The 63,335-nt window shown below is 30.2% G+C and overlaps 5 protein-coding genes across 5 annotated transcripts; 3 read left to right on the plus strand and 2 right to left on the minus strand.

The window, feature by feature from the left end:
• The first annotated feature begins 9,967 nt into the window (after positions 1–9,967).
• LOC112598379 lies at positions 9,968–12,725 on the plus strand. Its single transcript, XM_025344806.1, has 4 exons — positions 9,968–10,068; positions 10,123–10,234; positions 11,899–11,958; positions 12,306–12,725. The coding sequence occupies exons 1-4, from the start codon at positions 9,968–9,970 to the stop codon at positions 12,723–12,725; spliced, it is 693 nt and encodes a 230-aa protein (XP_025200591.1).
• A 7,799-nt stretch (positions 12,726–20,524) lies between these two features.
• Positions 20,525–23,816, plus strand: LOC112598380. The gene is made up of 8 exons (XM_025344807.1): positions 20,525–20,528; positions 20,630–20,706; positions 21,185–21,277; positions 21,360–21,429; positions 21,610–21,670; positions 21,767–22,808; positions 22,875–23,141; positions 23,226–23,816. Exons 1-8 carry the CDS (start codon positions 20,525–20,527, stop codon positions 23,814–23,816), a joined length of 2,205 nt encoding a protein of 734 aa, XP_025200592.1.
• Positions 23,817–24,508: 692 nt separating this feature from the next.
• On the minus strand, positions 24,509–28,819 carry LOC112598381 (zinc finger MYM-type protein 1-like). The gene is made up of 4 exons (XM_025344808.1): positions 28,577–28,819; positions 26,681–26,833; positions 25,277–26,593; positions 24,509–25,159 (listed from the first exon to the last, which is right to left on the minus strand). The coding sequence occupies exons 1-4, from the start codon at positions 28,817–28,819 to the stop codon at positions 24,509–24,511; spliced, it is 2,364 nt and encodes a 787-aa protein (XP_025200593.1).
• Positions 28,820–48,649: 19,830 nt separating this feature from the next.
• On the minus strand, positions 48,650–50,200 carry LOC112598378 (the record flags this gene model as incomplete). Its single annotated transcript, XM_025344805.1, has 3 exons — positions 48,650–49,157; positions 49,608–49,934; positions 50,014–50,200. Coding segments are annotated over 3 exons (1,005 nt in total), but the record flags the coding sequence as incomplete, so codon positions are not given.
• Positions 50,201–52,250: 2,050 nt separating this feature from the next.
• Positions 52,251–60,955, plus strand: LOC112598377. Its single transcript, XM_025344804.1, has 3 exons — positions 52,251–52,750; positions 57,889–58,664; positions 60,710–60,955. The coding sequence occupies exons 1-3, from the start codon at positions 52,717–52,719 to the stop codon at positions 60,767–60,769; spliced, it is 870 nt and encodes a 289-aa protein (XP_025200589.1). The 5' UTR covers positions 52,251–52,716; the 3' UTR covers positions 60,770–60,955.
• The last annotated feature ends 2,380 nt before the right edge of the window (positions 60,956–63,335 follow it).

Genomic DNA, 63,335 nt, shown 5'->3' on the forward strand with positions numbered 1-63,335 from the left:
CACGGTGTACTTCGTTCCTTTAACTATTCTAACATATAGGTATCCTGCTTATTTGCCTCTGAGTTAGAGACTGAAAATATGTCTTGAATGAGTATGTACAAGTGTATTCTTATTTACATAACCACTCCTTTATTCATTTTAACTATTTATTTTATCACTATTATTTTGTTTGATTTATTGAGTCATAGATGAAATTTAAGAAATGATTGTTGAATGCATTGTTTTTAACCAATCACAATTTCCATGTTTCCTTCAACATTTTGAACCATTTATTCTCTTGATTTCTCCTGGTTTTCCTATGATTAAAGGATGACTGTCAATACCATTCAGGTCTTGAACGAAAATATTCAAGTTTTTCATTTTATTTTCCTAATTCCTTTAAATACTTTTCTTTTGTCACAAATATTTTCATATCACTCTCTTAGTTACATTTTAATATGTATTATAAAATTAGAAAATGATTGTTAAAAGTATTTTCTAAATAGAACACATCAATAATGTCTATATTCCAAATTTTAACTATTCTAACATATAGGTATCCTGCTTATTTGTCTCTGAGTTAAGAGACTGAAAATATCTTGAATGAGTATCTACAGTGTATTCTTATTTTATAACCGCTCCTTTAATTTCCTTTTCATTTTAACTATTTATCATTTATCACATTATATATTTTGTTTGATTTATTGAGTCATAGAATGAATTTAGGAAAAGATTGTTGTATGCATTGTTTTAACCAATCACAATTTCCATGTTTCCTTCAACATTTTGAACCATTTATTCTCTTGATTTCTTCCTGGTTTCCTATGATTAAAGGATGACTGTCAATACCATTCAGGTCTTGAACGAAAATATTCAAGTTTTTCATTTTATTTTCTAATTCCTTTAAATACTTTTCTTTTGTCAAATATTCTCATATCACTCTCCTTAGTTTACTTTCATTTTAATATATTATAAAATTAGAAAAATGATTGTTAAAGTATTTTCTAAATAGAACACAGCAATAATGTCTATATTCCAAATTTTAACTATTCTAACATATAGTATCCTGCTTATTTGTCTCTGAGTTAGAGACTGAAAATATGTTAATGAGTATCTACAAGTGTATTCTTATTTTATAACCACTCCTTTAATTTCCTTTTCATTTTAACTATTTATCATTTTATCACATTAGTTATTTAGTTTGATTTCTTTAGTCATAGAATGAAATTTAAGAAAATGATTGTGAATGCATTGTTTTAACCAATCACAATTTCCATGTTTCCTTCAACATTTTGAACCATTTATTCTGATTTCTTCCTGGTTTCCTATGATTAAAGGGATGACTGTCAATACCATTCAGGTCTTGAACGAAAATATTCAAGTTTTTTCCATTTTTATTTACTTAATTTTTTTTAAATAAGTTTTCTTTTTGTCGAAAATATTATCATATCGCTCTACTAAGTTTATTTTCATTTTTAAGATGTAATATAAAATTAGAAGAAAATGATTGTTAAAAGTATTCTCTGAATAGATCACAGCAATAATGTCTATTTTCCAAATTTTTAACTTTTCTAACAGAAAGGTATCCAGCCTATTTGTCTCAGAGTTAAGTGACTGAAAATATGTCTTGAATGAGTATGTACAAATGTATTCTTATTTTTTATAAGCACTCCTTTAATTTCCTTTTTCATTTTAAACTATTTCTCATGTTATCACATTATATATTTTGTTTGATTTCTTGAGTCATAGAATGAAATTTAATGAAATGATTGTTGTATGCATTGTCTTTAACCAATCACAATTTCCATGTTTCCCTTCAACATTTTGAACCATTTATTCTCTTGATTTCCTCCTGGTTTTCCTCTGAGTATATGGAGGACTGTCAGTACCATTCAGGTCTTGAACGAAAATATTCAAGTTTTTTCCATTTTTATTTACTTAATTTTTTTTAAATAAGTTTTCTTTTTGTCGAAAATATTCTCATATCGCTCTACTAAGTTTATTTTCATTTTTAAGATGTAATATAAAATTAGAAGAAAATTATTGTTAAAAGTATTCTCTAAATAGTACACATCAATAATGTCTATATTCCAAAATTTTTATCTTTTCTAACAGAAAGGTATCATGCTTATTTATCTTTGAGTTAAGAGACTGAAAATATGTCTTGAATGAGTATGTACAAGTGTATTCTTATTTTTATAACCACTCCTTTTATTTCCTTTTCTTATTTCCTTTTCTATAGTGTTTCTTTTCTATAACAATATTAATAAATCACTCTATTTAGTTTACTTTCATTTTATAGATCCAATTTAAAATTTGAAAAATGTGATTGGTAAAAGTATTCTCTAAAAAGTTTTTATGAATAATTTCTATTTTCCAACTTTTAAACTTTTTTAACTGAAAGGTATCCTGCTTATTTGCCTCTGATTTAAGAGACAGAAATTATGTCTTAAATGATTATGTTCATGAGTATTCTTACTTTTATAACCATTTTTTTATATACTTATTTCTTTTTTAGTTACTTTTCATTTTATCACTTAATATGTTTTTATTTGTTAATTTAATGTTTTAATGAAGTTGAAGGAAATGATTGATGAATGCATTCTTTTAAACATTTATATTTTCTGTGATTTCCTTCAACAATTTGAACTATTTATTCTAATGACTTCCTACTGGTTTTCATCTGAGTTACGGGATAACTGTCAGTACCATTTAGGTCTTGATTAAAAAAATTCAAGTTTTTTCCTTTTTTTTATTCTTTTCTTTCCTTTTAAATAAGTTTTCTTTTTATCACGAATATCAATAAATCAATCTAATTAGTTTGTTTTCATTTTATAGATCCATTATAAAATTTGAAGAAAATGATAATTAAAGGTATTTTCTAAAAAGATCAAATTAAAAATATATATATTCCAACATTTAAACTATTTTAACTGAAAGGTTTCCTGCTTAGTTGCCTCTGATTTGGGAGACTGAAATTATGTCTTAAATGATTATGTTCATGAGTATTCTTACGATTATAACTACTAATTATTATAGTCTACGCGCACCGCTTGACGTAACAGGTTGTCCGTTCGTTCGTAACCGATTTCCTACGCGCGTTCTGTGTTCATATTCAAACCTCGGGCATGGCGCCCATTAATAAGCCGTCTAATCCTACTAATAACACTGCTCACAAACGAACAGCTAGCATAGTTCTTTCACCTCGGGAAAACATCAAAAACAAATTCTCACCTTTATCGGACCTAGTAGACACTGACAACGACCAATCAGACAACATTGAAATTGATACGCCGGAGGTAAGACAAAAAATACCACCTCTTTATGTTTACGATATCACAGATTATATTCACTTTCGCGACACAATAACTCCTATGATAATAGATGAGTTTAACATAGCTAACAAAAATACTGTCTTGAGACTTAATCTCACATCAGTCGATGACTACCGCACTCTCACTTAATATTTTACCGAAATCAAAATAAAATATCACACGTATCAACTTCCAGAAGACCTAAACTTATCCGTAATAAATAGAAACCTCCCCACATCTATACCTGAAGAACAAATCTTTAACGCAATTACCGATCTAAACTTCATTGTTGTCTCAGTAACTCGACTTCAAAATAAACATAAATCTCCCATACCGATAGTAGCGGTACTACTCGAAAAAACGGCAAAAGATATTTTTTCAGTAGACCGTCTACTAAACTGCATTATATCTATCGTAAACCGTAAAACTGATTCCAACATACCTCAATGCCAAAATTGCTAAAGATTCCAGCATGCCAAAAACTTCTGTAAACTTCCGCCCAGATGCGTAAAATGTTCGGGAGATCATCACTATTCCGCCTGCACAAAAGATTCTTCTACCCCCCCTACCTGTGTAAATTGTCTGGGGAATCACCCAGCTAATTACCGAGGTTGCACAGATTACAAACAACTAAAAATTAAATCTCGGCAAACAAATTCAAAAAACACTGCTACCCATAAGCAGTCTAATACCGAAGTTAATATATACAGCAACAATCACGCATCCACGTCACAAAATGTTGCTTATAATCACCTCTCTCAGAATAGCACAAACCCACCTGTCTTCAGTAATATCAACAAACAATCCTATGCAGAGATAACAAAAACAAATACCTATGAACATCGGCAACCACCTCCCTCCCAACCAAATATCCAAAGCGAGCTTCTGCAGTTACTAATGCCCACCATAAATTCACTATTACAAAAAATTATAAAAAAAGTCATCGAATATATCCCAACGTTATTAAGTCAAGTAAATGGCAGTCAACTTCAATAATATTAATAATACTAATTTAGTTATCATAAATTGGAATGCCAATGGCCTTAAACAAAACAGAAATACTTTTGCTGCATTTTTGAACTCTCACAATGTAGATATCATCGAGACACATTTAATTAACGCAGATAAGATAAAATTTAATGGCTATGTCACTTATCGCAAAGACAGATTTGCAGTTCGACCTTCAGGCGGCGTAGCTATTATAATTAAATCTAAAATAAAACACCATCACACTTTTATACCTGCTCTACAATCATTGGAAGCAGTGGCAATTACGATATCTATCAACAATGTAATTACAACTCTAATTAGTGCATATCAATCTCCAAGTTTTAAAATGTTCACAAGTGATTTCGATAAAAATCTTTGCAGTTTTCAAAAAGTAATGATCATTGGTGACCTGAACTCCAAACATACCACTTGGAACTGCAAAATGACAAATCAAAATGGTCGTAAATTACATAAATACCTTTCAAATACTTCAGCAATTATTTCTTCACCTGACTCCCCGACGTATTATCCATACGACCAAAATAGAAATCCTGACATACTAGACGTAATATTATTAAAATCAATACCTCTATCAATTCATCAAGAGCCCTTATTTGAACTTGACTCAGACCACCTGCCTGTTAAAATTAAAATAGGGGGCACCCTAAGTGTATCTACAAAATCACGTAAACTTATAAACGGCAAACCAAACTGGGAAAAATTTAAAACTTATATAACTCACAATATAAAAATCCCGAAAAACATAAATAACACTTTTACAGCCGACGAAGCCACAAATCATTTTCAGGAAATTATTCATCTAGCAGCGGAACACTATTCAAACCCGTCTTGTAACATATCTCAAATTAATACTTTTTCTCAAATACCTACTTCAATTCTAAAATTGATAAAAATAAAACACCGTACCAGAAGACTGTGGCAGCTCCATAGGCGAACTGAAGACCGGAAAAATCTTAATTATCTTACTAAAAAAGTAAAAACTTTAATCGAAGAACAAAGAATAGCCTCATACCAAAATTATTTATCTACAATTCATCCTTCGGACTCAAACCTATGGCTCGCTACCAAACGTTTAATTAAACCAAACGCTAGTGTTATACCCCCGTTAAAATCTGATAACGTTTACCTAAACTCAAATGCTGAAAAATGCGAACTCTTTGCCAAAACCCTAGAAAATACTTTTTCACCGAACAATATTGTTGACACCGAAACAGAAACCGCGGTGCGCAACAAACTAGTGGAACCAGATATTCATCCACAAAACATACTTCCCTACACCACCCCTACTGAAATTAATGAAATAATAAAAAGATTACCAAACAAAAAATCTCCAGGACACGATCTCATCACAAATGCTATATTAAAAATAATCCCAATAAAAGCAATCACATATTTATCTACTTTATTCAATTCATTAATGAGAATCGGCCACTTTCCAACTGAATGGAAAAAAGCCACAATTATAATGATAAAAAAACCTGGAAAAGACAACAAAAGCCCTAATAGTTACCGGCCCATAAGTCTACTATCTTCAGTCTCCAAAATATTTGAAAAAATCATATACACCAGATTAACAAAACATCTAGATGCAACTGAAGCCATTCCACATCATCAATTTGGTTTTAAACCAAAGCACTCAACTACTCAACAACTCCTCCGCCTAACTGAACACATAAATAATGGTTTTGAAAAAAAACTTCACACCGGTGCAGCCTTTTTAGATATTGCGCAAGCATTCGATCGTGTCTGGCACGACGACCTACTATTCAAATCAAAAACATTAAATACCCATCCTACCATCTTTAATATAATTAAATCCTTCCTCTCTGATCGTTGTTTTGCAGTTCGCATAAATGACACCAGTTCAACAATAAAAAAAATAACAGCCGATATTCCCCAAGGATCCAAAATCTCTCCCCTGCTTATTAATTTATACATCGCGGACTTTCCCACTAATCCTAACACAGAAGTTTCCCTATACGCTGACGACAGTGTTGTCTATTCAAGCACCAGCGATGTCCACATTGTTACTGATAATATACAGAGCCACTTAAACAAAATAAAATGCTGGGCGAAAAAATGGAAAATTATCCTAAACCCCTCAAAAAGTACGGCAGTATTATTTACACTTCGTCGTCCCAATAACCCTCCCTCTCTAGTACTTAATGGCGACAACATATCCTGGTCTCCAACAATAAAATATCTAGGAGTTATCTTAGACAAAAAATTAACCTGGAACATTTCTTCGAAACTTTAACCGCGCGCTATCGTTTATTTGTAAACAAAACAAATATACAAATAATAACAAGCAAAATTAGTAGGACATAGTTGGGACAATACTTGCAACTAGAGCTTTACAAGACGATAACAACAATGGTTATAAATTAGGTGCATTTAGGACAGTACCCCGTAATTACACCCTTATAGTAACATTAACAAATACGTAACTTATCCTAGCTGTCTTGGACGCCCATTGTGGTACACCGGTTGAGTCCGCCTTTGCCGATTAACCACCGTTGATGACCTTGAATCCTCCATTCTTCTCTGTCTCAATGTACAGCGATTTGCCTGGCCGCTCGACCTCCTTGATAAAGATGATGTCCTCCGCCATCTTGTGGAAAATTCTGAATGTTTCAAGAGAATTTTCAAGGGCAATGTTCCTCTTGATGTGGTCCTGGGGGATCTGTACCTCGGTAGGCCCGCAGATTATGTCCGTCACGTTTTCAGCAGTCAGTCGATACCCCAGGCGGACAACCAAATCCGTCCGATACTGCTCCCAGTACGGGCAGTGGACGATGGTATGCTCCGCCGTATCACTAGGGTTGCCACACTGCACGCAATGGGGGCGTTCAGCTTGTTCCATGCGATGCAGGTACTGCTGAAAACAGCCATGCCCCGACAAAGCCTGTGTCATCCTATATATGAGTGGGACCCTAGGGATAGATTTTCCCACCCATCGCCTCACGTCGGGGATCAAACTACAGGTCCAGCGTCCCTTTCTATAGAACGTCCATCTCTGCTACCTCTCGTCCAACGTCACCTTTCTCTACCTCTCTTTCAGCTTAGCCCTTGATAGCAGGCAGTTGCCTCCGGAGGGATCGGTCGTGCATGCTAGTTTGATCCTTAGTCTCTCCTTCGCCAGAAGGTCGGCTGGGAGCATCGCGGCCAAGACCAGCGCCGCGTCATCGGAGATGATCCGATACGCTCTAATGACCCTCAAAGCGATGATCCTCTGGGGTCTTATCAGATGCGCCACTGTCCTGGCGGAACCGACGATCGCGTTGGCCCAAACCGATGCGGCGTACAGCAACTGATTTTCCACCTCTGTGGCCAGCAACCTCCTCTTCCACTGCCCCGGGATTAAGATCGAAAGGGACAAGTGCGCCGTAAGGAGAGGAAACAAATCGGCGTCAGACGTTGCTGGAAAGGTGAAATAGTATTACAAGACCCCCATACGCCTCTGGCAGGAAAGATGGGTCGCCAGCGACAAAGGGAGGCGGACGACGATTTGGTTCTCGGACGCCTGGCGCAGACTCAAGAGGCCGTGGTTCATTCCAAACCACTACGTCTCGCAGTTCGTGTCCGGGCACGGGAATTTTAACTCGTCGCTCTATCGTTTCAACCTTCGAGGCGAAGTGCGTTGCCAATGCGGTCTCCCAGAGGAAACCGCGGAGCGTATGCTATTTGATTGCTCAGTATATAACCAGAAAGAAAAAAACTCGCAGCCACCGCGCAAGCGGCCGGTGTAAACTGGTCGTACGACTGCGATACCATGACCTCTACAGAGGCCATGTTCCTTGCGTTCAAAACCTTCTCCCGGGATAGTCCTAGAACGTAAAGATGCATGACGATCCCGTAGGCACAACCTGGACCCCTATTTTAAAAATAAAGTGGAAAAAGCGTGTGGCTAGAGGGCGTATGTGCCAGGCATGGCGCACTGCCAGAGACATCGGGACCGCCTCCGCTTCCACACGGGCACAAATCATCCGAGTGGGCCTAGCCAAAACGACCGTCGGCCGTCAGAGACGGTGACGGGGCGAAAGCCTGCGAAGTACCGGATAGTGGCAGGCGAAGCAGGACCAGATAGCCGAACCCAGGGAACTAAGACGACGCCCCCACAGGATCGTTGAATGCCCTCCATACAAAGACCCGCCAAACCGGAAATGAGAGACGGGATACCTCGAGGGACGAAATGGGTGCCCGCCTCCTCACAGGGGCGGGACAGGATATGGGTGCCCTCTCCCCATATGAATGAATTTTTGCCTAAACCAAGAGCTCGAACCATAGGGGTCAGACCACCCTTCGAACGAAACACGTGCACGAATTCAGCCAGCTCGGGGCTTGATACAGACGAGGCACAAAGCAGAAACGGCAATTTGCTAAAAAATAAACCGTACGCTCAAAAAGGGGTCGTCGCGGTACACACAGCGGTGCTCCGATGACCTGCTTGCGGACAAGGCAGTTGCGAGGGCCGGAACTCCGGGTTCGAACCTCATACCACGGGACTCGGAGTAAACCCTGTCGGGTTGGCTTGCGAATAGCACCCAGACGCTCCGGGAGTGACGGACTTGGGGCGCGTGACTGCGAGGACTCACCGAGGACTCGTGCTTGTCCGCGGCAGGCCCGTCACACTTCAGGAAGGACTTGTGGTGGTTGTGGGAATACCACCTTAGTAGACTCGGGCGATATCCGTCGGGCCCTGGCCGCGGCAATCACTCATTATGGCGCCTAAAGAGAGGTAGTGCCCCGGGAGAGTTTCCCGGATAAACATCGGGGTCTCCCGCCCGAAAGAGATAACCAAACGGTTTCGTAAAGGGGATGAGTGTCTCCGAGGCAACCCGGAAGAACTGGTTGGGCCCCGCAACACACGGAAAGATGCCCAGCCAGTGTGTCTACTGTAGAGTAGAAACTGGTCGTTAGTAGGCTGCGGCACGGGTTGAAGTTCAATGGTGAAGGCCAGGTATTGATGGTCGGTGAGGGAATTCTCCTCCTACATACCCCTATAGAGGGTCACGTCTATGACCGAGGTAGCTTCTCCCCTGACAAAGGTCGGCGTGTCTCCGACATTTGCTAGGGTGAGTCCAAGACCAGCAGCGAACTCAAACAGCATCTGTCCCCCGGGGTTGACAGCACGGAAGCCTCAATAGGTGTGCCAGGCGTTGAAGTCTCTGCCAATGACCAGTTTAACACCACTGCGGACTCTGATAACTAGATCAAGGTTGGAAAGAAAGATCGAGAATTGGTGCAGGTAGGTCCTTGGCCTCCAATAACGGTTGAAGACCGCTAGTCCTCGGAACTCAGTCCAAGCGAAGCCCAGTCCTAAAACCTTACGCTCGAGTACCAGAGGGACATTATTGGAAATGTCTACCGCGGCCTTTCGATCCGAGCTGTTACACCATTTATCATCGAGATCGTGTCGCGTAAACGGTTCGCTAACTATCATTATGTCTGATTCGAGTTCAGCAGCGGTCTGCTTCATAAGTTGCTCCGCCGCCAAATTCCCGTTCAAATAGATTTGAAGGAATTTAATCATCAGGGTGGTTTGCGGGCGTAGACTTTCTTGCGGCACAAGTTCCGGATTCAGGTTTATGGGAGACCTTGGGGAGGCCTGCTAGGTCACAGGCCAGGCAGCTGTCTGAGCTCGCAGAGCAATCTTTTGCAGTATGGCCAAGGTTACCGCACCTCCAACAGACTCCAGATCTGTCGATTCTAGTGCAGTTCCTAGAGTTGTGACCGAACGCCTGATATCTGAAGCACCTCTCGGGTAGATGTGTTATCGGTCTAACCCGACACATTGTCTATCCTACCGGTATTCTAGTGATGACGGAGGCAGCGTATTTGGATATTTTAGCCGTGGCAATTTGTTGGCCAGAGCGGGTCGGCCGAATGCGCTCATCGCAGATACCTTCGCGCTCAGCCTTGGTGACGGTGTAAGGGCCGGGTACGTACAATAATAGGCCGTGTGCCCGGTTGCCAAATATTTAATGCGCTATTATACGGTCACACACCGACCGACCTGTGTATGTGTGTGTATATGTGTGTAGCACTCAACAGGAAGTGGACAGGTTCGCCGAGCAAATCCTGTGGGTGCTAGTGTGTAGGTGGTGTGTGTATGTGTGTATTTGTGTATATGTGTAATCTTAATTCTAGTGGACGAATAGGTAACTAAATAAAGGTAACTCAAATTTATGCAATAGGTGAAAAAATATATGATATAATAATATATTAAATAAGCTACGGCCCTTTTGGCCCAACAGTTAAAAATATAATAAAAGGGTAGCTATTAGAGCCACAATGAAGAATATAATATAATAATATAAAGTAGCTATTAGAGCTACTACAAAAATATAATAATAATAAATAATAAAAAAGATAGCTATTAGAGCTACAATAATAAAATAATAATAATTAGCCCTTTTGGCTCAATTATAAATATAAATATATAATAAAAACTCACAGTTTGTCGGCGCACTGCTGGCCAGCTGCTACCTAGCTGTATAAATGGTAATTAATACACAGACACAGAAAATACAAAGTAGAAATATATAAAAAAGAAAGATAAAAAAAATATTCAAATAAATATAAACATTGGCTATTCAAGCACAAACAAAATAAATAAAACAAAATTGCGATTTTCGCACACAATATAAATATAAAAGTTAGTGGCGATTCGCGCACACGAAAAATTATAATATTAATAAGTGGCGATTCGCGCACACCATAAATATAATATTACAAAAAATTAATAGCGATTTGCGCAACAAAATATTATAATTCAAAAACTAATATATATAATATAATATAAACGGCCGTTGGTCTGTTCGATACAGCGTACGACGAAAGACAAATTTTTTCGGCGGCCGCGTTAATCTGCGCGCACCGGCGAGCCGGCGGCAGCAGATAACGCGCCGATAATTAATTTAAATAATATTATATAATTCACAAAACACAATATAATTAAAACAAAAATAAATATAAAAATAACAGCTAGCGTATATGAGTGTTTGTGTTGAGTGTGTGGATCGGTCGGTAGCGGCAACATATAAATAATAAAATATAATACCTACTATGTGCGGCGGCAACAGACGGTATCGTCTTGTCTTGATAGCAGCCCGGAGGACTTTGAGTACTTCCAACGAGGTAACCTAACCTAACCTTCTCATCACAGAAAATAATAAATACGATAGTTTTAATTATATTAATTTCTCTTCCAACGAATTTTATCAGAGAACATAGGTTATAAGGTCTAATAGCATATTTTTTTATTTATTTCATTATTTGTCTAAATTCACCTAGCAACTAACAAAAATAATGTTTTACATTTATTTTTTACTATCAAATTACAAACATTTTTATTTCAAATGTGTATAATTAATTTTGTTTTAAACAGATGATAAATGTTGTATTTCATCAACTATTGAATAAAATATGTCAAAACAAGGTGAATCGACGGTAAATCATGTATAGATTATATTAAAAAATGAAAAAATCTGTTCTATGAGCATAGAAATTTTGTATCATTTACGCTTATTTTAACTATACATATGTATGTACACATTCTAATAAAAAATTAAATATGTTTTCTTATTTTCAGGTTCCATTATCAGTGTACAATGAAGTAATAGAGAGAGCCATAAAGGCTGAATCAAAAATGGTTAGTAAAATCCTTTTTCTTAGAAATTTGTCATCATCTTTCTATATATATTTTTCGTTTTATTTTCCTAGTATACCAACTTCTTTATATATTTATACATAACAGAAGATAATGTTTATACATTTATGTACACTTCATTTATGGAAATAATAGTATATTGTAAATTTCTATTATTCTTAATTAATTCACAAGGAACATTATATTTTTTTAATTATAATTTAAATTTTCTTACGATGAAATAATTATTTAAATAATATTGCATTTCTCAAAACAAAAAACTGAAAAATTATAGAAAATTCTGAATACATATTATTAAATTAGCATAAATCTATTGTTAAAAATTTTAGGAGTCAAGTAATGCATTTAAATGGTTCGTAACAGCCCGTTCGGCTATAGAAGAATTTGAGGATACTCATTTTCGTAAGATAAGAATTGAAGTACCAAAAGATATAAATGATGTATTTGAAAAGAGACGATTAAGAAGACAGATGAAATGGCAACATATTTTAGAAAAATGCGAAGAATATGATGTTAAAAAATTATTACACCGACTAGAACAAAATAAAATATTAAAAGATGAATTTTGTTTACGAATTTCCGTTGCTTATGGTATGCTATCAAAAATAATTCATAACGCAGTGTTAACACCAGGTTCTGGACAAATAAGTTTCAGTTTTCTCACTACGGATGAGGATGTGAATAAAGCTATACAAATTTTCATGCAGGGGTTTGAAATAAAAGATCAGATTATTGAAACGATCAAATAAAAATATTTAAATTTATAATTTGTTCAATATTTATTGAATTGCATTAAAGATTTATAAAAATATTTTAATCAATAAATGAAAAACTTTGAAATCACAATCAAAATTGAAATGTTAGAGACTATGATCAAAAAATAAAATTACATGATTACCATACTTCATGTGTTTAGAGAATATTCAAGGTCATATAATAGAGAAATTGTTAAATTGACTGTATAATACAATTTTTTATGTAAAAATTTAAAATCTAAATATGTGGTATATCTGGTTAGTAGGTAGCTATTCAAAGACTATACCACAATAGGATTTGGTGATAAAATACATACATTTAAATAAAAACCGCACTGATTACTGCTCGTTAGTCATTAAAATAATTAAGAGAAGTTTAATTATCTCTTGCAGGATTCGTTATTCAAATAACGGATTGTAACTTTTAGGAATCGCCAAGATATGATATACACTCTGGTGGTATACATTTTAACTTAAGCAACTGTGCTTGGTTGTTTACTTCATACATTCGATTATCATTATCAAATCATAAAAGTTTTTGAAAAAGATTTGAATGAATTATACATCTCAGTGACACGTGTTCCTATCATCATCATGATGCACACGTTCATGTATAAAGTTTTGTGAAGAGCTGAAAATGAATGTATTAAATATTAAATCACTAAATTTAAATTAAATCATTTTGAACAGAAAATACATTCTTAGAGATTGATACAGGTGAAATAACATCTATTTTAAAGATAGTATTTAAGTAATATTATATTTAAACAATTTACTATAAATCAATAACTAGAGTGAATTACCATATTATCATAAATAAAATATTATAAATAAACTATTATTACCATTTAGGCTCGGGCCACACGATGCGTTTTTACTACACGGAAAATATGAATGCGGAAATTCCACTACAGCTGTGTTCGATCACACGATACGTGTGCGACATTTATTTATATGAAAATATTTTTCTTAAAATACTAATATTATATATTTTTACTTAATCATTGCCTGACATAGTCACATAGTTCTGTTAAAGTCTGTTTGTGACTAGTGTAGTCGATTTTTTTTTCATTATGAGTGATTACGAAATTTTAAGTATAATTTGCGTCGAAGTAGATGATTCTACTTCACAAACTCCTAAAACAACGAGAAAATATTGGGTACATCCCAGTGGCGGTTCTAGCGTATGGGCAGAGTGGGCAGCTGCCCATACCAAAATTTCTGGTGCCCATTATTTTAAAAATGTTATTTTTATACAAAAATAAGATGGTTCATAATTTGATAAATTATAATGATAATTTACAATTATATTATTATCATTGCATTGATGACGAACTTACTAATATACACGATTAAAGATATAATAGGTATTATATCTTTAATCGTGCTAATATAATATTATCTATGTGATAATGTCGTTGCTATAGTCACAGATATATACTAATACTAGATAGCCGTCTTCTTGTTATCAGTGAAACACGCCGCCATATGCAAAGAATACTCTCGGTAAACAAACGTTATCACTTAGTAAACAACAAAATAATATTATGATATTCTGTTCAGTCGTTCAGTATTCTAGTTGAATAATAAATTACTTATTGTTGGTAAATAGTAGTGCCTACCTACTTATATTTGTATTACCTACTGTTTAATAATTGTTATTTTTGTTAATAATATAAGTAATTATAATAAGGTAGTACCTGTAATTTATATCCTAGTATTTTTGACAATGTTTCCTTATTTCATATTTCATAATTCATAAAACATTACAATTTAGTTATATCCCAAATTTACGTAGATTAGTATAAATACATACTGTATAGGTTAATTAACAGTTTTGTCTAATACTATAAAACAGAGAACTGAAAAAGTGAGAATTAATAAAATATAGGTAAGTACTAAGTAATACAATGATATAAATAAATGTCTATAATATAATAATATGTATTATACTGATAAAAGTCTAATATTGATAACGTTTGTTTACCGAGTTGTATTCTTTGCATATGGCGTCGGTTTCAATTATTTTGCGGCGGTGTATACAAAGACGGCTATCTAGTATTAGTATATATCTGTGGCTATAGTAGAGCTTGCCGCTGTTTTAGCGTTGATAGTACTATCTTAGTTCATGGCGGAAGCGAACGACACCAGACGTTCGAAACGGTAGCTATCTTCATAATAACCGGCATAACGTGATAACAAATTATTACATATTGTGTAAATATAATTTGACTATTGTATTGTTTTTTTCTCATTGTGAATTTTCGTTGTTTCTATTAATTTAATATAATGAAGAGATTTTTAACTCATTTTTCCAAACATAAGGCCGAAAAAACAATTGAAGGAGACACACCTAAATCTCCATCAGTACATACAAATAATTCTACAGCTAGTGAAAACACCAGTGTAAATAGCAGTATTGCTTTTAACCCAAAACATTAAGACATATTTAAGATCAACTATGAAGAGTTCACGATTAAGTAGTCTTACACTTTTATCAATTGATTTTGAAAACTCAGACAAATTATTAAAAGATCCAACTGCTGTCCTTGAAGTTTTTTCAAGCATGAAAAACAGAAGAATACAATTTCAAATTTAGCTTACAATATTTTTTAAAATTAGTTTGAACAGTCTGAACTTTTTTGACAGTTAAATTTAAATATATTTAAATAAATATAATTATACATAATTAGTTCAAAATTATGGATTACTCTATTTTTTTTATATTTAAAACCTTTATTACCTAGCTATTATATTTATGTTGCGTCCCTTATGTCAACGTCGATTCATATATCAACGTAGAAATAGAAATACTAATGTTTGCAAGTTAAAAGATTAAGTCTTTATTTAATACAATTAACTCGTACAAGAATACAATTTTATAAGCACAAGATGGTGTGAGTGGTGTTACGACCTGCCTCTGAGCGTCTCGAATATCCCTAACCGTCTGCTGAGCTCTTGCCCCGGTCTCCCTTATATATGGTTAACCGTCAAGAGTGGTGACTGGGGAGGTGACGACTTCCGATGACCTAAAGGAGCTCTCTAAATTAAATGTATTATTCAGTTGTGAGTTGGGTGCCTTTCTTGCGATTTCATCGGTTCTAAGAATTACAAGACGTGTGATCAAGTCTTAATTGTCATATTAAATAGTACAATGTTAACACTATCGTTTACTCATCATTTCTGAGAAGTCCAGGACGTATGATCATGTCTTATTCATTATATTAAATATCACGATGTGCAGGTGTTCGCCCTATCCGTTGGTGCTACACTGTTTGAATATATTATTCCATCGGTATACACATCACCTCTCCGTATAATATATATATGTTGAAATAACACGGTACGTAACAATTAATATGAATATTTTAAGCTATACACTATAATAATAGGTAATAATACTATAATTTTATTATATAAATGTTGTGGGGAAGGGGGAGGATTATACGCAGTTAAAACCTAATTTTAAATCTACTGTTGCCCATACGAAAATTTAGTCTTAGAACCGCGCCTGGTACATCCACTTAACCAAAAAAGAGATGAGGAGGATTTATTCAAAAACTTTTATAATTCAATTCAAAAATATTCTAACTCTTTCAGACCCGAGTTAACTTCTATCAAAATAATTTCTTTTTTTTGCATATTTCTTTTACTATGGAAACGAAGAAAAATAAAACGTTAAAATTTTTTTTTTTTAATTATTGACGGACTTAGGAGTATGTCCTCTATAAGTGACATTGATTCACTATGGTAACAAAAAATATTAAAATCTAAACAATTATCAATAAGTATAATACGCTATAAAATATAATAAAAAAAAATACATTTATACTTATAAAAACAACTTTAAATAAAAAAAAATAAAAACAAATCTGTGTGTGTTTTACCTGTGATAAAAAAAAATAACATTCTATATATTACCCATATATATATATATATATAAACCTTTTGTTAACATTTTACTGATGAAAATTATAAAAACAATTACTTGTACCATCAAGACATAAGTGGATATTACATTTTATGCAAAATATGTGCGTTTTTCTTTTACATCCAGGAGTTTTGCATCTCGAAGTGTGACTTTTTGTATCAAACCCAGGAAAATAATCAAATTTATCTTTTCGCACATCATCTGTTGGCTGACTAGAATCGACTTTTCGTACTTTGGGTATCGTTGAAACTTCATTACTATCTCCTGTATCTGCACGAGGTCTTCCTCTACGTTTTATTGGTACATTTTGGCCTATTTTTATGAGATTTTCCGCAAGTGCCATTCGAAAATGTAGCAGATCTTTTATTTCATTTTATTTATGTTATAATGGTCAGCGTCTTTTTTATATTGTACCCAACAGTTAACAACTATTAGATCGAAAGCATGTATAATCATCCGTAGTGTCCATTTTTTTGAACGTATAAATGTTCGATAATAATTGATGAGTTGGTCTACCTTATCGACACCACCCACTGATGTGTTGTATGCTGTTATTATTTCTGGCCTTTCAATATTGACGTACATTTTTAATTTTTTATCCCAATGTCTTACAGTGTCCAACTGTTCGGACCTATATAATTGGAAACTAAGGTAACAGACCTTGTATCATACCACCTCACCATACTTAAATTACAATTCTCTATATCAGTTGAAATTTCAAAGACTGTACCTCTTCCCATTTTGGCTAATTGTTTATCGGTTAATAAGGGTGGATTTGCAAATCTATTAGTACGAATAGTACCAACAGAGTATATTTGGTTAGCTTGCAACTGTTCAAATAAATTAAACGTTTAAAAAAAAATTATCAAAAAAAAATAAAATGCTTATTAACCTTGAAAAATCAAGGTGTTTTGTTAAATGCAATACTACACTAGCGCCTAGACCAAATTGTTTTTGTGTACTTGTATCTAGTTCAGTGGTAACCCCTTGATAAAGTAGTATGTTGTAAACCATACCACTTTCATCACATAACAAAAATGCTTTTATACACCACGGACTGGGTTTACCTTTTACATATTGCTTCATTTGCAAATGTCCTTTATAGGGAACCATTTTTTCATCGACACTTAACCTTCTTTTAACCGGCAAACTATTACATTTTTTATTAATTGCATCGTATAAAGGACGAACTTTTATAAATTTATCTGTATTATTTTTTGGAATTTCTGTATTATCGATTAAATGAAAATTTTTACGTAATGTGAAAAATCGATCTCTGGACATATTTTCAACAATAATATTCACAGCAGTAGCATTTTCCCAATATAAACGAACACGTGGATACTTTAGACAACCCATTATCAAATGAATCCCAATGAACTTTTTTATTTCATTATAATTGGTGGGTTTATATCTAGTTTGGGAATTTTGAATGGCATATAAATTAGTATAATACACAATTTTTTCAAATATATCATCCTTCAAATATTCATAAAAATAATCAGTTATAGAAGGCATTTCTGGTGGATAATTTTTTTCTTCTAAATCTTTCAATTTTAATTCAGGTGGACAAAAAGGAACTCTATCCCACTTATATTTGTCCCAAATTATGAAATGGTTAAAAAAAATATTCAAATCAAGAAACCTTATTTTTAGAATATTATAAATCCAATAAAAAATTTGGGAGTACTTTTACCCATTTTTGCCAAAATGGGAGGGTTGTCTATTACAATGGACATAATGACTCAGAGAAAAAATATGTTATGAGAATAACATTTTTAGTTTGGTACCCAATAAAATGTAATTAAACAATTCAAAAAGACATATTATAAAATATAAAATATGATGACAATTTTTTCATTATAACAATAGCATTTATAAATTAATAACAAAATAATTTTTGTATAATATCCCTTTAATAACAAAAAAACAAAACAAAACTTGAACAATTTTCAAAAATTAAGTATAACTGAATAATATTAAAAAAATTAGTATTAAAATACAATTTTTCATAATAAAAAATAAAAAATTCAAATAATATATTTAAAACATAATTATTTTTCTTATGATAATATTCCATTTATAAAAACAAAAACAAATTTTTTAAATCAAAAGTAACTGAACAATATAAATATAATATAATATATTATAATTTTGGTAATGTTTTAAATAATGGTTTGATTATAAACAATTAGAATATCTATTTTGTACATGATGGCGCGACTAGCGTTCAGTGTTAATATAAAAAAAAAACTTAATGTTTCTGAATGCGCTTTCACACTATGATAATAAGAAAACAAATAATATATTTATGTGCGTGATTCGACTATAATAAAATAACTGTGACATAAATTAATGTAAATATATAATTTGAATTGCTTGTTTAGCAACCAATAACAATAAAAATAAAAATAATATGCTTGAATACAATAATATAATAATTTAATGCTTGATTAGCATGTAATAATATAATAAAATAATGCTTGATTAGCATACAACAATATAAAAATGCTTGATTAGCACACAATGAATATAATATTAAATGATTTTTTTTAATATGCTTGATTAGCACAATGAATATAATATAAAAAGAAATGATTTTTTAATGTGCTTGATTAGCACAGTGAATACAATATTAAATGATTTTTTAACGTACTTGATTAGCACAATGAATATAATATAAAAAGAAATGAATATAATGGTATAACATATACAAAATTGATACTCACAATCACAACACAAGTAGTTATCTTAAGCGGTGGATTTTATCCCACGCGACCGTGTCGGGGACGTACTTATAATAATAATACAAAAAGGAACTTAATATTAAGAACAACCGCACACGTGCGACCGCTTTAAGTAACCACTGACGAATAATGCCAATTGCACACCACAACATAAAACGCAAACCAACATAAATGACCACCCTATTTTGGGAAAAGATATGGTCAATAATCTACAATACAATTTATAATAGAAACGATACTTTACCAGGAATTTATGATGCAATACAATTAAAGAAACAAAAACTTGGCACATGTGCTTTGAAATAAAATATTAATGAGATGTCTTCGAACCAAAGTATATGAAGAAAAAAGACAAAAGAAAAAGGCACTCTGAGCTGGTGCGTCCAGCCTTTTATAGGCTTTTGTTGCGGACAGTGTCATCGAGATACAATAAGATAATAAATTCAGTACAATAATTGATGACACAAGTATATAATAAAAATAAAAAGATTGGTTGGACACAGGGCCGGATTGGTTAGGCGAGCTACCGAGAAAATCTCGGTGGGCCCGCTTAAATTTTGGGCGATGGGCCGTCGCCATCGTATCAGAGTACGGGTGAAAATAAATTCATGTTTAATATACGATAAGTTCGTAACAACTTAAGATGTAATAATATTGTAATAAACCAATAAACCACATTATACATCTAGTAGACACTAGGCAATTGCTAGTTATGTAAGCTATTGTCTATTATTATTATTATTTTTATCGGTTATTACGTCTTATTATCCGATAGTATGTTTACACTGATACCACAGAATAATTCTGTGCTGACACATTTAGCGATGTTTAAAAATAGACTGTTGATAACAAATAGACCACGATAGTCCATAATATTTATTATTTTGTCATCAGTTCCAATTTCTTATCCATAAGTGTTGTTTTACTTTTGACTCGTAAAATTGAACAAATTAAAAATGAATTGTGATGAGAAAACAATAAAACGTCCGAAAGGAGGAGCAGAAAAGGCTAGACTTAAAAGGTTACTTGGTATAATAGCTGCTGGAAATGATCCAAAACAAAAAAAAATTTGTTTTTCAACTGCAAAACCATTAGCTTTAAACTTTCAATTTAACATGGGTGATTTTTCAAAAAAACTGCATTATTAAGTTAATTATTAAATATTAAATCATATAAATAAAATTGAATTAATACAAAATTATTTTTATTTTAACTATTAGAATTAATTGAGACATCTAGTGAAGCATTGCAACCTGATAACGTTGTAGTTGAGTATAGCTCTGTGACGCGGTCCCGCGTAATATTCCGTTTGAATTCAAACGGCCTTTACGCGGAAAACCGCGGAACGACTTCTCTATCCAACCGCCAGTGACGACGGACGACGCAGACGCACGATCAACGGCGTCGGAACGTCTTGACCGCCGACACCGCCAACCGGTCCGACGACCGGAGTGAGTTTTTTCACCATACACCGTACGCGGTACAACGACCTAGGTTTTTGTTCGACTCGCGTACTGTGAACCTTTGATTTCACAATTGTGACCATTCACCGGATTCATACTTGTGACCTAGCATTTGTTCATTTTTTAAACATCAATAAACCGGTGAATACCGACTTTTACCGAAAAGGAATCGTGTTATTATTTTTGCTACCTCAACACACAACCATCCCATTCCACCTCCAGGTACGCATCATCTGTAAGTATATTAAATGTTTTTAATAACATGAACAAGTAAACTTAGTTATTTATTTTTTTATAATTTATATTTTATAGACTTCTAGCCTTTCTACAAACATTGATGAGCTTAATGATAATTCATTTGATACTAACATAACAAACATATGCCAAACAGTTATAGTTGATCAGGTAAAACTATATAATATTTCTAATAATTAAAAGTGTATAAAAATTCAATCTCACATAATGTTTATTAATATTATTACTTTAGAGTTATCCAAGTGATGTGGATACAAGAAGTAAGACACCTGATAACGTTGTAGATTCACCAAATTATTTTAGTAAACCATTAACAAAAAATTTGCAGTCATTTTTTAATTTTCATCCTATACAACCATTAAGTGGCATCACGTTTCATCCTATGAAAGCTTATTTTCGAAAAGAAACAAATTTAACAATCAAACGAACGTGGCTTACTTATTCAAAGTCTAACAATTTATTTTTCTGTACATTTTGTTTAGCATTTAATGCTGAAGATAATCGGTTTACAATAGGTTGTTTGCCTTCGTCAAGTAGTAATTTGTATACTAGAATAAGCGAACACGAAAAATCAAAAAATCATGAAAACAATTTTGAAGCATTTTTACTTAATTCTAACATGTCTGACATTAACTCAAGATTTACTAGTGGAAAGAGATATGAAGTTAAAAGAAACAAGGTGGTTTTGGAAAGACTAATCGATATTATAAAATTAATTGGTAAGCTAGGTCTAAGTTACCGTGGTGCCAAGGATGCAGAAGCGGCATACACATTAAATGATCCTTCATTAGACCACGGGAATTTTTTAGAGATGGTTATGCTTTTATCTAAATATGATCCAGTTCTTAAAGAACATACATATAGAGCTATTTACAAAAGTCAAAAATCTAAAAATCGTCAAACTGTATCTAGACCAGGCCGACCTGGTGGTCTGGTAACTTTTCTATCAAAAACCACTGTAGATTATATTATAGAAATAATTGGATCTTTAATGAAAACAACTATTGCTGAAAATATTAGAAAAGCGCCGTTTTTTACAATACAAATTGATTCTACCCAAGATATTAATGTGCATGACCAGCTTGCAATTATTATTAGGTTTGTGACTGATGATATAAATGAAAAACTATTAGCTATTGTTGATTGTAAAAGCGGGAAAGGTAAAAATCTATGTGATATTGTGTGTAAAGCGTTGAATAATCTTAATTTAGATGTTAAAAACTGTATTGGCAGCTCTACTGATGGTGCAAGTAATATGCGGGGTCAATACAATGGTTTTTCATTATGGTTAAATAAAGAATCACCTGAGCAAGTACATGTATGGTGTTATGCACATGTGCTTAATCTTGTTATGATTGATACAACTCAAGTATGCAATGAAAGTACTACATTATTTGGTTTGTTAAATTCAATAGCGGTGTTTGTCAGAGAATCATATCTTAGAATGAACAAGTGGCATGAAAATAGCAAGTATAAATTTATTTCTTGTATTGGAGATACACGTTGGTGGGCCAAAGACAGATGCTTAACTAAAGTATTCGGTACCTATTTAAATCCTAATGAATGCTTGTATGTTGAAATTATACAGACATTAAATGAAATTTATGAATCAAATGGATTTGCTCAAGATGTGCGCTTTAAAGCAAAATGTTTTATTGATGGTCTTTTAAAATATGAAACTGTCCTAACCGCACATATTTTTCAAGAAATATTTGTATACATTACACCATTATCATTATATTTACAGACAAAAGGAATGAATGGTGTACATGCATTTAGCATGGTAAAAACAACAATTAGTACTTTGCAGTCTAAAGCCAGAGACTTTAATCATATTAAAGATTTGACAAGGACATTTATTGAATTGGCCAATTGTAAAATGGATGACATAGAATTAGAATACAATATTGAAGAAAAGTTTCCCATGAAAAGAATTAAAAAGAAAAGGAAAATGCCGGGAGAAATAGCTGATGATGAGGCTCAGACAGACCCAATGCTAAAATTCAATATTAATGTATATGATGTTATTTATGATCAAATAATAACAAGTTTAAAAAAACGGTTTGAAACACATAGTCAACTTTATAATGATTTACAGTTTTTAATTCTAGAATATTTCACTAATAATTTACCAAGCACAGCCTTTGAATGGATTAGTAAAAAGCTTAGAAAATTTGATTCCAATATAAGTCCAGGATCTATACAGTCTGAATTAAAAGATTTTATAGAAAAATGGCCAAAAATGAAAAACATTGCTTCTGCTACAATCACTATAAATGATGACGATGATCAGGAAAACAATGAGGAAGATAAAAATGAAGAGAATAATACAGCATCTTCAACCAGTTTGTGTTTGAAATTAAATGAAAATTTAGCTTGTAAAAATTGCATTATTTGTTGCTTCCAAGTTCTACAAAAATATAATTTACATTCAAATGCATATAGAAACTTGTATATGGCTTATAAGTATGTCTTAACGCTTTCATGTAGTCAAGTGAGATGTGAGACCACATTTTCAAAATTAAAGTATGTTTTAAATAGACTATGGAATTGTTTAAGTCAATCTAAACTGGAAACATTTTTGATTATGTCTGTCGAAAAAGATATTTTAGTTAATTTAAACAATAATGAAATAATAAACGAATTGTCCAAAAAGAATACAAAAATGGCAAATTTGTTGAATATGTAATTTTATTGTTTCATTAAAAAAATGTTTAATATTGTTAAGACATACTTATTGACTATTGTTATTATTATTTTTATATTATACTATTATTTTATTTTGTTGTATGTATGATAATATAATTTATAATTAAGTATTATTATATACATTACCTATGTATAATGTATTTATGTGAAAGTTTAATATTGTCTATATTCATTATTATATTTATTTAACGTCTTACAATCAGTGGCCAAGGGGGCTTAACACCCTCTCTCCCTTGACCGTGTTGACCTTAAATTTGTATCAAGAATAGTAAAAAGAATAAAAAGTATAAATAAAAGACATAATATTGTATTTGTATGGTTAGCACTACACCTATACAAAATTCCTGGCTACGCCACTACTTACAATTAATTGGCTATGCAGTGCCGGATTTAACCATTGTGCCGCCTTAAGCACAAAATAAATTGCCGCCTTTTAATACAAATATTTTTCTAGTGTAAAAAATGTTATTAAATCATACAATTATTATTTTTTTCTTTATTACTTAAAATTTTAATAATGAAAAATAAAAATATACAGCTGTTATAAAAATGCATACATATACATATTCATAAAAAAATTTAATTATAAAAATACGATATAAAATATAATGATAAAAAACATGGTAGTAATAAATACTTAAATAGTTAATTATTATATTCAAAATTAAATAGTTAATGTCTAGTGCTCATCGGCTTTCTGCGTGACTTTTGAGTCGCAAAATCATCTATTATGGCATCGAAGTCCATTTTGTTCACTAGTTCAGTTTCAATTTCCAATAAACTTAATGAATTTAGTTTATCTCCTTCCATACTTGCTCTCAAATAATTTTTTACACGTTTTAACGTAGAAAAAGACCTCTCGGCTGAACAATTAGTTATTGCCATACATAAAAGCATACGTAGAGCATTATCTACGTTAGGAAAAACTGTATCTAAATTATTACCACGTAAGTGTATTGATAATTCGATAACTCCATCAATATTTGTATTAATACTTTGAAGATATGCTCGAAAATGAACACATTCACAAGCGAATGATTTTTCTAAATCATCGCTATACAATTCTTGAAGCTTATTAGCTTTTTGAGTTATTTCTTCTGGTGAAAGTAGTATTAAATTAGTCAAAAAGTCATATTTGTCAAATGTATTAGTATAAGCAGCGCATCTTTTTTCAAGTTCACTCTTCACTCGGTCCAGTATGGTAAAATATGTTTCTATTCTTAACTTATCACTTCCAGTCATATGAACTTCATTTTCTCTTGTCTCGTCTGCTTGAAGTTTGCGTTTTTTAGTCCTTACTTTATCAAACTCGTACTCTTCACTCTTTATTTTTTTTGCCAAAATTACGTATTCATTAAAACATTTATCATTTCGAATAGATGTTATGAAGTTAATTAATGATTTATAGAGTTTGACAACTATCCCCAAATCTATGTTTACTTTTTGAAGCTCTTTACTTGTGCTATTAAAACGCTCCAAAATTGTATTCCAAAATACAGTCATAAAAACTGTTTCAAAACGGTCAAGTTGACGTCTTAAGCCAGCTGCCTCACAACGCGTCGTCGCCTTTTCAAAATTATCTTCTTCTAATAAACTTAAATTTTTCATAATACCGTCATAGTTTTGATATAAGCTGTCACAAGCTTCATGCCGAGCAGACCACCTAGTTCCATCTGCTCTTTTGACAACTTTTTTACCGAGCGTTAGGCTAGACTTTAAAATATCCCATCGTCTAGTAGATGCAGAAAAAAAAGAATAAAGATGTTGAATAGTGTTAAAAAACGATAATCCTTCTTTTACACATTCAGCTACACAAGTCCCAACCAAGTTTAGCGAGTGAGCAGCACATGGTACGTAATACGCGTAAGGATTTTTTTTTACTATCCTTGCCTGTAAACCCGAGTAAATTCCCGACATATTGGCGGCGTTGTCGTACGACTGGCCCCTGCAGTTGTTTATGTCAATATCATGTTTAGTTAAAAAAGACAATACGGCCGTTTCAAGTGTTTCAGACTTATGCCCAATATTTGGTAAAAAACACATAAAGCGTTCGACAGGAAAACCGTCATCTCTAACGTAACGAATAACGTATGCTAACTGATCTGTGTGGCTGATATCAGGAGTTGAGTCTATCACAATCGAAAAATATTTTGCACTTTTAATTTCTTTTATAATTACATTAGTAACTTGTGTTGTTATTAATGTAATTATTTCATCACATGTTGTAGAAGAAAGGTAAGATGTATGACCACTGCCCGGGTTTCCATGTTGAACTATATGATTGCTTAGAAAAGGGTCAAATTCAGATATTAATTCTAAACACATCATAAAATTACCATTATTTTGACTTCCAAATTTTTCCACGGAACCTCTAAATGGAAGACCACGACTTCCCAGTTTTTTTATGACAGCAATAACCCGTTTCAACACATTTTTCCAATAATCTATTTCATTATTTATTTGAATACAGAGATCACTATCTATTCTCCCAATATTATTGCTCCTACGTAAAAATACTATTTGACAGTTAGTATGTTCCTTAGAGACTTCATGTTGTTTTACAATCTTAATAACGTTTCTCCAGTCCATTAAACCTTCTGTAGCAAGTTTAGTAGAACCTCCAAACAATCGACAGGGGATACAAAATACTGCATTTTTACTACGAGAATAAATTAAAAATTTTCTAAGCTGTTGTTCTCCATTTAAAAGTTTCCGATAAAATACACTTTTTTTTAAGTATCGCGTTTTATTCCCAAACTCTAATTTTGTTGATAATAAATCATAGTCAATATTTTGTTTTATTTCTTTTAGTAATAAGCGATCAATTGTCAAATCATTAATTACCCATTCTGCAGGATCCTCGCTGATTGAATCGACTATTGGTACATTATCTTTTTCAGTAGTATTATTTAAACAACTTTCTGAAGATGTGACGTTTTGAATATAAGTGACGTCCGTAGTACTAGTACCCGAGTTTGAACAACTAGCGAGCGTTTTCTGTGTAGATTCATAATTTTCAACTTCATTTAAAAAAGTGGTTGGTTTAAAAAAATAATCTATTTTTGGGATTTTTTGCACTAAGTTATTTAATTGATTTTTTTTTTCTTCCGCGATTTTTTTATACTTATAGCCACTTAAACGTGATCGACCGTCACTCATTTTACTATAGTTTTATTAAAAATGTTACAAATAAAAATTTAAAAAATCAAATATTCATACAAATAAGAAAAGTGTGAACTTCGTCTGCACTAAAAAAAAATAACACTGAACAGTGAACACGTTCGTTACTATAATACTATAGAACATGTTACACTATGAGCTCGTTCGCGATTTCATTGACTAATGATTGGGTTTTTTTTATTGTGATTAGGTACAGATAAACACACAATCGAATTCGTCGTATCCACTTGTTTACAACACGATAACGAAAAATTTATAAATAATGTAGCAATAGCAATGATATATAATAGAGCGATAAACTCTACGATTATGAAATTGAAAAACATAAAATATAAATATTACCACAATCCCATTGGTCTAAAAACATTTTATAATTAGTAGCATTTATTTTAGTTAAAATGTAATATTAAAAATTATTTGCCGCCCTTGAGAAATTGCCGCCCTAAGCACTAGCTTATAGTGTTTACTGGTAAATACGGCACTGTGGCTATGACGTAATACAGTAAAATATAATAATCTTAATAATACAATTTTTCGGGGGGGGGGGGGGGCTTATACCCTCGTTAATACCTTGTCAAAAATTTACTGTACAAATTTTGGGCCGGTGAACATATAAATGGGCCGCTTAGAAGTGAAAATCTCGATGGGCCGATACATACCAATCCGGCCCTGGTTGGACAAAACCATAATAAATAAAAATATATGAAAACTACGAATTTATAAAAGTAACGGACTGTCGTACGCGGTCCACTATCAGCTTGATAACAGAAACACAATCGCAAGCTGACAATGAGACAACGTACGCAGTCCTGCCAAAACCTTGCGCACTGCACTTTGGCGCAAACAGTTCAAAATATATTATTTTTTTTAATTTTAACTATTTAAATTATCTGAAGAGTATTCTAAATATTATAGTATTGTTTAGGGAACATGTTTTTATAGTACTTTTTATTATCTTTTATTTACAAATTAAATAAAAATATTTCTATCAATATGCTGAGTGTTTTTTCATTTGTTGATTCATAAAATTTTAAGTTAAATTCATCATCATAAACTATCCTTATCATTTCATCTACCTTTTAGTTTTCAATAATTATATCATCAGTCATTGTTCAAAAATGTCTTTTTTTGAAGTATTTTCAGACGATTAATCATTTGCCAGCAGTTTTAAAGATGAAACAGCTATATTTGAATAAAAAAGACAAATAATAAATAATTACCTATTTTTGTACTAATTTTGTATTTTTTAAAATAATTTGTATGGGATATAGGTACCTACTATTTATTGATATATTTTAATTTTAATAAATATTAAATTTATTTTTTGAAAAGTTTTAACAAAAAAAAAAAATATAATTACAATAGTATTTATATGTTATGAACTTATATCAAAATAGTTGGTTATATATTATTCATAGAAATTGTGTATGCATTTCTATAAAGATATTTTTATATGAAAATATTATTATTATATTATAAAGTTAGGTACCTGTATTTTATGTCTGATATAAATGACAATAATTGTCACGCTTACCAGATTTTTTTTAATTGTCTTTTTACTGTTAAGTTCAACATTTCAGCTTTTAAATTTCTTTCAAAGTCATCAGCATCAAAGTATTCAGAACAAATATGATATGACTTAGGATTAAATTTGTCTGTTCGTTTAGTTCTCAAAATCCAAGTTTTTAAATGCTCTGGTTCAGAGTCTTTGGGAAAGGTGTGATAGGAAATATCTTTTGCCAAACATTTTGTAATTTTCAATCTATTTTTGCAGCATACAACTGCGCACATAGTACCAGACATTATAGATACAGCTAAAATATGTACCTACCACCTATGAAACATACATAGGCAAAATTTTTTTTTTTTAGAGACATTTGAAGTTAAAATGTTGACAAAATTAGATATTAAAACGAAAAATAATGTTAATATACTTACTTATATATTATCTACTAATACTTAACTTGTAAATATTTTTTTTTTTTTTAACATTTATTAGAATATATACAATCTGTAATAATGGTTACAATAAGCATATGGGTTGAAATACAATTATTGTTGCGAATGCGTGAGGTGAGTAGCAAGTAGCAACCCAGCGGTAACACTCGACATGATATTTAAGGTGATTTTTACATTACATAATGTACATTTTACTTAAGTATACGTATATATATATATATTTTCTTTTTTCTCTTATTTATTTAATTTAAAATAGTGACAATTTAGGTATCTAAATCGCGACACCAGCGTCTCTTTAATCTTCTCGGTGGATTACCTGGAATGTTTGCGGAGTTGAGAGCGAGCATAAGTGGGTTGGGATGGTTTGTAAGGCGAGATCGGTAGCGCTTGTAGGAGGATGTGGCCACTTCGGTTACAGTCGGTAGTCCAAGATCAGAGTGTAAAGTATGATTGGTAACGTAAAAGGGAGCGTTGGTGATTATACGAAGTGTTATTGATTGAAATGGCAAACATTTTATATATGTTCGATTTTTTTGTCGCTCTCCATAATTGGATACCGTAAGCCCAAATGGGTTTCAGAAGGGTTTTGTAAAGCAATAGTTTATTTTTAAGGTTTAGCTTGGGTTGTTTGCCTAGCAGTGGGTAAAAACTTTTTCGTCTGGAGTTAAGTAAGAGGCGTTTTTATTTAATATGCTCGGCCAAAGTTAAGCGTTTGTCGAGAAGAAGGCCTAGGTATTTAACTTTGGTAGCTGATGGTATTATTTTGTTTGCCAGAGAGACAGGAGGGACTACGCCTTGTCTGAGAGTAAAGGTTATATGTGAAGACTTTTCGTTGGTTATTTTTATTTTCCAGTTTGAATACCATACTTCCATCTCATTAAGATGATTTTGTAGATGTTGGCTGACGACAAGAGGGTTTTCATTAGAGGTGAAGATGATTTTGTCGTCGGCAAATTCAGCAACTGATGTATTAGAAGAAGTTGGCTGGTCTGCGGCGTATATGTTATACAGAATTGGGGACGAAATGGCACCTTGGGGGACGCCCGCTAAGATGGGTGCTAGGTTTGAGAATTCTGAGCCTACTTTAGTTACAAAGTGGCGATTTTCTAGAATAGAAAGAATAGGAAGCAGGGAGGAGGGAGAAATTGTTTTAGTTTATACAGAAGTCCAGTGTGCCAGACTTTGTCGAATGCTTGTGCAACATCGAGTAGCACTGCGGAGCAGTAAAGTTTGTTTTCGAAGGAGTAAGCAATGGCGTCGGTTAAGCGATGAATCTGGTGTATGGTGGAGTGCTTGTTACGAAAACCAAATTGGGTATGAGGAATTATGTTTTTATCGTTAACGAGCTGTGATATGCGTTTGATAATTAATTTTTTCACAGAGTTTTGAAAAGAAAGGAAGGAGGCTTATTGGGCGATTGATGATGGAATGGCAGGGGGTTTGCCAGGTTTCGGGAATAAGATTATTACTGAGACCTTCCATTGAAGGGGCATGTAAGATAGTAAATATAGAATAATATATATATATATATATATCTTAATATAGAATTAAGAATATGGGTTAGGTGAATAATTGCTTTATTAGGGAGTTGTCTTGCTACCTCTGCGGTGATTAGATCTATTCCGGGTGATTTTTTAAGAGGAAAAGATTTAATATAGTATTGAACCTCGTTTGGTGAGAACGGTTTGGGAGCAAGATAGAGAGGTAAAGGGGAGAAGAGGGAGTTTTCAATATTTGTGTCCAGAAGATTGTTGTTAATATCATTATGGGGTTGAAAGACTTTTGAGAGGTGTGAGCAGAAGGCATCAGCTTGTTCTTTATCTGTTTTTCACCAGTTGCCGTTACTATTTTTTAGTGGAACTTGGGCGGTTTTCTGCTTCAGGCAGCTGCGGGTTGCCCTCCAGAGTGACCCACTTTCTGCGGTAAGTGAGGAGGTCCAGTTATTGAAAGATTCATTTCTTATTTTACTTAACATTCGTTTTAAGGATGAGGCAAGATTATTGAGCAAGTTTTTGTCTGAGGGGAGTCTAGTGCGTTGCCATCTAGCTCGGGCTCGGCGCTTTTGAGTAATTAGTTCTCTAATGTGGGTGGAAGTTGCATGGGAATTGGTATGATAATTTTGGATGGTAGAAGAATTCCAAGCAGCTGATTGAATGGATTCAGTGAAATTTTGAACTGCATCCTCCACCTCGTTTGGAGTCTTTAAACTAATATTGAGGTTTATTTTTGCATTTATTATTTCACGAAATTTAGTCCAATTCGTAGAATTGTTCATAAGACATGCTTTGTTTGGTTTAGAGGAAGGATGACCGTCTAAGGAGAGAAAGACTGGAATATGATCAGAGTTTGGGTCTAATAAGTTTTTTATTAGATGATTTAGATTAGTTGGAATTTTGATAACGAAAATGTCGAGTATGTCCGGACGCTTTCTGGTAGAAGTAGGCCAATAGGTCGGATTTGGGGGATTAAGGATAGTGAGATGATTGCTGATAATTGATTGGAATAAAGAGTGTCCTTTTGGATTAGTTGAGTGACAGCCCCAAGTTTGGTTTTTGGCGTTTAGATCGCCTCCTACAATGAAGTAGCGATCAAGAGAGTTGAAAAAGGAATCAAATTGTGAAGGCGTGATTTTATGTTTGGGGGAACAGTATGCTGCTGCAACGGTTATTGGCACGTAGTTTAAGTTAATATTAACTATCGCCGCTTGTAGAAAGTCGTTATTAATTTGGTGAGGGGGGGTAGCGGTAAATTGGAGTGATAATCTGATAATGATGGCGGCTCCACCATGGGCGGTGTTGTCGAGATGGCATGAGAAAAAGGTGTTGTACCCGGGAAAAGAACATTTGGAGTTGGACGTAAAATGTGTTTCTGAGATGAGTGCTATGTCTATTCGTTTTTCATTTAGTGATGTAATTAGTTCGTTTCTATAATTGGCTAGGCCATTGGCATTCCAAAGTAGGATGGCTAGGGACTGAGAGGTGAATGTGTTATTTAACATTTTGAGCGAGAAGACGATCGAGGACAGTGGTGAGGAGAGATAAAAGCGGGTTAATTAAAGCTTTAAATTCACTTAGAAAATTTGTCAGGGAGTTATTATTGGGATTTGTGTTGGGAATGTGGCCTGATGTTGCGTGGGTATAAGTACGAGGGGGTGAGTTTATGTCGGGTGTTTGCTGCTGGGAGGCTTTACAATTATTAATATTTATATTGTTACGACCTTTAGAGACGTTGTTTTGGTGACATGACTGTTCAAATTTGGCTTCCGGAAGCGTTGGAGGTCCTTGTAGATGTGACATCCCTTATAGTTCGCTGAATGGTCACCCTCACACAGGGCACATTTGGCAGGTGAGTCGTTTGATTTGTTGCAACTGGAGGAAGGATGGTGGCCTCCGCAGCGGACACATCTGGGAGAGTATGAGCAGTATTTTCTTGTGTGTCCATATTCTTGACAGTTGTGACACTGGATGACTTCTTTACGTTTGTGTGGTTCCTCTATTTTTATTTTTGTGTGGAGTAATGACGTTACGCCAAAGATGTCTTTATTTATTTCGGCTGGTTCCAGGTCGACGAAGAACATAGGAAGTTTATTTTTGGTGGTTTTTTGTAAAACGTTGGAAACTTGCCTGACGGAGAAACCAATTTCTTCGATTGCTATTCCGACTTCAACTGTTGGAGTAGATGGGTGAAGGTTTCTGACCACTACTCGGAAGGCCTTTTCCTCCTGAGGTTGGTACGTGTGGTATTGAGCTTCTCTATCTTTCAGAAAGTGGATTACTTCACGGTAATATTTAGAATCTGATATACGGATGGTCTGTATTATGTAAATACAAAATTAATATTTAACAATACTTACGTTAATTATTATTTAATATTATTTTGTATAATATTATCTAATTTATTAAACCACATAGAGTATATCGTATTCAGAATATCTGTTTACCCTATTTATTTTAACGAATTTCGTCAAAATCACAAACCATTTGGCTTATATTATCATGATTATATATTTCATTGAAAATAAACATTTCCATAACATTTCTAATATGAATTTTACTTTATTTATTAAATATTTTATTTAGTCGTGGGGTAGATCCAACACAAGGTCTATAAAAAAGATTCTTAATAGATCCAGGCGACCAGTAGTCAGCAATAGAGATTTTAATTTGTATGATGACTAATAACAAATAACAATTCGATATTTTGAGGTTTATTACCTACGTCACAGATATCATTACCCCGCACTACTATTACGGTTCATTGCCCACAAATGACTAACCTCTTCTTTATAGATCTTGAGACACACGCATGCACGGGCATTTGTTGCTATCATTAATGTTTGTGTTTAAATTATATTATTATATTTTAATGAGGGCAACGCCCGTGTAAAGTTCATGTGATTATGTGTGTTGGTTGTCGTAGTTGTTCGTATTCCGTTATGCAAAAACCACCGTAAATATGTGTAGTGAAGAATTGTTGTAGTACAATTTTATAAACTAATTTGGTTTTTTTGGTATATATACTTGGCTCAGATAGCCAAATGTATACTATTATTGTTCATAGTGTGTTTAACGATGTACTCATATGTAAATAAATATTATAAATTATATTAGGTATTATTTATTAGCACAAGCTTAAATAGCCACATCATTATTATTACTTATATATTATATATTAAAGAGATTAATCGCCAATAACTTAATATCATTTATACTTTATACTGAGTACTAAGCACCAATATTTTTATATTTTGTCGGCGCTAATCGCATATTATTATTATTTATGACTTTGTGAGCTGTTTATTATGTATTTAAATTAAATTGTAACAGCTCTAATAGCCAACTTTTTATATTTATTGTCGGTGCTAATCGCCGTTGTTATTATTACCTTGTATTTTTGCAATATTCTTAAATTGACGCTAATCGCCAAATGATTGGTTTTATTATAATTTGTATATATAATTGTAGCCGCAAAAGGGCTAATTATTTGTATTTATTTTATTAGTCATTATTATATTTTATATTATACGGCTGTGACAAACTGGCGAATTATACATTTTAGTTACCATATTTGAGTTACCGCATTTTATTTTATATTTATACCCATCGCCACCTAGTTTTTAAGTACCCATTATAGACCGTGCGTCTTGAATTAGGTGGTGCGTGCGAAGTATTTAGGTGTTCGGTACGCGTGTGTTATCATTATATGCCGCCGGCCCGTACAATAGGTGTATTATCAATGGCCATGTATATTGTATAATCAAATATTATTTTTAATAAATCGTTTGAAAATTATATTTTAATACATGTTATTATTATAAAAAGTAATTTAATCTAAACTTAAGAATATTCTAAGAAATATAATTCAAGTTTCACATCCCTACATATTACAAAGGCACAAAACATTTATGATAGTTCAAATATATGTTCATTGCAATGGTCAAGGAGACTGAAAAGGTTAATATAATTAAATAAAAACTTATTAATTTAAGGAGATATTAAGATGGAAATTTACGGGGTTTTTAGTTTGTAAAAATGTTGAATTTGTAATTTCTTGTTAGTTGTTGATAAGATAATGAAGATTGAGGTGCAGGTGAATACATTACAGGTTGAAGATAAGGAGTTAGAGTGTTATACGATGTATTTGAATAATATGTATTGTTAACGTCAGGTTGTATGGAGGTAAGTATATAGATGATGAGTGTTAATTTAAATTATCGTAAGTCGAAGAAGATGAACTATTATTATTAAATTGATGTATATTTAAAAAAAATTAAGAACATAAATATGAAAATTTAATTTTTGTGAAGCGTTTAGATTTCTGTAATCCGGCAATAAAGATAATAAAAATTGTTTATCAGCATCATTAGACCCTATTTGTTCTATAAAAGTTAATAATTTATTTTGGAATGGAGAAATTGTTTCTTTTACCGTTTTTTTTAGATTTTTTATTTATTTGAGAATGAAACGTTGATGCTATTCTGTTCTTAACTTAATCAGCTAGTAAATGATTTTCTTCTAAAGTCTATTCGCCTTGAATACTTTTGTTGGGGTCATCATCAAAATTACCAGATATATTTACAAATATGTAACATTAAATTTCAATACGTAGCTACTGGGACACCCTTGTGTCCGTCGCAGTAATTGCAATGAATCTTTCATCATTGTTCCATTGTGTGCTTGGTTACCACCCTGGCGACACAGGAGTAGTTTAGACGTCTTCGACTAACTGCAATCATATCCGTTCTTACCACAAAATTTTTTGCTATATTTTTGAAGCGTTTTTCACTTCTCAGTCATTTCCAGTCGCAGTAGGTAGGTACTTACTATGTAGTTACTACCCAGTGGTAATAAATTAAAATCGACGGTAATTGATCATCTTTAGTAAGTTATTTATAACACATTTTATTATTTTCTTCATGTAGTCATTTTATGAAATAAACTATACATGGTCTATACAAGACACACATGCATTTTATTTTCAACTATTTTTACTTATAATGCACTAAATAATTGTGATTTATACATATATATCTTCGATGTACCTGCTTAGAAACTGATGTAATTTTCCCTCTTCTTCTACACCTGTACGGATAGTGACGTGTTGAACTTTATTTATCTAGTAGACCAACAACATTTAGGACATCCATCACCTATAAAACAAAAACCTTGTATTTGAGAGAGGGACTCAGGAAACCAAGCCCGCCTAAAATATTCATGGACACTCACATTTTTAATATTTAAGTAAAATTTAATTCTATACTAAATTTATGTAGAAGTATTCAGCCAAGCCAAAAATATTCTCTATAGTGCTATAATTATTCATACAACAACAAAAAAACTAATGAGGTTTAGTTTATAGGGTGTAAATTATATAAATAAAATTCTAAAATAGAAATTTTCTAAGTAAATTTCAAATAAGTCTAAATCTATATAAATAAGTTTGCTAATTAAACTTTTTTTTTTTTGACATATCTAGTTGATGTTTAAACAAACTTATCAATAACTTCTTGTTGATTTATTGGTATGTTTCTTTTTATACTTAACATCGTACAGGTACAACCACAGAACCTTTGCCACATTAATTAATTATTGTTCTCTGACTTCTTTATATTCTACTGACCGATTTTTTTCGCCCTAAATGATTACTCGTGTTTAACGCTGTTTTTTTTCGTCGACACTTGCGTCACTTTTTTTGATATTACAATCCAATATTTTTTTTCAACACAATCGCATGTTTATAAATTAAAGCGTTGATTTCGTTGTTCGCTCAAACGATTCAAACCTCTTGCCAGCGAGTCTGTTTGAATCGCTGTCATGAGGAAAATTGTTTACATCGCTTACCCTCAGATTACACGACATTAGCCAAAACCTAATTAATAAATGAAAATATTTAATACAATCATGATAAGAATTATTGAGTGGAGGCAATTCTTAAAATTAATGAATTAAATAGAAATTCTTTGATCTTGTAATAAATTTACTTTACTTTTAATGTATCATTTCTTATATTTTAAAAGCATTTACTAGCATAATTACTTTATTTAATTGACTATAAATTACCATTGTTAAAAATTCCACTTAGGTACCTACTCAACGTCAATAGTTGTAGATGATGCTTTATTACTTTACTAATAACTCTATGTGTAAATATTATTTAGGACTGACCTAACCGATTCATTGACGAAATATTGTAAATTATGAGTAAACTTGATCGTAGTTCAGCTATTGGCTTATCACACTTGTTTGTGCGATATTTTGATTTATTGGAAAAGGGTATAAAATATGAAAATATGTTTTTGTTATTACACATTTTATTATATTCATTACAAAATATATGAGTAATTAATATTGTTTAGGTATACCTAATTATTTCATTATTTGGATTTAAAAAATAATTAATTTAAACCGAGTATTATCTTACCAGTTGGTAGTATTTAATGTGTTTAAAAGAGCGCTGTTAAAATTGTTAGTACTATGAATATCGAATGACTCATCAACTTTAAAGACTGGATTTATATGCATTTTAAATTGTAAAATATGCATGCAAACATGCTCCAAAAAAAGTCAAAATATACTAGAACAAAATGCATAATATGCAAAATAAAATTTTGATTTTTATTACATTTTGTATTTGATTTTAATTTTCCAATGATAATTATTTATTTTTATTTAAATTTTCATAAACAAAAAGTATAAGACGTATAATATAGCAAATATATAATACAAATATGTAATTTAATTTTTAATCATTAGGTAATACATAGTACAAATTTTTTATTAAAATTAAATAGTAGATACATTAGTGATATAAATAGGAAAAAAGCATTGTTTAATGTAGTATGTTAATTGGAAAAACAATAAGTTATTAAAGGTTATTCTTTGAGACGTAAAATATTTGATATTATATAAATGTACATATAATCTGTTTTTTTGCTCAACATTTTTCTGGATCGTTATGTGTATATTTGAACGATTTTTTGTTAAAATATGCAAATATATCCAGTATAAAATGTTGATACTTAATCAATTAATGATTTTTGGGCTTTCATTGACTGCATGTATGATACTGTAAATAGAAACATGCGTTTTATCCGGTCTTTACCTACAGTACTATTGCATTCCCATAAATTTAAATTTAATATTATTATTGCACGCGTGTGAGGCGATCGTATATGTTCGATTTATCACTGCATTGGATAAAAATAAATAATTATTATTTAATATTTATGAGGCGACAAACGGAAAAATTGTTTACTATTAAAGTATTATTATTGTTAGAAAAGCGAACAATGAAACTCAAAATACCATAGAGAACAGTAACTAGTCACCTTTTGCACCACTATCATTTAGGCCTTAGATAATATGCGAGTAATATTAGTTACAATAATAATATAGTACTAAGTAGGTAACACAATGATAATTTTAAATGCCAATGAGATATGATAATATATATATATCAACAATGAATACAATTCATGCAACACTTTTGTACGTCTCATGTCCTCAACAACACAAGATAAAAATAAATAAAAACAGAACTAAACGTATCGAGGTTTCATACTTAAATTACCAAAACTTCCAAGTACTTACAAATACATAATAATATAATAATTCATTACCCAGAACTTTTTAGTTATTACTAATAAAAAAAACATTGATTATATTATTACGCTGATAGTAGGAAGCGCGCTCTACCAGGTGGTCGGACAGAGCATAGGTGCCTCATAACCATTACTAGAGCGCAGTACATAATTATTCATGCGTAAACAACCTAAAATTTTATAATTTTATATAAATATAATAAATGCAATATTCTCAAGAAAAATCAAATTCACTTTCTGTAATATTAATAGTAAAATAAATTACTTTAATAGCAATATCAAAATACTTATGATTATGAAAATATATAGACCATCTTCGCTCAGAATAAATTTTGTGTTCAATAATTTATCATTAAATTCAAATTTAGCATAACCATCATAGCGACTCATTAGATTTCTACTGTAAAGTAAAACGGTAACCACTTGCCTGCCTTTTTTTAAATTTAACAAGTACAAAATATAAGTTATTTTATTTAATACCCAGTTATTAATTTGAAGGAAATATATTCTATATAATTTCAAAGTAAGTATGCAATTTATTAAAAAAAAATCGTTAAATATTTCCAAGAACAAATAAATTTGAGAGTAGGTGTCCTATAAAATAATTTTATAGTCCACCACTGGATTTAATTATAAGACTATTTTAACTCCTCACAATTTTATCAACTCATACTTGTTTTTATTGATTACTATTTTTGACTGTGTTGGTATTTACATTTAAATTCTACATTTCCATTTGTTATAATAGCTCTTTTTTAAGTAGATAAATATAAACTTCAAATTCTGATAATTTTATTTCGAAATTTTTTGACATATTAATGACAATTTAGGTAAGGTTTATTAACTTAATTACAAAATGACGACCGATTTCAAAAACATTTTAAGCAATTCCAATGTTTGTGTATATGTTATATTTTAAAGCTTTCCACTTTTAAATTTGCTCATGACTTGAGTAGGATTAGATTTTACTTTTTCATGGGGTTAATCGAGTATTTAATTTTATTATAAACATTATTTTATGGTACATTTACCACTTGACGTTTAAGAAACCCGTTGTTTGCATGGTCGCATGAACTATTACCTATTAAAATGTACCTAAATTAATTAAAATGTAACCTTACGCGTTGTCCGGACTTTGAATAGTTTTACGTCACAGTAAAATGTGTTTGCATTATCGTCGCCATCCTATAGTACATTTATTTAATTTTATGTAGGGCTACAAATGTAAATGATGTATTAAATCATTTAATCTAAATTCAATCGTTTTAAATATAAAATAAATTCTTAAAGAATGATACAGGTGAAATAACATCGATTTTAAAAATAGTATTTAAATTATATTATATTTATTTTATCAACTATAAATCAATAACTTGAGTGAATTACCATATTATCAAGAAATTTCTCGATGGGCTGATTTTTATGTAGGCAAAATGATTGACATTTCTAAAACTATAATACGTGTCTAAATACTATTAGAATAAATATTTAATTAGGTTTGTTTAAATTATGTACTAAAAAATTTAAAAAATGTGTAATTTTAAGCACCCCATAAAAATGTACACGAAAAAATGTTTTATAAATTTATTTTTTTTTATTATTAACTAGTTTATAATTAATTTTAACGACGAATATCCAAAACCATAATGTATATATTTGTTAGATATAAAACACAAAAGTATTTAACACTCTTATCATTTTCGTTTGACGTTGCCTTTGTACTGTAAACGATGTTAGAGTGAACGTCTGTTAGAAAGGTACATCTTACGGATGTGATCCTGGTACGAAATATTGCGATTCAAATCATCCTTTTCAACAACACCATCTATATAGGTATAATAACTGCAGCATAATCTTACAGTATGACCACAACAATGTGTTCAAAGTTCAAAAACGAATTTCAGAATTTCAGAAAGTACAGAAATTTTAAAAATCGTACTCGTTCTATTTACGTTAAGCACTGCGTCTTCGTGAGCTCCATTAGACACCGGTATGATCGTTCTGCTAGCATGGCTCATACGTATATGATCCTGGTACCGAATTTTGCGATTTAAGTCACCCTTCTAATAACACTAACCCATATAGGTATATCGACAATAATTCAAGGCCGGATTAAGATATTTTGTGCTCCAGGGCAAACCTACCTAAAATTTAGAACTATTTTTATATAAACATAAAATTGTTTTACCATAATTTTGTATTTATTAAAAGATAAAAAAATTATAATGAAATAATATGTTAATTATCTTTTTAATATTACTATATAAACTAATAAACAATTTTATTAAATTATTAATAATTAACAAACAAACAAAAAAAAAAATATATATTATTAATATAATTATAAATTGTTATTTGTTTATCGCATTACGTTTGATCATGTAAACAAATAATAGTGCTGTGCTAGTACTTATTGTTAGGGCGCAAATATTGTTAATATGTTAATTTTTCAACTCTAAATATCTCATTAACTATTACATATTTTTCTTCTAACTTTTACTGAAAAGTTTACAACTTTTTTGACTTATAAAAATAAATATTGTTAATCATTAATTTACAACTTAAAATGTATTACGTATTATCTATGATGTACATCGATGCCGTAAAAATGAAATTTTACTTATTTATATTTTAATTTTTTAACTTTTTAATATAATTAAATTTTCTACAGTGTTTTATTAACTAAAAAGAATATTTTCAAAAATAATTAAATTTTTTAATAAATAATTTGTTGTTAATAAATTCGAATTAAAAAAAAAAAAATGTTTTAAAAAAAAGGGGGAACACATACGGATTATATGTAGATATGTAAAATATTTATGTGTGGTTACTTTGGTATCTACGTTTTCACTAATTAATCTTCTATGACACAGTTGAAATGCTTGATTAATGAACCCTGATTAAAAATAGTTTTTTATTATTCGTCTCTGTAATTTTATGAGAATAATTTGACCAATTAAAAAGTTTAAAACTATGAATATAATATTATTAGTAAGTAGAGCCCACAAGAGTTTTTTATCAATATTTTGGTTTAACAAATGTTATACGAACATATTAAAATTGAAAAATACTTTAAATTTTAAAACATTCATAAATACACTAACATGGAATACTCATAAAACAATACAGATTTTGTTATGTTGTGCATTAGTATAAGTGAGATGACATGTTCTAAATATATTTATGAAAATAAATATTTTAACGTGTAATAGCTTTTTCAAGCTCCTTCAAATGCTTGAAGGCAACTCGATCATATCGTTACCGTCAGTAGTTTACAAAGACATTACTACTTGTATTATAGTTTAAATCGGTCACCATATTTTATTAAGTTATTAAACCTTACCTAATTAATTGTCATTGATAAGTCTAAGAATTTCGAAATAAAATTATCAGAGTTAGAAGTGTATATTTATCTACTTAAAAAAGAAGCTATAACTGCGAATGAAAATGTAGAATTGAAATGCAAATACCTTCACAGTCAGAAATAGTTATTAATGGAAACAAGTATAATCAGTGCCGCAACTAGCAAAAAGACGCAAAGCCCTTTGATTGAGTATTAATTGATATATTGTTTTTATTATTATTATTATTATTATTATTATTATTTAAATTGTTAATTTTATTTACATGAAATGTTTACATTTATTCTAATTATCCAAAAATAGATTTATATAAACATAGATATTATTTCCATGACAGAATACAATAGTTAAATAACAAAATAATAATCAATTATCATATTTTTTAGTTTTATTAAGAGAAAAAAAATCGTCTATATAGCTTATATTATGTAGGTTATAGTTATAGGTAAAATTATTTCATAGGACACCTATCCTCAAAATTATTTCATTTTGGAAATATTTAATGAATTTTTTTTAATAAGTTGCATGCTTATTTTTAAATTATATAGAATATAATATTTCCTTCAAAGTAGTGATAATTAAATAAAATAATTCATGCCGCAGTACCGGGTGATCACGGAATTGAGGTGCGGTGTCGGTGCAATACGATTGCGCAATTTTTCCTTTTTCGACCCGATTAATTATATCATGATTGCGCAAAAAATTTACAACAGGATTGCGCCCCAATCCTTTTTTACCTATTAAAATCACAACACCATTGCGCACCAAAATACTATGTGCATATACCTATAGTATACACTATAGACCATAATACAACTGTATAATCATTTATGTACAACATAAAATCATTTATCAATTAAATTAAAAATAAATAGTTAATTCACAATTTTCCTTCCCAATTATTGCAAGCTTAAAATTTTCAACAATTTATCATCGTTAGCTTGATTAAAATTTTTTTTTTCCTAAGTTACATGACGTATGCTAAATGTATATAGAGATATAGTTAATAGTCAATATTTTTTTTGTTCATATAAAAATAATTCGTTATAAATTTAATGGTCCCATTGCTTGCAAATAGTCATTCATTGATAATTTATTATTTTAAAATTTTTTCCAAGTATCCATTATAAATTTAATATTGTTTTCTTGCTCTTTTCATAATTTATTTTTTTTATTACGTTTAATACTATTTATTTTTAAATGTGTTTCAGTTTGAACACCAAATAGTAAGTTTATTACTTGAAAAGTAGATGGATGTGATGTATAAAACTGCGAATTATAGTGGATATGAAAACATTCTGGACCATTAGTTGTTCTAGCTTTTTCTGATGATTTATCTGCCCATAAAGTTAGTGAAAATTGTGCATCGGTTTCTACATAGTTTTTAAGTAAATAGTTGGCAAATCCAAAATTAGATGTAGGAGTATTTTCAATTAAATATAAAAACGCATTCTCTACTAAATTGGCTGGTAAAAATCCTAAAGCAAAAATTTTTTTTAGCCAAACACCCACTACCGAATTTGATTTATACTAATTTAGTAGGTGACTATCTTTTTGGATATGTCTAAACTAAGTTTGATTTAAACGAAACTTACATGCCAGAATTCTTCAGTTTGAGGAAATTTCTTTAACAGCGTTATGTGCTCTATTTTCAAAATCGAAATGAAAATTTGATAAAATAAATATCAATGCAGAAAAAAGTTACTCGTTAAATTTTATATATATATAATATAATATCGAAAAACAAATATTGAGTATTGACTTTAATATAATTTACAATATAGATAACAGGAAAATTGAGAATTAACTATTTATATTTTTAATTTATTTAATAAATTATTATACATAGTATATATTATGGTACCTATATAGTATATATATATATATATGGTACTATAGTGTATACTATATACACATAATATTTGGTGCACAATGGTGTTGTGATTTTAACAGGTAAAAAGAGATTGGGGCGTAATCGTATTGCAAATTTTTTGCACAATCGTAGTGTAATTAATTGGTTCGAAAAAGGAAAAATTGCGCAATCGTGTTGTAGCCGTACGGTATAACGTAGAAAGGAAAAAAAATATATAAAAAAAAACGGCTTAAGTGGTTGGGGAGCAGGGTTGGACTAGGCCACCGGGGCATCGGGGCATGCCCCGGTGAGCCGCTGTAATTTTATTTACAAAAGACCACTCAAATTGTTTTGTTTTTAATTTAATACGTCTAATAAATCTTCTAATATTATAATAAAACAAAAATATCGCACTGTAGCGTGACGTCACTTATTGACTTATTGTATGCGGTGACACGGAATTAGATAACTATATATTACTACTATATAGTAGTGTAAAGATTGAACATATTTAACATCGCGATAGGCCGATTGATAATAATGGTTTTGTCATATTATTTATAAATAGAACAACTATGGAAATTTGAAAACAAAAGAAGACATAGTGTATAATGTGATAGGTAGTTGTACCGACTGTACCATGCGCGTTAATGCGATAAAGAAATTGTTTTTCGATAATAATAATATTTTTTATAAGATTTATAACAGTTTTATTTTAAAACTTCAATAGTTTAGACGTTCAATATTATAAGTTTGTGCCCAGTTTCCAATTTTCTGACGTTTCTGTCGACTTCAAATCAATTATTACTCAATTACTGGTAAGTAATTATTTTAGTAATATAATATGTTCTAAGTTTCTAACTCAATAAAACTGAAATGTATAAACATATTTAAATTAAATCTTTTTTTTTTTTATCTATAAAATATTTATCTTAATAGGTAGGTTATTATATTAATGTAATACAAAATATAAATGCAGTCTTTAATATTTTAATTTTTAAATACCAATCATTGTTTGTTATATTTGAATAGTTTCATACAGTCAAACAATATAATATCATGATAAATGATAATGATAATGACTTATATTTAGGTATATGAATATAATGTGGAAAAAAATGGTAGTCGGGAAATTTTTTCCGTATGAGACTTGTTTATATAAGCCTATTGCCTACTCATATGCATAAATATATAATATAAAATTTGCGTTTACCAGCTATTACCTACTATACATAAATAAATAATAGTTAGAATAAATATATTATTTTCCTCCTTCTTTACGTATTATAATCTCATAATTCTGTTATTAATTTATGTCCATAAGTTCAGTATTAAAAAGTATATTAGTAGTATAAAATGAATAAATATACATTTTTTTATGTTTTTCCTTTTCTTTAAAATAAAAAAATATATTAATTATATATGAATAAAGAAGCCAAGTACTGGTTAAAAATGAATTTATGCGTTATGTTTAGGAAAGTTAAGTTTAATTATTTTCTATGCTGTATTAATATATTTATTGTTACATTTTTTTGAATTAAAATAAAATAAATAGGTTATTGACGCTTGTTATTATATTGTGCGTAAATTTGATTTATTAAAAGTATAACATTAAATCTAAAAACATTCAAATGTACCTATGTATATATTGTTTATTTAATTATGAAGATACATTTTTAGTAAACAAACGTTTGATTAGGGGTACTTATTAAAGTTTCATTAAGGTCGTTCTAAATTATTTTGCCCGGGCCGTGTTATAGAGCTAGTCCAACCCTGTTGGGGAGGCGGGTTTTATTTTAATAAAATACCTATGCTCTATTCGATCACCTGGTCGGTGAACGCTTCCTACTATCAGTGTAATATAATCAATGTTTTTGGTTTTTTTTCATAGACTATACTTATTGACGGTACATGATAGTAGTTCCGGCGTCCACACGTGAAGCGCTGATCAAGATAATACATGGAATACCGCACGCACGTCGCACAAGCACTGTTGGATTGTACAATCATTGTAACCATGCGTAATGATTAATTAATACAAAATACAGCTTTTTATTGATGAATTTCGGTTTTTATACAACTTCTCAAAGTTTCATAGCGATAGGACATAAAACGTCTCAACGTCTATGTTATTTTTCCGCGCTGCAGCGTATGATGTTGAAGAATAAATTTTCATAAATAAATAATCACTCAATTAACTTAAAAAATTGAAATTAAGCCTAAAACCTGGTCCATGAAGTACACTTTCATTAAAAAAAATCAAAATAACCAGTTGAGTGACAAAAATTTCTATTTTCATAATTAAAACATATATATATATATATATATATATACATACAACAGTATGTATTTTATTGTTTAAGCTGTTAGGAATACATTCATTTTAGGGAATTATTGATTCCACCGAAACTACTTTAGGAAAAAGGTTTGTATCGATTGCGCCGGCTACTGTTTAAAATATCTACATGTCGATTCTGCCAGCTATTAATTCAGCCGACTACTGTTTATAATATTTAAACATTGATTCTGCCGGACACTGTTTATCCTGCCCCCTTGTATATGTATTTTATAATATATAGCAGCGGTTCCCAAACCTTTTTAGTTTACCTGAGTTAGTAGGCCAGTATTCACCCAGTCAGGGCCCGAGTGTGTCGCCATTTTTATGTATCTACATTAAAGTGTCGTCACACAAAAAAGGCTGAGAACCACTAAATTAGACTATTCATTTTGGTTTTGAATTACGAGTATTATATAACTATTATAATTTTTTACATTTTAGTACGAGTATGTTGTACCCGCATGTGTTATCTCCGTCTTACATAATATGTACATAGCAAATTTTTGTTCACCGATAAACAGTAGCTGGCGAAATCGATATACGCCTTTCATTTTAGTGTACATGCAATTATTTTTACCAATAAATTTCTTGGAAAAAATGATATCAAACACAACGTACAAAAACGTCAGATAACAGATTTCAGGTAGCTGTGGTAGCTGGAAACCGCCGGACCGCCGGACCGCCACGCCGTACTTTGTTATATAATTTACACGTTTATTTTAATTATTAATGACAAATAATTTACTAACATAGTATTATTGGACTAAATTTATGCCTGACATTTACGTGAACATGAAGAACACATAAAAAAAATTCATTCAAAATTGAACCGATAGTTATCGTATTTATTATACATAAAAATTGTGCCTACTGTTTTATATAATATATGTGCATGGATATAGATATTAGAATTGTGATTTGTGAATTTGTGGCGCTAGAACGCAACGCATGGGTATCATTCAGCTAATTGCGGTAGTTGCGAAAATAGCCGTAGTCCTGTGCAACAGACCATTTAGATAGTCTTAGATAACGAGATTGTGATGTTGTCAAAAAACAAGGTAATCTCATAATATAACAGAAAAGTACCTAGTAAAAAAATATTTAAAAAATGTTCGTACGAACGCAGCAGCAATATGCGATGAAAAAAACAAAATGATTATTTTTTTCAAATCGTCCGGTGCATGCGAACGAAACACGAATTCGATCGTTCGTACGTGTGGCGATAGCGCCGATAGCTGCGTACGCCGTACATTGGAAACACACGAGAGCTTCGCAGCAGCAAGATTTTTGGCATCCTTATCACGAACATGAGCGCGCGTAGTGGAGTAATACGGAGTTACTATCATGAATATATGACCGTGATTATAGCACAGATTATTCTTATCTACTTAGTACATCAAAAATCATTTCAATTAAATGAGTACAAAAATACAAAATTCAAGAAAATATCAAAGTAAATACTTTATATTATATTAATAGTTTTAAATCAGTTCAATGTCAATTAGTCAATTAGTCAATATACATTAAATTAAATAAATAAGTATAAAATAATAAAAGTATAATAAAAAATTAGTTTTTAAATTAGTTCAAAGTAACAAAAATACTATTCATATTATAAATATCACAGTCAATAATTAGTCAATATATTAAATAGATATTATACAATTAAATAAAATATCAATAAAAAATTAATCAAAAATATATAAAAATAATCAGAATAAAATCAAAGTTAAATTAATGTAAGTACTTATAAATCATTATCAATAATAATTTATCCATTATAATTATGATCAAAATCACTATGAATCACTGTGATCTCTTTATTTTTATTTTCTAGTGAAGTTACTATAGCATTTGTTTCATTTATTGAAGGTTTTGAAATATGATTTTTTGATAACTTTTTTTTTTTTGTAGAATAAAGACGGATTTGTGGTTTAATTTTGTGTTGTATATTTATATTATTTACTGTTTGAAATTCAATCTTATTTCCTTCGTTCAATATTGCTATTACTTTAGCCAAGTGTTTTTTTACCAGATCTTTTTGTTCTTTATTGTATGAGTTATTTGCACATAATGTATTAATTACCTTTGTTTGACTAAAAATGTCATCATTATTATAATTATTGGGTGTAATTTTATTTTCATTTACATATGGTAGATTAATTTGCATCATATTTTCTTGATCTTCAGTATTTTTTTCTATGTGTAATATATCACTAGAAAATGACTTATATACCTCACGTGCACAAGCATGGATATGTTTACATATATTCAATTTTATTATATTATCGGTACAAGAACAATGAAATGTATGAATACATATATTACATTGAATACATTTCAAGCATGATTTACATGTTTCACCAGCTTTAATAATATGATATTGTACATTTGGGTTTGATAATGATGATATAAGGTACCCTATTTCATCTTTCAGAATTTGGATTTGTTCAAATTTGATGGCTTCACTAGCTTTATGACTTTGCCGAATTTTATTAATTTTTTCAGTGGGAGCATTCTTCGTTAGCTTTATTAAACGCTGGAAAAAATTATCTCTTGTTAATTTTAAAACTGCATTTATTGTTTTATCCAGACGCTTAACTTTTTTTCCTTCTAAATAAATATGTTTTAAGGTTTTGTGAAATGACTCTAAATACATGTTCGTATTTATTCCGAGTCGCAAACGGTAACAATATGCCCAACATTCTGGTCTACTTGCATAATGTCGTTCAAAATACAAACCAAATGTGTTGGTATTAGGATCATCCAATAAATCCTGTATGGTTTGTTGAAGACATATTTTAAAATCATCAACAGATGTTATTTGTAATAAAACTCTTAATGTTTTATATACAAGTGCTTTTTTTTCATGCCCTCCAGTGATTTTATTCAGATTTTGTCGCCAGTTTCTATCAATATGCCAAGTACATAAAAGCTTATGTGTAGCAGGACCCATTACATTAACCCAAGCATTATAAAATGCAGGTGCATCATCAGACATAAAAACAATTGATTGAATCTGGCCTACTTTGGATTTCACTACATCGAAAAATAATTGAAAAATTCGCTCATCACATCGATTTGAAAACAAAATGCTACAGGACATCCTGATCCAAATTCGTCTATAATCATAAGTGTGTACAATTGTATATCATAAGCATTTGTACCATGTGTACCATCAATACAAATTTTTTCATTTCCAAATTTAACAATTTGTTGCTTTTGAAAATTTGTCATTAAAATTAGACCAAAATCTTCACTGTCCAATATAGAATCGTTAGCACCTTGATTTTTGTAGTATAAAACTGGACAATCTTCTCCGTAACTTAGCATTTCTGTGACCCATAGTTCTACACTAACCGCATCATTTGTATCACGTTTTGTTGCATAATTAATGTTAAAATCTCGTGCGATATTATATAAATCTTGACGCTCCAAAAAACACGAACGTTTTAAAGCGTCTGAAGACATTTCTGATTCTCGAATGGAGTCTAAAATATGAGTCAATGTAACACCTTCCTCTAGCTTACCTAAAAACAATTTTAATACCTAATTAGTATGGACTACACTACAGTTCGTTTACAAAAATAAAAAGCCAAGTATACATCACACCATTTTAATTTACTTTACTCTATTTTAATTTTTTTTTCCGATAAATAAAGAGTACTTATATACAACCTAGGTTATAACCTAACTTAAAAAAGTAACAGAAAAACGGGAAATTTTACGCAAAACCAGTTTTCGACCAAATCGATTTTTGTATACGGTTGTAAATCAAAAACTAATCACTGTAAATACTTCAAATTATCACCAAAGGTTTATGTCAGTGTTATCTATATACAGTTAAATTTTCAAAAAAATTTGACTTTTTTTGAGCTATTTATAGACAACTGAAATTTTCAATTTTTCTGATCTATGATCTATCATCTATGTCATATAGATACTTAGAAAATAAAAGTAAATAATATGAAAGTAATAACCTGCAATTAATGTTCTGGTCATATGATCCAGTCGAATTCGTCCAATTTCTTCAACATGCCCGCAATGAGTCTTCCAAAACTGTGTAAATACAGTTTTATCTGAGTTAGAAATAGTTACCTTTAGCATTGCTGGACAAGCTTTACCGATTTTATTACTGCCCATAGATTTTACATGTCTAATATCATTTCCCTGGCTGCGATAATTATATGATCTGTGACAGTAATAATAATTCCTTAGATTTCCATCTCTCAATTGTGATGTAGCTCTGTCAAGGGTATACATTGACGATGTATGTTGTTCCAAGTCCTGTTTCCATTTTTCAAATTCTGTAATATTATAATTTATAATTACAGTAAATAAATAAAAAGAAAATTTAAATCCTTTTTAAAATATCAAAATTATTACCTGAGATGTCACCAAAATGTTTTTCTTCATACTCTATTTCTAAACCATGACAATAAGTTAAATGCTCTCTCAACTTCACATACGTCTTTAAATCTTTTTCTTCACAGATGTCTACAGGACAAATAATTCTACATTGTAGTTTTGTCTTTTCATTCTTTTTATGAATATTATAACTATGCACTGTTAATGTTTTTTGGGTTGAAAATTGAATTTCACATTCTTCACATTTAAAAGGTTTATCTGGTAAAATATCGGTGTCGTGAAATTTTCTACAATGTACGTATAAACTTTTTTTTTGTGTGAATGTTTTATTACAAAATTTACAATTATGACTATTAGTCTCCATACTTAGAAATAATAATAATGCATAAGTTTTCAAAAATCCTTAAGCACAAACTTTAAGCGGGCGCACTGTTACAAATTAAACAACAGCTTTCTACTTATATTTTGGTTTTTCTTATATTGTGTTTTAATCTTATTACCGGTGGTTGCGGGTATTCCTCAAAAATATTATTATATACGTTTATATTATGGCCGACTATTCGCCAAGACTTATCGTATTGTCGCAAATATTAACGAGTTATTGTTTGCAATCAGTGTTCTGCTAGCGATACTGAAGATATTTCTGATTAGGTAGGTAACTTATAATCTATTATATTGTAGAATTATTGATATAACTATAATAACTAGGGCCCGAATTTATATGCTCTAAAAACCTAAGGAATATGCACTCAAAAATATGCATTTATGCTTTTATTTTGTAGGAATATGTCTTATAAAATAAAATATATGCAAAAATAAATCGATTAAAAAAGTATTTTATTTACATTATTTTTTATATAGGTATTTACATTAAATGGTATTATTTTTTATATTATATTTTTTGAAGTTATTTGAACATATTTTAATTTCAATCTGAAAAATTAATATTAAAAATATTTGTATTAAATAAATTATGTGACTAAACATATCAAAAGCATTCGCATTACATTGTAAATTTGTACTAGGTACGAATGTATTTTTTAGATTTTCGAATGAAAAAAAAAACAACTTCATCAAATTAAACAGACTAAAAATTTAACTGTAAATCCTACGTTATTTTAACTAAAATTAGCAAAATATTATGTATTGTGTAATAAAAAACGTATATATGCGTTTAAACCCGTATAAATAATACAATAAAAATCGTAAATATGCAATAAAAAATGGTAAAATACAGAAATATGCAGTACCTACATGTCAAAAAATGACAAAATATGCATAAATATGTAAAATAAAATTTTAAATTTTAAACAGATAACTTAAAGAAAAGGCGAACAATTGTCTGGATGGAGAATTAAAGTTGTAAACCAACTTTCGGGTTGAAAAAAAACTATTACATAATTTACATTATATATTAAATGTGTACTATGTAGATATAATATTATAATTCATCAAAATCATATACTTGATTTTTAAGGAGTTTTAAACAGGCAATTTGAATAGCAAAGCGTTGTAATTTAATAACTATAATATAGACGATTTACATATTAAGTAATTATTATATTTGTTTATATGTAATTATTTTCATAATTAATATAGAAAAACAATTTCACATGGTTGTATTCTGCTGAGTGTAGTCATAATGTAAACTTTTATATATAACAATAAGTTTAAAGACAAAAAAAGTTGGGAGTTCATTTTGCTTTGTAATGGATGTTTAGTATGTATGCCATTGAATAGTTCAATGTAATGGATATAAATTTGAATTAAATGAATAAATTCATTTTGTACAATAAACGTTGCGAATACAAAATTCGAAATTCGAATTTGGCTAATTCGAAAGTGAAATATATTCATGATAGTAACTCCGTATTACTCCACTACGCGCGCTCATGTTCGTGATAAGGATGCCAAAAATCTTGCTGCTGCGAAGCTCTCGTGGAAACACAGGTCACAGACATGTCATGGGTCTGATAATTTTGATCCCTGCACGCACGCACCGCGCGCGATCACCGAACCGCCGAATTTACTTGGAACACGGCGTTATGGGTGTTGGTCACGGTAGTGTTGCGCACACCGTACCGCTCCGCTTGGGCATGGAAGAATAAAATATATGTATGTATAGCGTTTTCAGTTCTGCTTATGTGACGGCCGAACTTGCCAACGTGGCACTATTTAATACTTTGTACCATGCGCAGTGTGCACCGTGAACGTATCATATTAAGATTCGTGTACATTACAACTATCGAAGGCGATATTTTGTGCACAAAGTACGCGGCCCGACATTTTCGAAGCGATTCTGATTCCTGTATCCTAATTCCTAATATCATCCAATAGCCCCGAGTTATCCCGTGATGCCAAGTCGTGAAAACAAGTGGTTCGGCCTGTACGAGATATTATTATTCGTATATTAGAACAAAAACATCGATATATTCTCACAAAATATCGAAATTTCGATATTGTCGATATTTTTTGCTTCATCACCGTCGGGCGTCAACCATCGGTGTTTGTTACTCACGTACGGACATCCACACATCCATTTTTTAATTGTCTAGTCGCCGCTATTCTCATTTTGCTCCACATTCAATAATATATATTTACAAGATAGCCGACATCACCGCTGTTTTTCATGTTTCATTAATTATTCACATTTTATTGTTTTTTTTTAACGTATTCTGTATTTCCGACTATCGTCGAGTGATCCAAGACACACGCATCAACATGGCTGCCGCTTCCATTGTTTCCGAAAACCAAGGTACCTACTATTTATATGATTATAATTTATAACGTACCTAAGTAGGTAATTCAGTCTGTCGGTACACCGTGTTATATGTGGTGTTGCGTCTCCGTTGCACTAATACATAACATCGGTTATAATTAATACATATTGTTGCGTCCCTTATGTCAACGTCGATTCATATATCAACGTAGAAATAGAAATACTAATGTTTGCAAGTTAAAAGATTTTAGTCTTTATTTAATACAATTAACTAGTACAAGAATACAATTTTATAAGCACAAGATGGTGTGAGTGGTGTTACGACCTGCCTCTGAGCATCTCGAATATCCCTAACCGTCTGCTGAGCTCTTGCCCCGGTCTCCCTTATATATGGTTAACCGTCAAGAGTGGTGACTGGGGAGGTGCGACTTCCGATGACCTAAAGGAGCTCTCTAAATTAAATGTATTATTCAGTTGGGTGCCTTTCCTGCGATTTCATCGGTTCTAAGAATTACAAGACGTATGATCAAGTCTTAATTGTCATATTAAATAGTACAATGTTAACACTATCGTTTACTCATCATTTCTGAGAAGTCCAGGACGTGTGATCATGTCTTATTCATTATATTAAATATCACGATGTACAGGTGTTCGCCCTATCCGTTGGTGCTACACTGTTTGAATATATTATTCCATCGGTATACGCGTCACCTCTCTGTATAATATATATGTGTAAAATAACACGGTACGTAACAATATGTTAATATTAAGGACTTTAAGTTAAGGCGTGGATTTCAATGGAAAGCACATAAGTTTTTAAGTGCTCTAGAACAAGTAGAATAATACATTTCAAGTACATAATTTTTCCATCTTACAACAAATTTCAATGATAACATTTTTACTTGGAATTTTTTAACATATATTAAAACTTTATATGAGATGTTAATGTAAATGTAAGAAATCCAAAATAGGGTAACGGCACCAGTCTTTGGCAATATAGCAATTATTTTTTTATTACCACCTTTAAATATTAAACCACTTTAGTAAAATCATGCTACAATATTATTTCATTAACCCATTTATGAAGAATTCTGTACTCTTTTACATGATTATAATTATTTAAATATTTATTTAAAAATACCCATTTAATTTTAAATGTCTATATATTTGGTTTTTATCTAGTGTATGGCACAAAAAGTCCAGTCTTTGGCATTACATTAAAACATTTTAATTTCATAATTATTCATACGTATCTAGGTAAATATATTTTTTGTGCTATTGAACATAGGTAGGTTTGTATGAATAAATAAGACATGTAAATAAAAAAAACCATTAACTTTGTATTTTTTATAACAAAATAATAAAGGTACTTTGAGATAAAAAATAAACATTTTTGGTTAACATTTTTATAATAAATATGTAATTAAGTAAATAATAAGTATTTTCTTCAATTTGGATCAGTCTCTTTTTTCCAATAAACATATATACAATTAACAATATATCTAAGTGATTAACAATGGTTTAAGAATAATAGGTAATTAGTTTTTTCTTCAATTTGAATCAGTCTCCTCTTTCCATTTCTTAAAATAAAATAAACATATATACAATTAACAATAGGTATTTCTAAATAATTATCATTACCTAGTTAAAAAATAATAAGTAATTAGTCTTTTCTTTAATTTATTACAATTTTCTTTCTGCTTTAATTATATCTAAATAAAAATTTTAAAGGAACCTTATAATATCTTATAATAGGTAACTCATGCCTCATCATCTGAATTTTCATCTGTATCAAAATCTTCAATACCAGATAATTCTTCATCACTCATCATTAGGTACACACAGATGACATACAAACTCTATTTCTTCTTTGTCATTTACATCTAAATCAAAATCCTTCCTGTGTTCTTTTGGTATGCATTCTACATGAAATTATTTTTTACAACCATCACACTCTACCCATTGTCTTACTATACTTCTTATAACTTCAGGGTTATATCGACACAAACACATAGCACACTGCCAATCTTCATCTTCTGCTATTCCTCTTTTTTTTGCCACTCTTTTTGCCTTACAAGCATTTTTTTTATCTTTTCTTTTTCTTTCTGCCTTCAATTGTTCTCAGATTTCTTTTTCTTTTTAGTTTTTTTTTTTCAAATTCTTGGAATTTTTTTGGCATAACAACTGACGGCATATGCAACCTGCGATTTACTTTGTTGTTTTTTTTTTCAGAATTTTTGGCCATAAGAGGTTCTTCTTAAAAGGTGATGGAACTCCCTTTCCACCTGTATGAGGAGACATTTTTTCTGCCAACGTATTTCTTCTTTTCTCTTTAAATGTAAGGTCCTTAGGAAGTGCAGTGCTACAACTAGGAATATTTGATAATTCTACACTTTCAACTATTGTTTATACATTTGACTCTAATATTTGTTCATTTAAAATTGGTTTGGAATCAAAAGTTTTAGGTGTTAAATTGTCAATTATAACACATTGATCTTCTTCAACTGTTATTCCTGATGATAATAAATTACTTGTTCTCCAGACTTCAAAGAGATTCTTAACTTCTGTTGGTCCCATCCATAAATCATTATTTAATTTTTCTTTAAATTGTTGCAATGTATTTTTATCAATTATTTTTTCTAAATAATTGTGTCCTAATTGGTTATTAATTATTATTAAGTTCTAGTGATGTTATTATTGGTATATTGTCTGGATCAGGATTATTAGGTTCAGAGTCACAACTAGTAGTTAAACATTTACTATAGTCGATAGCTTGGGAATTCCATGGAAATAGACCACATGTGGAAAATCCACTTTTAATTGTTGTTTCAGTTAGCCTGGTCTTAATCACAGTATTTAACATAGGAGAAAATTGCATTTCATTTAATGGTTCTTGAGTTTGCATACGCCATTTGTGGACTTCTTTAGCCCATTCTTGTTTCAAAGGCCCAAATATAGCTACGTCAAGAGGCTGTTGAATGTGTATAGCATTTGGATAAAAAGCAATTATATGTATTCCTTTACTTTCACAAAATACACTTAGGTGATATGTTAAATGAGATACATGTCCATCCAGAAATAAAATAATTAGAAGTTTGATGTTTTTTTCTACTAACCAGGGATAAAAAAAAACATTAAGAACGTATTCAAAAAACGTTTTACCTGTGATCCATCCAATGTCTAACTTGGCCATGGCCCAATCCTCAGGCATAATCTGGGCAATTCCTTTTGGCAATCTTTTACCTGCAAAAACGACCATTGTTGGTGTTACAATGCCGGTTGCAGCAACATTCACTAATACAGTGATTTGCTGTTTTTCATTATTCCTTACAACTTCATATACATTTTTCTGACCACGTATACTTAAAACTTTTTCTCCTTTGGACACATGAAGCCAGATTCATCAGTATTGAATATTCTACTAAGATCCTTCAGGATATCCCTTAAATAAGATTCTATTAAAAATGTCTCAACATAAGAAAACCAATTAAGATTTGCTGTTTAGCTACATAAGCTCTTGATTTTATAACTTTCTCAACAGTACGCTTTGCAATTGAAGGATGCCTATTCATAAATAACTTTAGCCATTTTTGCCAGGCTTTCCGTTGGGAAATTTTGTGTCCAATTTCATTTCTTTAACTATTTTTCCACCAAAGATAATAAATCGCTACTTACAATAGGAAACCCTTTTTTGGACATCGCTTCTATCCATTTCACCAGTAACTTTTCGTACTGATCGAGAACTGGTTTTGATCCAAATTTCCTAACATTTATATTTGCTTTTCCATCTAATAAGTTCTGTAAACTAGACCTAGAAACATTAAATTCTATGCTTGCTTGATAAACTGTCATGTTACTTTCTCTAACAGTCTTAATAGCATTTTCCATGCTATAAGTGTTGTACTTAAATTTAGGTATGGAAACCATAACTACAAATACCCAACTACCAACTAATTATTAACACACTGCTGAAAACAAGAATAATAAAATAAATATGTATGCCAAACACTGGGATTTTAAATGAACTTAGTGTTTGGCAAACTATGTCAAACACTGTTACTTTATGTTTTAGAAACCTAGTTATTGGCAATTTAATAATTCACATTCAATAATCTTCATATAACTTCATAACATATATAATTAATTAAAGTATGTTTTAATGAATATTTTTGTAATAATTGCATTAACTTACCTTAAATATTTGTAGTGCAAAAAAAAAATAGGCATTAGAGTTTTTTAAAGTCCATGATTTTAATTATTAAATTGATAATCAACAACGACATAATTAAATGGTTTTTATCAAATATGATTTGTAAGATTGATTGTCAAAGACTGGGTGAGTGGTGAGTGCCAATAACTGGTGCCATTACCATAGGGTAATCAAGAAATTGTTCTTTGAATATTTACTCTAATAGTTTTTAGTTTTATAAAGTATATTTCATTGGTACTATATGTCAATTATTATTCTCTGTATAAAATCAATAATCTTTTGGTCTCTAGCAACTACCCAACCACCGAGTATAGTGTTTTAAACAATTAAGTGCTTATAATTATGGATTTTTATTATTGTCAATTTCTTAAAATAAAAAGTGTTTTTGTTCCACTTAAATAATTGTGTGCCTATACTTTTTTTGTACTTAGGGGTTTTAAAGGCATTATTGTATTAGGTAAATTTCTTATCATGTTTTAAAGTATTTATTAAGTTTTTAAGAAATGTAGAACCCTAGTTAGTTATAAATAAATGTTGTTACCTTGAGTTTTCTTTAAATGTAATTGTACTTATTGTGCAAACCAAAATTGTGCTGTGCTAACAACATTTGATCATGTTGTCTAGTCAGATTAGGCACTTTTGGCTCTTAATTCAATTAAGGTTAAGGTTAATGTTATTTTTTTTTTTATTATATATCTACCTACTTTTAAATAGTAAAATATTTATAAGAAAATTTACAGTCAGTAGTAATTCCACTTAAGATTTTATATTTTATTAAAAATTTTCTTTTTTCTTTTCAATAACATAATTAATTTATAAGAAAGTTAAAATTTTAAAAATAAGCTTTTGTTATTTTGGCAGTACTTAGGTAGGTAGTTGTGTATAAACATACCTATCATTGCTAATAGTTGAAATTTAAAATTTTCTAATTTAATTTTTTGTTTTGTTTTTATGTGCAATTTAGATCAAATTGGCTGGGTCACAATTTCAAGCTGCTCTCTACCATTTGTCACGCGAATAGTTAATGATGAACGTTTGCAATTTGTTTCTGTGCGAATGGCTGAAAATAATCTGCTTCAGAGATATATATCTCAATTACATATAAATGTTATGAAGTTTTCACCAGCAAAATCTCTTTATATGAACAATTTTGAAGCTAAATATTTTAATAAAATGAATCAAATTCATCGCGATAAATTATACAAAGAAAATACACCATTTAAAACCACAGATTGTATTGTTCGTGTTGAGGATGTCAAAGAGTTTCACATATTCATTGAATTTTGTCATACAAAATTATTTAACGATGTTATTCCTAACACTTATGATAAGTGTGGTTTTATATGCGTGAGTGATGAATTTGATATGTCAGTTATTCCATATATCGTTAAAGATAATATAAAATATACGCCACTATTCTTTTTTGAAACTGAATCAGATCTGACTCCATTGTGTAAAAAAATGGAGGGTTGGTGCATAGCTTATCTAAAGTTCTGTTTCAAAGTCATGGATATTAATTATGAATTATTCTTATCAATTGATTCATACATGATGATAAGTATTAGTAATATCAAGCGTTATTTTCAAAGATTTACACGTTTTCACAAATTATGGCCACCTAATTTTGATAGATGGGATTTAATTGATCATACACGAACCAATCGATCAGGTTCCTGGGTCAAAATACCGCTTCAAATACCTGCTACTGAGAATATTCATGAGCAACAAGCAAACCAAATGGTATGTATTTGTAAATTTATGTGGCCAAGATGTATGAACATTCACTAAACATTTAATGTAACAATAATGACCTAATTGTCTCTAAAAAGTGATTTAGTAGCTAATGACTGGTCCATTAAATTATTTGCAACTTAGCTTTAGTTTATTAAATTGATTTTTATATTTTAGGTTCTTTTAAAATAAAAATTATTTCTAGTGTTTTTCAAAATTTATTTACTTAATTACAAGTATAATTTTAACTATTAATAAATAATTGATCTATACATAAATAGGTATACAAATTACATATTTAGTACCTAACAAAATAGTTTATAGAAATGGGTTAATTGATTTGATGATTTAAGATATTTTTATTTGTATTTTATAATAGTAATTATGTCAAATATTTGTTTCAAATAAACCAATACATGTTCTGTAATATCCATAAATTCTCAATAAATTTAATGTTTTAATTGGTTAAGAGGACGTCGCACCAGTACTAAGTTTTGTCTCCTGTCTTAACACACATATGATATAGTAAATTTTCATTTACCAGTTTCAATAGTGTGCTTTTAGTTTTGATATTAAAGTGAATTGACCTATTATCAAACTTTAGTTAAGAACATTATCTGTGTTCTCTGGTTGAGTTTTTTATAATATTTTAATTTTTAAGTTAAGAGTATGAAAAATATAAATGTTTGAAAATGCTTATAGCTCACTTAAAAATATAGTCTTTTTCCCATTCATACAAAATTTCAAAATCAATATTCTTTTAAAAGTAAAATTTAGTATTAAATAAAAATGGTTGAAACTTTATTTTTAATTTTATTGATATCAGAACAAGTAAACAAATAAATTAAATCATTAGTAAGTTAATTAAAAATGTTAAGATATAATCATAAAATTGAATGCTAAATTTGAAAATTATATTATTAGCTATCAGATATCATTAACTTTAGATTTTGTGGTATGATCACAGAATAAGATACCTAAGTAGTTAGTTACTTCTTTATAATATACTAGCTAAATTACCCGGTTTCTCTCATGTGCAGTTACAATATAAATATAACAATCACTCATAGGAGTTGGGAGTATTTGGTACAACTCAGTAAAAAAAAAATTGAATAAATGTTATAATAGTGTTGTCACAAAAGGAAATATAAAAAAGAGCTGTTATTTTATATATATAGGTATTGTCAAAATTCTAACTTAACACTTACCTGAAGTTATTTTGAATTTATGCTCAATTATTTATTTTTTAACTACATTGTGTGGAATTCACAATTTTGTGAGCAATCTTGTAATTTTTTAAATAGCTTAAAAATTCATTATATTTGAAAATTATACCATGTGTAGATTATACTTCAACAAATATTTAGTGTAAATTTAAATTATTATAATTGTTAATTTACTAAAACGAGTAAAAAAAAAATTTTATCAAGAACTAATAATAAATCTTCCCATTTTCCCCTTTTATTTATTATAAAAATAATGAAAATTTTATTTTTGAAAAACTCCTCGTTGGTTTATATTATCTAAATATTACTAAATTTAATGTGATAATTTTGTTTATTTTATGATTTATTATTCTTTATTACAATTATTTTGAATTTGTGCCATGACATAATATAATTTTATTTTGGTTGTGATAGTAGCTTTTTCTTTGTGAAATATTTTATAACTAATTATTTCCAACTTTTGTGTTAAGAGTGAGCTTTTACTTTTAAAATTAAAAAAAAAATATGAATAGTAATCTTTACATTACAATTTTACTATTTAATATTTTGCAATATTGGTTATATAAAATTAAATTAATAATGTTTTTCATTATATGCACTACATTTATGTGTATGGTTCCCTATCCTGAAAAAAATATAATTGCTTATGTAACTTTATATTGAAATGATTAAAAATAACTCAAAGCAAATGTATTATAAAGAGTCAGGATAAATATTATAATATCCAGACTGGTTTAGTCTTTCAGTCTTATACTAATATATATACATATATATAATTTTTTATGTAAATTAATAGTTTTTCATATTCTGCTATTATTGAATTTTCAGGATTCATCAATTATGGCTCAAGGCAGCAATGTGGATCATGACCTTGAATCATCACCATGAAGAATAACCTCAGACGATTTAAACTAAGTGGGTTGACTGAAGTTATATAGTTATGTATTAAACATAAAAGTATATTATATTCTTAAGCATTTTGTATCTATTAACTCCCATGATCTAATGTTACATAAGCAAAATTATTCTCAAGATAATTTAGTCTGCTTTTAATATGTTTTAAATTATTATTATATTACGTGTTATGTATTACTTTTTATTTATATATGTTTAAATATTACAATGATTTTGGATCTTTTTTTTATTTTTATTTGTTTTATCATTGAATTTATTAAAATAGTAGTTTTAGATTAATTGAATACTTATTAAATAGTAAATTGTTAGTTTTTAATTTTTGTAGTGACAAATAAAGAAAACTGAAACTTAATAATTAATAGCTGTTGCTGTTTTGATATGTTTATAGAGAAAAAGTAGAATTTTTTTGGTACAATAATACAGATTTTATAGTAATAGAAATATATTGTGAAGAAAGTTAAATGTAAATTGTCTATCATCTGGATAAGAATATCTGAAAATGTATCAACTTGGTTACAAAACTCTATTAGAGTACTATACTTTATCCAACTAGATGTTCAATTAAAATATACCCTAGTTTTTTTAAAATTATTTTAATGTTGGTATGTAATGATGGCCACTCTTTGTAATCAATGACTCAAAAGAGTCATCATCACAATCTTGGTGTAGACATATGTGTAAATATGTCTACATTATATATAATGATCTACAACTAATAGTGTAATGTCCTCAACATAAACAAAAATGTACTATCCACTCAGACTGTACCCATTAACCATCTGCCGGATCCCTACAATGGCAGTCTCAATATGTGAGCCTTCGATGATGATCATATACTCACAAATAATGAGTGGCTTAATGTAAAACTATTATTATATATTATATTTCAAATAATAAATATATTCTATTTTATGTACCTTACCTTATACAGTAAGTGTGTTTTCAATTAATATTAAAAACCAAGTATCCAATCTATCAACCATTAGTAAGCAAACCACCGCTTGGATTTAGGTAAGTAAGATTGTCTCATAATTAAATTCTTATGTATGCTCATATAAATACATATACACATCTATAAAAATATGTTACGGGTAATGTATTATACTATCCGGAAAATGTAAACTTTAATCATATGAATAGTGTATTATATAATATAGATTATCTACCTAAATTATGTATTATCCAATCAATTTATATATTAAAGTATTCGTATTACTATAATCATAAACATAATAAGTCTTAAATTATATCAGTATAATACGACCAACACACCAAACATTTCAAATAGTTCAAATGCTTCATTTATACAGACTGACTCTAGTAGAAAAAAACAAATTATACTAATCCAAAAATAAATATTATTAATTATTATAACTATTAAATTATTAACCCTTTAACGCGCAGACTTAATTTTAAATTCAATGATTGAGACAAACTGTGGCATCCATAGAAGCCACTTTAATTCTACTTGTATGCGCGCAATTTTTTATACTAAAGTAGATTTTACATATCTGTGGCATAAATAGTAGTAGCCACTTTGTTATCAGTGAATAAAACTGGTTAAAGATTTTAAATATGATTGTTAATATCAATATCGATTATAGATCATGGAAACATGTGTTGACATGATACTAGTTTATAAAGTGAAGTGATAAGCATTATAAAACATATTTTTATCATAAGTGGCATGTATACAACCACTATTCGATAAAATGACCAATACATTTGATTAATTCAAATTTTCGTGTTTTTAAATTGTTCAAAAATAATCAGACATCAAACAAGTAAGTACACTAAATCCTTGTATAATTTGACGTATTTTTACTACTTTTTAACAATTGTATTGTTTTGCACGAGTTCTACACAAAATATATGTGTTATTTTGTTTATTTTCAGAAATAATTTTTCAAGGATTTTATATTTTAAAAAATATTTGTAATAAATAATACATATATATAATCGGATGTTCTGCAGTTTTAAAATATAACATTTGTCATTGCTTTATAAGCTAAAGATGATATTTGAACAATTCAATTAAATTATACATTAAATATACTATTTTATCTATATCATAGTAATTGTAGAACTATACTTATTGTTATAAACTTAATTTTTATTACAGTTTCTGAACAAAACATGTCGAAATTATCAAATGACGACATTGTGAAATTTTAAATGGAATTTTGACAGACAGGCCATTGACTCTGATTGAGGGAGAGATGGTGAAGATGCACCATGTTCAACAGATATTAAATGTTAACTAAGAGACTTGAAAAATAATTGGGCTGTGATACTATATTATTTATAATTCTAAATAGTAAATATATTTAATTTGTTATGTATACTAAAGAAGCATTTTTATTACCTATATTTTAATTTATTACTATACAATGTTATACTGTTGTTATACTTATGACTATGAAGTTTATAGTCTTTTCCAAAGTTGTTTTGTTAATTTGTTATTATTTTTATAATTATTCACATCTATTGTATTCATTTAATTCGTCAAGCATCACGTAACCGAACGAAGTACAACAAT

Source organism: Melanaphis sacchari, unplaced genomic scaffold (assembly GCF_002803265.2).
Source record: "Melanaphis sacchari strain LSU unplaced genomic scaffold, SCAv2.0 Contig484_pilon_pilon, whole genome shotgun sequence".
NCBI lineage: Eukaryota > Metazoa > Arthropoda > Insecta > Hemiptera > Aphididae > Melanaphis > Melanaphis sacchari.

Bases quoted from the DNA above. Each gene is read 5' to 3' on its own strand.
- LOC112598379 (XM_025344806.1), top strand. From the start codon at position 9,968: ATGGCCAAGGTTACCGCACCTCCAACAGACTCCAGATCTGTCGATTCT. The intron at 10,069-10,122 runs GTAGATGTGTTA...CCGGTATTCTAG, and splicing joins ATATCTGAAGCACCTCTCGG to TGATGACGGAGGCAGCGTAT. The intron at 11,959-12,305 runs GTTAGTAAAATC...TAAAAATTTTAG, and splicing joins TAAAGGCTGAATCAAAAATG to GAGTCAAGTAATGCATTTAA.
- LOC112598380 (XM_025344807.1), top strand. The intron at 21,278-21,359 runs GTAAAACTATAT...TTATTACTTTAG, and splicing joins AAACAGTTATAGTTGATCAG to AGTTATCCAAGTGATGTGGA. The intron at 23,142-23,225 runs GTATATGATGTT...AATGATTTACAG, and splicing joins TGCTAAAATTCAATATTAAT to TTTTTAATTCTAGAATATTT.
- LOC112598381 (XM_025344808.1), bottom strand. From the start codon at position 28,819: ATGTCTGGTACTATGTGCGCAGTTGTATGCTGCAAAAATAGATTGAAA. The intron at 26,834-28,576 runs GTAAAAAGACAA...GAATCTACACAG, and splicing joins CTGAAATGTTGAACTTAACA to AAAACGCTCGCTAGTTGTTC. The intron at 26,594-26,680 runs GTAATTAATGAT...ACAAAATTAGAG, and splicing joins GCGAGGATCCTGCAGAATGG to TTTGGGAATAAAACGCGATA.
- LOC112598377 (XM_025344804.1), top strand. From the start codon at position 52,717: ATGGCTGCCGCTTCCATTGTTTCCGAAAACCAAG. The intron at 52,751-57,888 runs GTACCTACTATT...TGTGCAATTTAG, and splicing joins CATTGTTTCCGAAAACCAAG to ATCAAATTGGCTGGGTCACA. The intron at 58,665-60,709 runs GTATGTATTTGT...TTGAATTTTCAG, and splicing joins AGCAACAAGCAAACCAAATG to GATTCATCAATTATGGCTCA.